General features: G+C 54.2%; 1 protein-coding gene across 1 annotated transcript; it reads right to left on the bottom strand.

Moving 5' to 3' along the window:
* Positions 1-17,081: 17,081 nt before the first annotated feature.
* Positions 17,082-57,880, bottom strand: WDR1 (WD repeat domain 1). The gene is made up of 15 exons (XM_061145515.1): positions 57,722-57,880; positions 57,091-57,212; positions 45,518-45,608; positions 40,900-41,047; positions 39,552-39,732; positions 31,975-32,052; positions 31,531-31,611; positions 30,975-31,208; positions 27,794-27,886; positions 26,339-26,490; positions 25,130-25,217; positions 22,153-22,263; positions 20,976-21,149; positions 19,164-19,308; positions 17,082-18,040 (listed from the first exon to the last, which is right to left on the bottom strand). The coding sequence occupies exons 1-15, from the start codon at positions 57,735-57,737 to the stop codon at positions 17,934-17,936; spliced, it is 1,821 nt and encodes a 606-aa protein (XP_061001498.1). The 5' UTR covers positions 57,738-57,880; the 3' UTR covers positions 17,082-17,933.
* Positions 57,881-70,957: the final 13,077 nt, after the last annotated feature.

Raw genomic sequence — 70,957 nt, 5'->3', positions numbered from 1 at the left:
CAAGCCCTGTGTAAGAGCTTTATGGGTTTTCCATGTATCCCAAGAAATAATTGGCCTCTCTCTCTCTCTTTCACTCTCTTTTTTGTGAGACTGACCAACTCCAGGACAGAGGCCTTTTGCCATTCAACCTCCCTCCATCCACCATGAATTCTCGCCTGACCCAGTAGCCCGGGTGAGCTCAGACGGTACTGTAGGATGCCATAGACTATCATCCTTTCTGGGTTCCCGGGGAACCCTCCAGCCAAAAGGCCCTTTGGGGAGGTACTTGGAGGACACCCCTCCCTCCTTCAGAGTCTCTCTCTGACTTTGCCCAGTTGAAAGATTAGGTGATGACCTTTTCTCTCTACCAGACAGTTGTTAGCCGTTTGCTATGGGATCAAGCCAATCTGTCCCGTGGGACTATCCCTTGGCCTGCGTAAAACGAAACCTCAAACCTCTACTCTTGACTGATCTCAAGGTTCATAAACTCGAGTCACTTTGTACTCAAATTTGGCCTCAATACAAATTGGACACCCAAAACTTCTGGCCTGAGTTCGGGACTTTGGATTTCAATGTTTTATCAGATCTCACTAACTTCCTCAAACGGAATGGCAAATGGTCGGAAGTCCCCTATATTCAAGCCTTCTGGGACCTTAGAAGCTGTACTTCTCTCTGCAATGACTGTTCTACCTATCAAATTCTCCTCTGCTCTCTCTCCCCCTCCACTACAAAAGAATCCAAATCTAAAGCCCCTAAAAGGTCCCCTAAGCCTTCAGCTCCCGATTTCGACCCGGCAGACGAGCCTCCTCCCTACCGCCCTGGTGATGAGACATCCGGGGACAAAATCCCTCCTTCTAGCCCTTCCTCCTCCAAATCGGGGAGCGATGACCCTAAGACCCCAAAACCCCAAAAGAGATTTCCACCCCCTCTCCATTGACCAGGACCCAAAGCAAACACATGTTTCCTCACAGAAAGGTAGTGGGACCAGAGGGCCCTACATGGGTTCATGTGCCTTTCTTCATTTCTGATATGAGCCAAATTGAAGAAAAATTGGGATCCTTTTCAGAAAATCCTACTAGATATAGGAAGGAATTCCTCCACCTTACACAAGCATATCATTTAACCTGGAATGATCTTTATTACATCCTAAATGCCACTTTAACTCCCGATGAAAAAGATATGGATATGGCAGGCAGCCCGAGCTCAGGCTGATCAGCTCCATAACCAAGATAGGGCTAATCTGGTGGCTGATGGTGCCGTCCCTTTAACTGAGCCACAGTGGACATATCAAGCTAGCGATGCCGGCATCTGGTACCTACATCTGGTACCTGTTTACTAGAAGGAATGCTAAAAAGCTCTCACATTCATGTTAACTATGATAAGATTAGAGAAGTGACTCAAGAAAAGGATGAAAATCCTGTCCTTTTTCTTTCATGACTTACTGAGGCAGTCCAGAAATACACTAACCTAGATGTTTCCACCCCCACCAGACTCCTATACTTACACGTCCAGTTCATAAGTCAGTCAGCCCCCGATACTCGCCAAAAACTACGCCAATTTGAAAAGGGCCCCGAAACTGCTCAGCGAGATCTCCTAGAAATAGCCTTTAAAGTTTTCAATAATAGGGAGGAAGAGCGAAGAAGGAAAAAGAAAAGGAAAGAAAGGCCAAATATGCTTTATTTGCTGCAGCTATCCAAGGAAAAAATTCAACCCCTCTGGCCTGCCAACCTCGAGCCACCCATATGGGACCTAACCCTCCAGGCCCCTGCTTCAGATGTAACCAAATGGGACACTAGGCCAAATCCTGCCCAAACCCCCAGCCACCCACAAAACCCTGCCCCACCTGCAAACAATGGGAATGCTGGAAAATGGATTGTCTTTGGACACTACCCACCAAATCTCGGGGTCCACCCCAGACCCAGCAACATTGGGTCAAGGGCCAGACTCTGGGGGGCCCTGGCACCCCAGACCATGGCTCCTTGGATGAGAGAGGAATTGACCCAACTGTACCTGCATTATTCCAGTGATGGAGCCTAAGCTCCAGACCCCAAGTCCATTCCATACAAACGGACTCGGAGCTTCAGGTAATTGGCATAGTGGCTCCGGCCACAAAGTCTCGTTCCTAATAGACACTGGAGCGGCCTTTTCACTTTTAACCTCCTTTAAAGGCCCTCTACAATTCAGAAGTGGCCATGTAAGGGGTCTCAGGCGTCCCTTTTTATCCCAAGATAACCCCGACCTCCTTTGTTCTTTTGGCAAAACAACACTAACACAATTCTTTTCTGGTATTTCCTCAATGCCCAGTGACATTGATGGGATGTGATCTTCTGGTTAAGCTACAAACTTCTATAAACCTCCCATTCTTAGATCCCATATCAATTCTTCGCATCCAAATGGCACCCGAACCCTTGGCCAGCCCTCACTCCCAAAACCTGCCCCCTGATCTTCTCCCGATAGATCCTCGGGTCTGGGACACTGAAGCCCCATCAGTAGCTTGACACCATTCCCCCATACAGATTTTTCTTAAGAATCCCTCTCAGATCATAGTCCAAACTCAATATACCCTGACCACAGAATCCCGACAAGGACTTAAACCAATAGTCTCCCGACTGCTCAAAGCCAGCCTTTTGCAGCCTATCTGTTCTCCTCATAATACTCCTATACTGGCAGTCAAAAAGGAACCCCACTCTTGGCGTCTAGTCCAAGGTCTTCGCAAGATCAATGAAGCCACAATACCCGTACACCACGTGGTCACTAATCCCTGCCCCCTTCTCTCACATATTCCCCCTGAGACACTCTATTTCACAGTATTGGACCTCAAAGATACTTTTGAAGGAGGAAACAGACAGAACAGGCTCTGTCTTGAAAGCGGGACTCCATCTTGGGCTGGAGTGTGGACTTTGACCTATATGCCCAGTATCTATGGAAACAAAAAACTAACTGGAAAATCAGACCCCACCGCCCCCCACCACCCACACTCCCCCCACTCCCGCCCCGATGGAAGAGCCCCAGGGCTCGTACCTAGACTCTCCATCGCCTAAAAGAATACCCTAATTATCTGCGTAACCGAATAGAATTACAAATTCTGTTATGCTTATTGGGGTATGACCACAGGCCTATTGAGAATTGTTCACTGTTAACTACCTAAGCTTAAGGCATACAAATCACAGGTTAACTTCTATTGTATCTTTCTTTTCCTTTGTTCAGACTAGTTTCAGAGAATTTGGGGACATGGGTTTGAGGATGTACACTTAGGGTATATAAGGTTTTCACAAAAACTGGTCGGGGCCCTTGGCTAAGAGGAGACTCTGCCTTGGGCCCGGCAGTGTAATAAACTGCACTCCACCATCTGCATTGTCCTTCTGAGTGAGTCTGTTTCCTGGAACGCCTGGCTACAGCACTTTCTTTACTATACCTCTATAGCAGTCTTCACAGCCGCTATTTGCCTTTACCTGGATGGACCCAGACACATATCAATCTCATCAATTAACTTGGGCTGTTTTGCCACAAGGGTTTAGAGATAGCCCTCATTTTTTTGGTCAAGCCCTTCAAAGAGACCGACAAACTTTAGACCTAGGCTCTACGACCTTACTTCAATATGTAGGCAATTTATTGCTGTGTAGTTCCTCTGCCATAACTGCCCAGTCCACACTGCGGCAGTATTAAATACTCTAGGCAACTGGGGCTACAGAGTCTTGCTATCCAAGGCACAAATTGCTTCCACCACTGTCAATTACATGGGATTGCTTCTCACTCCCACATCCAAAATAATTCCAGCTCAGAGACTCCGAGCCTTGACATAGACCCTCCAGGCCCCAAACCAAGAAGGAACCTCATTCTCTATTAGGTCTATTAAATTTCTTCCAAATATGGATCCCAAATTTTGCCCTCCATGCAAAACCCCTCTACGAAGCTACTTGAGGAAACTTAGATAAACCCTTATTGACCCCCCAACCTCTCTCAACACCCCCATACAAACTCTTATCAAACATTTACTACAGACCCCTTCTCTTTACTTGCCTGATTACACCAAGCCTTTTTTCCTTTTTGTACATTCTCGACAAGGACATGCATTAGGAATTCTGTGCCAGAAACGGGGGGACATATGGGGCCCTCTAGCTTACTTATCCAAACAACCGGATCTCATCACGCTTGGATGGCCACCTTGTCTCCAGGCCTTAGCTGCCACTACCCTCTTAACACCTGAGGCCCCAAAACTAACCCGAAATGCTCCCTTAAATGTATGTTCACCTCACTCCTTTAAGGATTTGCCCTCTCATGGGGCTTTCCTTTCTCTGCCCCCTGCTCGATACAGATCTTCCACGCATATCACCTCGACCCATCCCTTTCTTTTACACCCTGTAAACCTCTTAATCCTGCCAGTTTACTCCCTACAGCAGATCCAGAAGCAGAGTACCTATCTCATGACTGTGTTCAGACCTTGGATTGTGTTCACTTAATCCCTTCGAACGTATAACTGATCAGCCCATGACTGACCCCACAGTCCCATCCTGGTTCACAGATGGCAGTACCCAGAAACATGACCCATTTGGGGCTGGATACACTATAGTTCAGGGACAGCCCGACAGAGTTATCCCCCCTCGCCTCATCATATCAGCCACAGTCCCAGCTCACACACCCTCACAGCACGCTGAACTGATAGCTCTTACACAAGCCTTGACCCTAGTCAAAGACCAAAAGGTAAACATTTACACTGACTCTAAGTATGTCTATAACATATTACATACATATTATAATATGTATATAATATTATAATCTGGAAGGAGAGGGGATTCCTGACTCAGAAGGGCACACAGATTCTCAATGCTTCTTGTATTTCTGAACTCCTCCATGCGGCTCAGCTCCCAAAACAAGCTGCTGTAATACATTGCCAGGGACACCAGCGACATGGCCCTATCTCCTTTTATAACAATACAGCAGATCACGAAGCAAAGTGGCAGGCCACCTCTGTTAGTCCTGTCTTTACTATAGCCCAAATTGATGAGCCTACCATCCGCACATTGCTTTCATATTTACATTCCCTTTTCCACCCCTCTGCAAGAGTACTTATGGCTTTCCTTCAGAACTTTATTGAGTTAACTAAAGACGATGTGACTTATTTAAATAATCTGACCCAAACTTGTACCATTTGTCAGCGGACAAACCCTAATTCTCACATTCGCCGCCCCCTCATTTCCCCACCCACCAAATTCGCAGGCATCTTCCCGCCCAAGACTGGCAGGTAGATTTCACCCACATGCCACCCATAAAGAGGATTAAATTTCTCCTAGTCTTTGTAGATACATTTTCTAGATAGATAGAAGCTTTGCCAACTACTAACAAACGAGCCCCTACTGTGGCTCGCCTTATTCTCACTGAAATCCTTCCCAGGTTTGGCATGCCTTCCTCCCAAAATATTGCTTGAACCCTTCAAATTCCTTGGAAGTTTCACCTTCCTTATCACCCCCGGTCCTCCGGTCAGGTTGAGAGAGCCAACTGAGTCCTAAAAGAAACTCTGACCAAATTAACAATCAAACTTCATCAAGATTGGACTAAACTCCTCCCTTTAGCCTTCTTAAAGGTCCGGGCCTTACCAAAAAAATCTCTAAATATCAGTCCATTCGAGGCCACGTACCAGAGGCCCATAATACCTTTAGGACTCCCCTCCTCCCAGGACGGTCCCAAACTGCCATCCCACCCTCCTTTTCCCTCATTTGCCCAGATACGAGATGCCCTTTGGCAATATGTGGATAACCTACTCCCTCGACCACATCCCAATCTCCCGTACCCATCCCTCCAAATAGGAGACAAAGTCTATACGACAGTTCAGTCCCACTCAGATCTAACCCCAAAATGGCAAGAACCCTACACGGTAATTCTGCTGACCCCTATTGCTGCAAAATTAAAAGAAATCATCCCTTGGGTGCACATTACTCAACTAAAAAAGGTTATGCAGCCCAATGATGAGAATGTTTACCAGATTAATACTATCAAGTTTCTCACACAGGCCTTACAACTCTAAAGTTCTCACGGCTTCCACCAGCCCCAATTGACGACTGATGAGCCTATAGGTTTCACGGCCACAATTATTTCTGGAACAACTCCTGGCAGATATCTGGGTCTTGAGTCCTCAATGATAGACATTAGAACACGTTGAAGATTACATCTTCACCCTGTGGCTGCAGGGACCCTTTTATAACTTTTACCCTTTCGAAATCCAGTTCTTCTCCATAGTAGTCTATCTTATACTCAGTTCCCCAAATGTTGCTTAACATCGTCTTATCTTCTCTCTTTCCTCTGACCCAAGAACTCTTTCAAAATCCTAACCTCAATTATCTATTCTGGACCCTTAATTCCACCCATACCTACAATTGGCTAAAGACTGCTGGGTATGTCTATCCATAACTCCTTGAGGAGATTCAGCCCTCCCTACATCCATCCTTGACTGGACCACTGGTAACATGTCCCTACACCACTCATAGCATGGGGAGCCTTTTTTCATCTCATATCTTAAATATCTTCACACTAGTGATCAAATCCAGAATTTGGATGAACTCAGAATCTTTGCTCACTGACCTTCCCTCCTACAACAGAAAACCTCCAATAGGAGGCCCTATCACCCAGAAAGTGACACTATTACAACCAGTTCCTTTTTGCATATCTGCTGCTGCTGCTAAGTCGCTTCAGTCGTGTCCGACTCTGTGTGACCCCATAGACGGCAGCCCACCAGGCTCACCCATCCCTGGGATTCTCCAGGCAAGAACACTGGAGTGGGTTGCCATCTCCTTCTCCAATGCATGAAAGTGAAAAGTGAAAGTGAAGTCACTCTGTCGTGTCCGACTCTTCGCGACCCCATGGACTGCAGCCTACCAGGCTCCTCCGTCCATGGGATTTTCCAGGCAAGAGTCCTGGAGTGGGGTGCCATTGCCTTCTCCGTTTTGCATATCTAGAAATTCCTGAAACAGTTCATATGACCAACCCGTGGCCATAATCCCTAAACCCATGTGTAACCATACCTCCACTTCACTCTTTGCCACTGGAAAGGCTATATATAGTATTTCTGGTCCTACAGGACACTCTTTAACCTTTACAGGATGATTTCCCTCAGCATACTCTTCCACTTCTCCCATTATTGGGGCCACATTAGCAGGGTCCCTGACCGTTCTTGAACGAATGATCAAACTCTGCCCCCACTCCCACCTGCCGACTCCTCTTTGCCATCAATTTAAGCTGTTGTATTGTGACACCTGGCCTGTTTTTCTTGTGTGGGGCATCTACATACCTCTGTTTACCTACTAATTGGACTGGAACCTGCACCCTGGTATACTCCAGTCCAAACATTTTTATAGCCCCCAGTGATCAACCCCTACCTTTTCCTCTCATTCACAAGCAAATGAAACAAGTCATTCATTTCATTCCCCACTTAGTGGGACTAAGTGGCTGGAATTGAAACAGGAACTAACCACCTCCGTTCAAAACTACCAGGCACTATCTAAAGACTTACCAGACAGCCTCCAGGAAATAGCCCAAATTCTAATAACTATCCAAAATCAACCTGATTCCTTCGCAGCCTTAGTGTTACAAAATAGAAGGGGATTAGATCTACTAACTGCAGAAAAGGGAGGTTTGTGCCTTTTCCTGGACGAATCCTGCTGCTTCTATGCCAACCAGTCGGATGTTGTCCAGGAAGCTGCAAAAAACTTTATAGATCAAGCCTCTCAAATCCGCCAAAGATTAAGCAACTCCTGGCCGTCATGGTTGACGGATTGGAACTGGATGCCTTGGGTTTTGCCCCTTCTCGGACCATTCATATTCATTATCCTCCTATTCACATTTGGACCTTGTTTGTTTAATCTTTTCCAGGGATTCCTCCAGGACTGAATCTGAGCCATTTCGTGAGATCAAGTCAAGACTGTTCTTCTGCTTGAGACCCTGGCAGCTAGAATAGAAAATCAACCCTACGGGCCTTAGACTTCCTTCCTCCCAGATCACAAACCCCCGACCCTCATTTATCAGCACGAAGAAGCCCTGAACATTGACAAGGCCCATCTCTCTCTTTTTATATATTCTTTAGGGTCTGGAATGAAGGAAAGCTACGCCGCTCAAAACAGCCTGGAGTTAAAACCCCCCTCCGGGTCTCTCCCACCATTTTATACAGAACGACGAACTTTCTCCCCTCAAGAAAGGAATGAACATTAAGACTGATTACGTTCAGTTCCCAGTCGGTCCCAATCTCTGGCTGGTCTCAGGAATTCCTTGCCCCAGTTGTTGAAAGCTAACTAATCAAAATAATCTGGAGGAAAAACAGACCCCCCTCCCACTGTGGAGATATATATCTCCACATATATATGTTTTCTATATATACCTACTCTCTTTTTGACTTAGCGCAGCAGCTCACTGGTATCATGGCTGTCCCTTCTCGCCTCATTAAAGGTGATCTCTTCCTGTAGAGTATTGGTCTCGTTCTTTCTCCAAACCTTGCCTTCTCTAGTTCCCTTACCTTACAGTATCCTCTACCACAGTTCTCCTGCCCTGGACTCACTTGCCTAAACTCTCCCCCACACACTCTGTAAATGCAGAGAAACAAGACAAACGACCTCTGTCTTGTCTCAAGGCTGTTGACTGGTACATAACAGATGATCAATGAATAGTTAGTTACATAAATAATTGAGTAGCCCCTGAATGAATGAATGAAAAAGACAAATACCTTATTCATGTACTTTTTAAGGGAGTTCAGCTATTTGGATCATGGAGTTGTAAGCTCTCCTATGTAATAACAAAACCTTAGCTCTTTCAAAATAAAAAGAGACTCTTTGGGGATTGGTTCACAATGGCAGAGTAAAAGGACGTGTTATCATGTCCTCCTGAGAGAACACCAAAATCACAACTAGCTGTTGAACAACCATCAACAGAAGGACTCTGGAACCCACTGAGAAATGATACTCCACATCCAAAGGAAAAGCCACAATGAGATGGTAAGAGGGGCACAGTTACAATAAAGATAAATTCCGTACCCACCGGATGGGCAATCCACAAACTGGAGAACAATAATACCAAAGAAGTTCTCCCACTGTTGTAAAGGTTCTGAGCACCCCCATCAGGCATCCCAGTCTGGGGATCTGGCAAAGGGACTAGGAATCCCCAGGGAATCTGACTTTGAGGGCTAGCAGGATTTGATTATACGAATTCCACAGGGCTGGGGGAAACAGAGACTCCACTCTTGGAGAGCGCACATAAAATCTTGTGTGCACCAGGACCCAGGGGAAAGGAGCAGAGACCCCACAGAAGCCTGAACCTGACCTACCTGCTAGTATTGGAGGGTCTCCTGAAGACGGGAGGGGCAGCAGCGGCTCATCTCAGGGACTAGGGCATTGGCAGCAGCAGCCCTAGGAAATACCCACTGGCTGTTATGAGCCCTCCTGGAGGTCGCCACTCACCCTGCCGCAGAGCCTGTATACTCTAGCACTGGGTTATCTCAGGTCAAACAACTAACAGGGAGGGAGCACAGCCCCATCCATCAACAGATTAGTGGATTAAAGTTTGAATGAGCACAGGCCTGCCCACCAGAGCAAGGTCCACTATTTTCCACCCCAGTCCCTCTCATCAGCTTGCACAAACCTCTTAGATACCCTAGTGGCTCAGATGGTAAAGACTCCACCTGCAATGCAGGAGACCTGGGTTAGATCCCTGGGCTGGGAAAATCCTCTGCAGAAAGGAGTAGCAACCCACTCCAGGATTCTTGCCTGGAGAATTCCATGGACAGAGGACCCTGGTGGGCTACAGTCCATGGGGTTGCAAAGAGTCAGACATGACTGAACAGCTAACACTGCTCCACCCCAGCAGAGGGCAGACCGAAGGAGCAAGAAGAACTACAATCCTGCAGCCTCCAGAGCAGAAACAACCCCAGAAAGTTAAACAAAATGAAAAGAGGACTTTCTTCTCAAACAAAGGAACAAGAAAAAACCTCAGGCAAACAACTAAATGACTAAAGTACAAATAGGCAATCTTCCAGAAAAAGAACTCAGAATGCTTGAAACAGGAGGGAAGTGGGCAGGGCACAACTTTTAAAAGAAGGACATAGCCTGAGAACACAACATAAACTAATTAGAACCAAATAGGTTCAAGATGGTGGCTGAGTTGACTTCCGCTAGACCTTTAAACACTTACTGTTGTTTCATCAGCAAGCTAAATGACACACCCACAGGCGCCAAGACAGTTCCAAGGCTGACCATCAAAGGCCGAAAAGTGAGTGATGGCTCAACTCCTGGAAATCTTTGCCCTTTCCCCAAAATAGTTGGAATAATCTTCCTACTCATTAGGCTATGCAATTACCTAGTCCATAAAAGCTAACCACACCACATTTCAAGGCCACTCTTGATGGACCACACTCTTTCTGTGGAATGTTTCTCTCTAAATAAATCCACTTCTTACCTACCACTTTTTTCTCTTTCTGTGACAAGACATTGAGAACCTGAGCTTCATTAGTTCCTAAAACCAGGTGTGTGATCTCAGTGGAAGGTCATGAATTTTGGCTGGCTTTGAGTCCTAGTCATATAGGTTAGCATCCCAAACTGGGTTTTGGCTGGGTTCAAGTCCCAGCACAGGGGTTCACGTCCCAATCTAAAGTGAATGCTTGCATAATGATAGTGAAGATGATCCAGGATCTTGGAAAAAGAGTGGAGAAAATGCAAGAAATATTTAACAAATACCTGAAAGAACTAAAGAACAAACAATGATGAATAATACACTAGAAGGAATAATCACATAAAAGAGGTGGAAGAACAGATAAGTGACCTGGAAGACAGAATGGTGGAAATCACTGTCATGGAACATAACATAGAAAGAACAGTGAAAAGAAATAAAGACAGCCTAAAGAGACCTCTGGGACAACATTAAATGCACCAACATTCATATTAAAGGGGTTCCAGAAGGAGAAGAGAGAGAGAAAGGACCAGAGAAAATATTTGAAGAGATAATAGCTGAAAAACTCCCTAATATGGGAAAGGAAATAGTCAGCCAAGTTTAGGAAGCACAGAGAGTCCCAGGAAGGATAAATTCAAGGAGGAACACAACGAGACACACAGTAATCAAATTGACAAAAAAATAAAAGACAATGGTAAAAGATTAAAAGCAACAAGGGGAAAATGACAAATAATATACAAAGGAACTCACATAAGCCTATCAGCTGATTTCTCAACATAAACTTTGCAAGCCAGGAGGGAGTGGCATGATATATTTAAAGTAATGTAGAACTATAGCCAAGAATTCTTTTCCTAGCAAGGCTCTCATTCAGATTTGACAGAAAAATCAAAAGCTTTACAGACAAGCAAATGTTAAGAGAATTCAGCACCACCAAACCAGCTTTACAACAAAAGTTTAAGGAGCTTCTCTAGGCAGGAAACACAGGAAAAGGAAAAGAACTACAAAAGCAAATACAAAACAATTAAGAAAATGATAATAGAATCATATATATTGATAATTACCTTAAATGTAAATGGATTCAGTGCATCAATCAAAAGACATAGACTGGCTTCTTGTTGTTGTTTAGTCGCTAAGTAGACTGTGTCCAATTCTTTTGCAACCCCATGGACCATAGCCTGTCAGATTTCTCTGTCCATGGGATTTCCCAGGCAAGAATACTGGAGTGGGTTGCCACTTCCTTCTCCAGGGGATCTTCCTTGTCGCCTGCATTGGCAGGTGGATTCTTTACCACTGAGATACCAGGGAAACAGAGACTGGCTATGATTATTACAAAAACAAGACCCCTATATATGCTGTCTAAAAATGATACCTCAGATCAGGGACTCATATAGACTGAAAGTTAGGGGATGGGAGAATGTATTCCATGCAAATGAACATTAAAAGAAAAATGGAGTAACAATACTCATATCAGACAAAGTAGACTTTAAAACGAAGACTGTTATAAGAGACAAAGATGGACACTACATAATGATTAAGAGATCAATCCAAGAAGAAGATATAACAATTGAAAATCTATATACACCCAAGATAGGAATACCTCAACATGTAAGTCAAATACTAACAACCATAAAGGGAGAAATGAACTATAACACAATTATAGTGGGGGACGTTGACACGTTCATCAATGGATAGATCATCCAGATAGAAAATAAGAAAGGACAGACCTTAACTGACACAACAGACCAGCTGGACTTAATTATTATGTATAGAGCATTCCATCCCAAAGCAACAGATTACACATTCTTCTCAAGTGCACATGGAACATTCTCCAGGACTGACCACATCCTGGTCCACAAGGTGAACCTTGGTAAATTTAAGAAAATTTAAATCATATCAAGCATCTTTTCTGATCACAATGCTAAGAGATTAGAAATACACTACAAGAAAAAAAAACAATAAAAATCACATCATGTAATAGCTAAACAATATGCTATTAAACAATCAGTGGACCACTGAAGAAATTGAAGAGGAAATTAAAAGAAATACCTAGAAACAAATGAAAAAGAAAGCACAATGGTCCAAAACCTATGGGATGCAGCAAAAGAAGTTATATATTTTTTATTTATTTGGCTGGGCTGAGTCTTAGTTGTGGCACCTGGGATCTTCAATATTCTTTGTGGCGTGTGAGATCTTTATTTTTTTAGTTGTGGCATGTGGGATTTAGTTCTTTGACCAGGGATTGAACTTGGGCTCCCTGCATTGGGAGTGTGGAGTCTTAGGCATTGAATCACCAGGGAAGTCCCTCAGTCTGCTTTTAACTGGAACAAGAGAGCCTCTTGTCTGAATTGGCCATGTATGGAGATATTTTCAGTTGCCACAACTGGGGCAGGGGGTGCTCCTGGTGGTGCTACACACTAATGTGGGGGGTAGAGGCAGAGACACTTCCAGGCCAACTGTGATGCACAGAACAGTTCATGGCAGTAAAGATTTTGCCTGTCCCCTGAGGGCTGGTGATGACATTGCTTGCTACAAATTTGTTTCAGTTAAAAGCAGACTGAGGGACTTGCCTGGTGATCCAGGGTGCCACGACTGAGATATGGTGCAGCCAAATAAATAAATACGTGATTTTTAAAAGGGAGATTGAAAAACTGAAATGGACAGGGACCACTTAGAGAAGATTTTACAACTTATGTCCAAAAAGCCAAAGAATTGATAAAGCTGTTCGTCAGAAAGTGAAGAAATGGGTGGTACTTTTCTATGCTGTGTCAACTAAAGTCAGAAATGTGTTTGTGGCTGAGATGGGCATAAAGGTGGTTTTCTCCCAGGCCAAAGAGTGGTTATGGCCATTTAATTTGGCCAAGACTGAGCACTGGCATCATTTTGATGAAGTACTTTGCATCTTTCTAACATTATCAATGTTGTTTCCATAGCCAGTGAACTAGATACTATAACAGAAAGGACAAAAGGGAGAGGGGGAAGGAGGAATTAAAGAAGGCATAATTGTCAAAAAGCTGAGTTATCTGGGGGCACATTTCTTGACCTTACTTCATGAACCACAAATGACATTGGGCTGAGCATCTCAACTCATATCCACTTGCTTCAAGCCTAATTTGTCCAACTGTGGTGTCCTCTGCTCCCCCAAGCTCCATATGAACTGCAAGGAGCCTGGAAGCATTGGGCCCAACCCATATTTGGTGAAGCACAAACTGGCTCTGCCAATTTTGTTCAAGGTGGCCAAAGGGTCCCACTAAGATACATGTTTCCCAGGGCTTCTTACATGAGCAGTGGCCCAATTCCAGTTAATGAGATCCAATTGGAAGCCAGTAGTAATTTCAGGAAGAAGTCTTTATATAAGGATCCCTTCTTCCTCCTCCATCTTCCTTCTTTAGTCCTTCCTGGAATGCAGATATGATGTTGGCGGGAGAGCCACCAAGAAGAAGATGAGGCAGCAGCATGAGAATGAATGATACCATTTAAAGATGGTGGAGCCAATGGGCAGGAGCCGGGACAGTGATGATTTCATGGAGGCGTACACAGGACTGACTCCCAGTTAGCCCCCGGTTGCTCTGACCTGTCTGAAAGCAGTTCCAAGAGGGACAGTCAGAGATCTGGTAAGGGGAGCAACCAGGCTCTCTGGCTCCTGTTGAGGTTGGCCTGTGAGAGGCACCAAGTCCTATTCTTGACCACCACTCTCCTTGGGTGGTGAAGGCAGGAGGAGAAGGGGATGATAGGGGATGAGATGGCTGGATGGCATCACTGATTTGATGGACATGAATTTGAGCAAGCCCTGGGAGTTGGTGATGGACAGGGAAGCCTGGCGTGCTGCAGTCCACGGGGTTGCAGAGTCAGACACGACTGAGCGACTGAACTGAACTGAACTGAACTCCTTGGGTGCCCTCAGGCCCAGAGTCCTGCTGAGTTCCCAGGTGCTTCACCATCACTATCTCCTCCTGGTCTCCTTAACCTCACTCACATTTTTCCAAGTAGCCCTTCATTCAAGCATCTGCAATTAACCCTTCGAGCTGCCATCAACCTCAGGCATACAAATGTGGACGGGCAGCTCACTGCTTCGAAGACAGCACATCCCACTGTGGAACCACAATTTGCCTCTCTGTGTCTTCTACTCTTTGGTCTTTTGTTTTTGGCTGTACTGAGTCTTTGCTGCAGCTCAAGGGCTTCTCATTGTGGAGTATGAGGCTCAGAAGTTGCTACTTGTGAGCTTGGTTGCCTCTCAGCATGTGGGATCTTAGTTTCTCAACCAGGGATTGAACCTCCATCCCCTACAATGGAAGGCAGATACTTAAGCACTAGACCACCAGGGAAGTTTCTACTCTTTGGTGTTGATTCTGCACTCTGACATAACAAAGAACTTCCAGGTATAATCTGATTTCAAGTCTATATTCTCCTCTCTGAAGGAGTTTAAACATTGGCTCCAAATTACCCAGCTGATAATTCTCAGTTGCAACATTTATTATGTGGGGATAAGACCCCATATGCACATAGGACTATTGTGAGAATTATGCAAAACAACAATATATGTAGGATTGCCAGGTTTAGCAAAAAAAAAAAAAAAAAGAGAGAATAAATAATACAGGATGTCCAGGTACATTTAAATTTCAGATTGACAATGAATACTATTTTGTGTATGTTTGCACAATATTTGGGATATTTGTTGTTCAGTTGCTGTCATGTATGAGAGCCCATGGATTGCAGCATGCCAGGCTTCCCTATCCTTTACTATCTCCCAGAGTTTGCTCAAATTTATGTTCGGGTGGCACTAGTGGTAAAGAACCTGTCTGCCACTTGGGTTCGATCCCTGGGTCAGGAAGATCCCTTGGAGAAGGGAATAGCAACCCACTCTAGTATTTCTGCCTGGAGAATCCCGTGGACAGAGGAGCCTGGTGGGCTACAGTCTATAGGGTCCCAAAGAGTTCGACACAACTGAAATGACTCACATGTCCATTGAGTCAGTGATGTCATCCAACTGTCTCATCCTCTGTCGACCCCTTCTCCTCCTGCCCTCAGTCTTTCCCAGCATCAGGGTCTTTTCCAATGAGTCAGTTCTTCTCATCAGTTGGACAAAGTATTGGAGTTTCTACTTTTGGATATACTTGTATTAAAAAATGATGTGTTGCTTATCTGAGGTTCAAATGTAACTGGGGCTTCTGTTTTATCTGGTGAAGAGCACATTGCCTGCCCTTTATGTGGTCCCCAGTGAAGAGTATTAGCTGATATTCTTTTTAATCCTTTTTTCTTCCAGCACCTAATGCAGTATAGACATGCTCAGGAAAACAACTGTCTTTGAATAAAGAAACGAATGAACACATGGAGAAACTGAGAACCAGGGAGGGGATCTGAAAGTGAAAGTTACCCAGCTGCTAAGTGACAGAAAAGCACCTGGAACTTGGGCATCCTAACTTCTGGTCCAACTTTCCTCCCTCCACATCAGATAGTGGGACAAAGTGGAGGAAACTGCCCAACAGTACATGATCCAGGGATGGCACTGATTAGATTCCCTAGTTCCCTGGAGACAGTCTTTATTTTTCACCTCACACAGTTATTATATTCTCACTTTAAAATGAAGGAATAACTGATATCAACTTTACTAAACTGCTTCTTCAGTGCTATGTAGCATGTGCTGAAAATATGGATGCCATTTGCCATATTTTAACATTTTATGGTGTTTCCGGCCCACCGCCGCCCCCCCCGCCCCCCCCCCCCTTCAATGCAGTACCAGTACTTTCTCCTTGACCGTTATTTTTGTCATTCTTAGGAACACTCAGGCTTGTGTGTACCATATGAGATTGCATCTTTCCTTCCAGCACTCTTAAAACTGTTGTTTAAAATTCAAAACTTGGATCTACTTTTAGACCTTGGGTCTGCATCTGGTGACAAGGCAAAAAATTCTGCTTTTCAGGCTGTTAGCCAGTTTTACCCAGTTTACTTAATAGTCACTTCCCCACTGATGTGAAGGTACCTGGCCCCAGTCCAAACTCACACTGGAACAAAGCAGTTCTGTATTTGTGTCCTCTGGTGACCCTCACTTCAGTTATTATAGACTAACATTTCTCTTCCACTTTTAGCTCCTTTTTGTACATGAACTGTAGAAGCAATGAGAACAGAAGGGGACATTTTTTATTGAGCCTACAAATTTATAGACGTCTTTACGATGCTGTCTTTCTAGCCAAGAATAAGATAGTCTTTCCATTACTAATTTAAACTCTTGGGAATTTAGTTTTTTTCAACATCGGAATGCATACTATTTTTTACTTCTCAAGGCAGTACCAGAAAGGTCACGAACTGCCACAGAACTTGAGCGTCAGGTAGGACTGAGCTCAACCTGTCCGATGCTTTCAGCTCACAGACAAATTCAGGCGCAGAGAAGTGAGGTGGTCCAGGACACACAGTACTGGGGAGTTGGGGCAGGAGGGGATCTTGAGGTTCCATGCCTTCCTGAGTCCTCTCCCGAGCCTGCAGGCCATGGGGTCCCCTGTAGCTTTCCAGCCCCCCCTCCACGTGTCCCCACCACACAAAGTCAGCGACCCACAGTGAAGAGAAAAGATATTTAATTATTTCTCTGTCTAATCTCTTAAAGCGCTCACAAGTGCAAGGGGAGGGTCCGCTCTCAGCCAGCATTTTACCAGTGATTCCGACAAACGCAAAGAGACTCCAAATCACCGTGCTTTATATACTTATTTTAATTTCCGCACTGGAAAAGAAAAGGAAGGTGTAAATGAGGACGAGTTAGTTTACAGTGACTTCATCTTTGCCTTTTAAATTAATCTGTTCTCTCGAGGGCAGAGGAGGATCGAAAGACAGGAAAAAACATCAAAGCACAAGAGTGAACTGGTGAGCAGGGAGCCTCCCGTCCCGCTAACAGGGGATCCGAAGGCCTTGGAGGCAGCGCAGTAAACACTGACAGGCATGGATTAAGGTACACTGGAAAAAAAGAAAACAAACCCACGATCCATTCTCAAATCAAGCACAAAAACTGACAGTGAAACGCGGAGTTCCGTGTGCGCCCGTCGGCCTGAAGGCAGCGCCACCTGCTCTACAGCATCGGCCCTGCCGGCCCCCTTCCCGCAGGTACAGAGACCGGGAAGGGCGCGCAGGCGGGGAGCGCGAGGGGCGGCTGACCCCCGGGAGCCTCGGGAGGGTCTGTGTGCTTTGGAGGCTTTGCCTCTGGAATGTTCTGGGCGGCAAGCGGTGGGTCTGAGTCAGGCACCACACGTGGTTGAACGTGCCCGCTTGATTTCCCATGTGCAAACGGTCAGGGTCTAAAGCTTTCAGAACTTGGGACAGACAGGACGGCCCAGCGAGCTGGCAGGTGAGCGGCGGGGCCCCTCCCTCCCGGGGGGCGGGGCCGAGGGCGGGCACGAGGTGAGGCCCCGCCCCCGGGAGACAGGGTGGGGCGGGGCCGAGGTGAGGCCCCTCCCCGGGAGGCGGGGCAGGGGCGGGGCAGAGAGAGGAGTGACAGAGGCGGAGCTGCGTTCACCCCGCGTCCCTGATTCGGTCTGTGTGAGGAGGGCTCCTCAGTAGGCGATTGTCCACTCTTTGACAGAGGCGTCGTGTGAGGTCGTGACCAGCGTGTGCTCATCCAGCCAGGCCAGGCTGCTCACGTGGTGGAGCCGGTGCGCATCTGGGGAGAAGGAGGAGGCAGCTTTTGAGCTCTGCGGCCACGGGGACCGGGGACCCAGGATCTCCTGGGCCGAGATCACCCGCAGGGGTCGCAGGAGAAACCCAACACAATCCTCCTGCTCAACCAGACCCCCTTGCCCTCTTCTCGGCGGGGAAGAGTCTGGGTGATGGGAGGGGCAGTGGCCGGGCTCCTCAGCATCCCCACCCACCCCTGGGGGACCCTGACACTTGGTGATTTGCAGCCAGCCACCCCCAGCGGCAGCTTCCTGGTGCCAGCAGAGTCCAGACCACCACGAACCGCCCATGGGGGGGTGGGGGGTGGGGGGGCGGGGAGGCGGAACTGCCCCTCCCCCCAGGGGTGCAAGTCTGTCTTTCTGTGCCTAAGGCAACAATATGCTGACAACACACAGACACTACAGTGTTAATTCTGGTAAGATCAAGGTCACAATGAATAAAAAGGCAGAGAATACAAGGCTAGGGAACCCCTGCACACAATAGCCTGACCTCAGGCCAGTGCATATTCAGTGACCTACGACCTGCCCCCCTGCCACAGCCCAGACCCAAGGACTGGATTTCCCACCCTCTATTCTGAGCGCTCCTTGCTGCACCTTCAACTTGAGTCTTCCTAAAAAACCAGCGCTGCTTCCTGCGGAGACCAGGATGGCCGACCTAAGTCTGCCCTGCTCCCCACTCCCATCCTCAACCAGGAGCGTGCCTGCCCACCCCCACGGGTGTGGGGGACAGCCCACCGCTGTCCCTCCCCCACCACCACCTGAGAAAGAGCTCTTGAGGGGGGGTGGGCGGGGAGGCTGACATAGAACTTTTTTGAATAGTAGAGGATTCCATTTATATCCAACATAAAAGGCTCCCTGTGGGGAAAGGGACCAGAGCCTAGAAGAGGTGGCGGGAGGTGGGGAGATGGGAACAGGAGGACTGAGATCTGTCCTGGATGGACGCTGGGCACACGGGTGTCCTCTGCATGTTTGCCTAGACCAGCAGAGATGTTTCCTGGACGGCCAGGCCTCCCGAGGGGGCCACTTCCCCAAAAGCACAGAAGGGACCCTCGGGCCCTAGGGATGCTTCTCAAGAGCTGGTCGGGGAGCTGAGGTGGGCAGGAGCATCACCTTGGATCTTAACCCTGGTCTCAGGGTCACTCAGGGTCCACACGTACACCATCATGTCCATGCCGCCTGAGGCAAAGTGCTCGTTGTCTGGAGACCAGGCCAGGCAGACGATCTTTGCATGATGTCCATAGAAAACATTGTTCTCCTGGATGTGAATTGAAAATAGGTGGCAGGTCGGAGTCTGGGCCAGAGTGAGTGGGCATCGTCTCATCCAACCATCATGAGGGTCAGGCTTCTCACCAACCCACCAACCCCTCCTAACACCCCCAGGGTGCCCAGTGCTCAAAGGCCCAGAAAGGGCAGCCCGAGGTCAAGCAGCAGCCACCACGCCCCTCCCAGGACCCTGGGACCCTGGGGCTGTCCTCCTAGCATGTACACATGGGCCACGTGTGCCCACTCACCTGCAGAGCTCTCTGCCCTAGGGAGCGGACAGTCAGAAAAGCAGGAGTGGAAAGCGCGAGAAGGCCCTGCTTGGCATGGACCGGGCCCTGTGCGTGTATGGACGGAGGAAGTGATTGCCCCCCAGACATGCGCCACTGCCCTGGAGTGTGGTCTGCAGGCAGACGTCTGTCCACAGCGTGTCCCAGCCTCGAGCCACTGTCTTACCAAACGGGTCAATGTGGACAGAAAGTCAACGCTCTCTAACTAAAGGAACGCTTTTACTTCGAGTATTCCACCTTGTTCTTAATTCCTAGATTAGCTGTGATTTTCAAGTGACCTCTTCCATTTTTTGTTGAGTCTACTCTGCTTATTACTCAGCATGCTGTGAACTTGGTATATGCAAACGAAATCACTTAAGACGCGATAAATGCAGGATTTGATAAATGTGCTACTCAGGTGGAAGGAACCTCCTGGGAGGTGAAATGTTCTTTATGTTGACGGAGGTGTGGGCCTCAGGAGTACACAAAGTATGAGTGTATACTTATGTTCTCATTCATCCTTCATTACATGTAAATTTTACAGCCAAAAATAAAACTAAGAAACCACTAAACTCTAGTTAATATGTGGGCTGATATACTTAATAGCAAAATGTACACTTAAATGCACTAAAAAATTAGATTACTAGATGGGTAACGTGACACAGTAAAATGGTAATGGTAGAATCTAGGTGGCAAATTCTTTGGACTCGGCTATAAATTTCAAAGCTATCCTAAGGGTTGGAGGTGGGGTTGGGGAGAGGTTGGCTTGGTGGGGGGGCCTGGAGGGACTCCCCGCCCCCCCATCTGCTCTGCAGTTCAATCACACCAGCTTCCTCACACCCAGAGGGTGACCGGAGCCCTCCGGAGTGCAGTCTCTTGTCAAACAGGTCTGAGGCTGTCTCAGGCCTCCCAGGCCAGTGCCATGGGCTGTCCTACTCAGGGCCGGATGGGTTTCTGAGGTCCTCTTTCACCCATCTACTGCCCAGGGACCCCCACCCCGAGTGCAAGGCCACGTTGGGACGACCCGCACTCACACTTGGCAAAACTTTAAGCGGCAATGAGATCCAAGAAAAAAAACCTAGCTTAAGCTCTTTGACAGAGAAGGTCCCAGGAGTCACTGAGCTATACCTCCGAGGTGAACCTACTGGCCCGATTTCACAGCAGCCTCGCTCCCACTCAGGCCCCTAACTTTTGGGTAACTTTGCTATGATCCCACAAACTGCCACATGACAGGGGAAGTCTCCTTGGCCCACATCATTCACGCTCCCGGAGCAGCAAAACCACGTGTCCTGTGCATCCACCCGTCAGTGATGACCAGAGAGAGAGGCTGTGGACCCTTCCTGCCGTCTGTGCTGCCTGGTGTGGGCCAGGGTGGGGGGGCCCAACCACTCACCGAGTAGCCGTCGGCAACGCTGAAGACCGTGACCACTTTGCTGGCGTCGCACACGGCGAGGAAGGCGCCGTCGTGGGAAAACGCCAGGTCGGTCACGGGGCCCTTGGCCTCCAGGAGCTTGCCCTCGTCCTTCAGCGTGGTGCCCAGGATGGAGTAGAGGCGGACATTCCCGTCCTGCGGGAGGACAGAGGGGCGGTGGGTCACTCCCCTGACCTGGGTGCACATGCCCACAGACAACACGTGCACCCGCCCCGCCCCACCCATCCCCCCAACACTCTCCCGATGCCCTTCCTCCTGGCGGAGGGGCCCGAGTATCCGTGAGAAGCAGTGCTCTTCCTCCCCGCCGACTGCTGCCCGGCTTGGCCACGTGCCAGCTCAGGTGCCAGGAGAGCTACCCCTTCGTCCCCAGGCGCCAGAGGACACGTGCTACAACCCAGCCGCAGCTCTGGTGGCTGGCTCAGCATAGTGGGCAGAATTACATGAAGAGAGGTTAAAGATCTTACAATCACATTAAACTGTGGATCCCAGCCTCGCCCGCCCATTGTGATCTGGGTGTTTGGGCACTCATGAAACTGCCTTTTTTACAAAACTTCTAGTAGGTTCCGGTCAGGTGTCCGCAGGCCGAGCTCTGAGAAGCACCTACACAGGCGTCAGGTCTCCAGTGAAGGCCCCTCGTCCAACCTGACCGTGCGCCCAGCCTCACCATCTGCCCTGTGCCCCGTATCCCATGCCCCTCACCAGCCCGGCAGATCCCCTCGGGCACCAGGCCCCTCTCCTAGCAAACGTCCCACCCTTGCGGGGTCCACGCACTTCTCTTCAGGGGCCAGGAGGTGAGGGAAAGGAGCGGATGATGACAGCAAGTCAAGACTTGGGGAAACTGAAGCCCTCTGGCGGGCGCTGCACTGCACAGGTGTGAGGGATCCCCTGTCCCCTCCCTGCGCCCACAAGGCTCCCCCAACTGCCCCCAGGACTGATGGCCAGGCTGAGGGCTTCCCTGCCCTGTGCCCCCAGCACAGCCCGCTCACTGCTGGGGACCCTGGTCTCCTGGGGGGGCGGGCAGCCCAGGGAGACTCTCACTTGGGAGGCAGGAGATAGCCTGGCACCCACACAGCCCTGACCGCCCTTCCCCAGATCACTCAAAGACCCTAAGGCAGAGGGTGTGGGGACAGGGCCTTACTGCGCCCCCGACGGCCACGGTCTCACCGCCCGGGTGCACAGCCACTACTTCGGGCTCGTAGTCGGGGTTGTCGATGCTGAAGCACTTCCTCTGGTCCTTCAGCAGGACGATCTGGGAAACACACAGACAGCGGTTAGAGCAGAGGCCGGGGACAGACGGCCCAGGCCCCGTCTGGGGGTTGGGGGGCGGGACACGCCCCGTGGCCCCCGGTGTTACTCCCTCATCAGCATCAATGATGCCGTCCCCACCACCCGCACGGACATCTGTGTAAGCCGTCCGCTGCTTCTGAACTCGACTTCCTCCAACTACACACTGTCGGGCGTGATGCCCGAGCTCTGCTGAGCAGAGTGGTCCCGGGTTCAAGAAGACACAGCGCGTGGCAGCCGTGAGCCTCTAATCCGACACCAGAATGAACAGGACCGGCCAGACTTCGAAGTTCTGGCCTTTCAGGTCTGTCCAAAGAAACATCCTTTGCAACCTCGACCATGGTGTGTAAAACAGCTAGCAACGTCACAGTGAGTCCCCAGAGCCCAGGGACAGTGCTGGAGGCCCCCCCACCCCCGACAGAAAGGAAACCCAGCCCTGACTCCAGTGGGCAGGCAGCAGCGCTGGGAATCTGGGTCCATGGAGGCTCTCTGTCTGTCCCCAGGCCCAGCAGCGAGGGGAGGACAGGACAGACGGCTCACGGCTAAGCAGCCTGGAGGCACCCACGACACACCCCACTCCCTCGTCCTGCCCCAGCCAGCTCCTGCCTCAGTTCCCTCCTGTTTGCCAGGGCAGGACAGAGTCAGCAGGCGGGGCTGAGCGCCCAGGGGTCCAGGCCCTACAGAAGGGCTCTGCCGACACAGACGGGACTTGATCCTGGCTCAGTCACCTGCTGCCCGGGACGGGGGTTGGCAGGGGTGGAGGGGCAGGGGATGGACACACATGGCTCATGAACCGTCCTGAGCCTTGGGTTCCCAGGGTTAAAAACCCAGCGGTGCCTAGACAGCCTCAGGATGGAATTCAGGGCTCAGAGTAAACGAAGTGTCTCATAAAAAGCAAACAAAACCAGCCGCTGGAGCCCGCCTCGTGTGAGCCACGCGCCCTGCAGGTCCCTGGGGTGGCAGCGTCACCTTCCGTCAATATAGAAGCAAACGAGGTGCAAGCCCTGTGGCTCTCAGAGCCGAGCGGGGACCCACACATGGGCCGCGAGACCTCAAAGCCTTGCCTTGGCCACCATGCTGCGTCTCCCACCCTCTGCACACGGCCCAGGGCCCCCCGATACGGTAACCCTCCTCTGTCCCCACCCCCACCCACCCCTTGCTGCCTGTCCTGGTTCTAATTCACTGGACTGTCCCAACAGTGTGGCCTCCATCTGTGACAGCTCTGGCTTGACCCCATCTGATCCCGGCTCAAGCCACCAGCAGTCCCGGGGGCAGGCAGCCCCCCACTGTCACCCTCGGGGTGTGTTGTGGACTCTGCTGTGGGGTGGAGTAGGGGAAGAAGCCCAGTCAATGGGTGGCAGCACCCTCCCTAAAACCTGCTACTGAAAACGCACCTGGACAAACATTCACCCGCGCCGTCAGCCCAACTCAGGAAGCGCCCTCACTGCCCTGCACCCGACAGAGACGGGGGCCTTTGTCCAGACTCTGGTTCTAGTCTCAGAGGCGAGCCCTGAATGTGACTGCTCCCTGACCGAGAACCGTGGGCCCCTCCAGCACAGTCTGCAGACCCCATGACCGGCCGCGGGGAGTTCTGGTCAGGATGCCCGAGAGAAGCAGGGGAACAACAGAATGCAACAGGGCAGTCATCACACCTGATCCCATGGGCCATGGACTCCTGGGAAACTGGGGACCCAGGACTAGACCCTGTACCCACAAGTCCCTTCTAAGCAGAGCCTCGAGCAGCTCTTCCCCGAACCCATGAGCTCTTCGCGGTGTGACCTTCTAGAAAGGCCACGTCCAGTCTTTCCCACACTTGCTTCGGCGCTCCCAGCTCTCAATTCCTCATGCACCCCCACTGGCCACCCCGCTGTCTGCCGTAATTGCTTGGCAGGAGGGCTGTGTTATCTAGGACACACAGGAATCCACGTTCCCTGAAGCAATTAAGCTCCCAGGACAGAGGAGGGGTGGTGGATCCGAAAGACAGCTCTCTGGAGCGGGTTTGTCACTCGTGCCAACAGGGGCTCCGTTGCACCTGCCTCCTCCAACCTGCACGCTGGGACGCTCAGCCCTGCCGACAGACGGCGTCTGCTGCAGAGCGGCATCCTGGATAAAGTGGGTCAGGCCTGGGTCTCAGTCAAGGGCGGTGTGTTCCGGAAATTTCAAGAAATGGCATGAAGAGACAGACCTACACCACCCTAAATGAGAACCCAGGCTGCCAGGGCTGGAAGAGCAGACCCCACGAAGGTCCAGGTGCCACCCTCCACCATCACAGGGCCTAGGGGCGGGAGGCACAGTCACTCTCAGCCTCCTCACTCGCGGAGGTGGTACCAATAGCCTGCTGTATACTTCCTTGCAACCCTCCCTGTGAGCCGCAAGAGACGAGAAAACTAAAGCTCAGAGGGTGAGGGAAACGCCCCAAGTCACACAGCGCCAAGCGCTGCAGGGCCGGGGTCTGCAATGCATGGATACAGCCACACTGGCTGTGCCTCTCGGGGGCCGCAGGGCTGAGGGACCACCCCCTGCAGGGCATCCGACCCTCGAGTGTGGGCTCTGACCAGGCTGCCCAGGTTCAAATCCCAGCTTTGCCCTTTGCCGGACGCAGCCCTGGGGCATCTTAGCCTCTGTGCCTCGGTTTCCCCGCCTGTGAGGTGGGGATGACGCCAGCCTAACTGATGGTGCTGCTGAGGACTCAGTGAACACGTGGGAGGCCCTCAGCACGTGCAGGAGAGCTCTCGGTAAAGACGGGGTGGACGGCTGTGGACGGACGTGAGGAGCAGGTACTGCGCAGTGTCAGCCCGGGCCTTCTGGTGAGACCCGGGTGGGAGCCGTACCTGGCCAATGCACACGACCACGGTGTAGCCCCCGGGGCCGACCGCCAAGCACTTCGGCTGGACGTCCAGTTTCACGACTCCCTGTCCGCTGTGGAGAGAAGGACGCGTTAGTGTCCAGGGGTGCAGGGCAGGCACAGACACACACTCAGGAGACGCTCGGTGACGGGTGGGAATTCCGCCCGATCGCGGCCGAAGGAGCCTTTGCAGAACAGACACTGGAGGGAAGGAGGAAAGACTCCCCGACTCTAGGAGAGAGACAGAGTTGAGATGGGGGGCTGGGACGAGGGGTGCGGGTGGTGAGACGAGGTGAAAGGAGCACTTCCCGCATATGCACTGAGGGCCGCCCCCACTGATGCCCTGCCCTGGGTCAGGCCCCACGTGCGCCGGCCAGACACCCTGGCTGGCACTCCCTGGGTTCAGACAGAATTCAGTTCTGGTCCTAACCTCCCAAAGAATCTGGCTCAGATGGTGAAGGATCCTCCTGCAATGCAGGAGACCCAGGTTCAATCCCTGGGTCGGGAAGATTCCCCTGGAGGAGGACATGGCAACCCACTCCAGTATTCTTGCCTGCAGAACCCCCATGGACGGAGGAGCCTGGCGGGCTACAGTCTATAGCATCTCAAAGAGTTGGATACAACTGAGTGACTAGCACTTTCACTTTCCCATTCTTCCATGGCCACAACCTGTCTCCTCCACAATGTACAGTCTCCTCCACAATGTAATTTAAAAAAGAAAAAAAAATATATATGTATAAAACTGGTACTTCTAATGGGATGGATGAAAATTGTCACCTTTACTTTTGGTTAATGGAGAAGGACATGGCAACCCACTCCAGTATTCTTGCCTGGAGAATCCCACGGACAGAGGAGCCTGGCGGGCTAGTCCATGGGGTTGCAAAGAGTTGGACACGACTGAGGGACTTAGCACTTTTGGTTAAAACTACAAAGACACACCCCAGAAAAATCTGCACACACAAACCACTTCTTAATGAACGGTCAATGGAGGAAAACGCCACAGAACTGAGCTGAGCGTGGTGCCTCCCAGGCGGGGTGAAGGGGCCCCTGCGGCACGGTCAGCAGCCCGTGGCTCTGCCCTGGGTGCGTTGGTCAGCTGGGCCTCGGGGCGGCGGCAGCAGCATGGGCCCCCGAGGGCGACCCCACCACCGACGGGCTGGCGGCAGGGGTCGCGTTCGGCCCCGGCAGCTCTCACCTGTAGTCCCGCAGGGTGAGGCTGGTGTACCGCACCGTGTCATCCATGCTGCAGCTCACCAGCTGCCCGTGCTCATCCACGGTCATCCGCGACACCTGGTTCGTGTGGCCCTTCCCGGCAAACGAGTCGTTCTCCCCCGTCTCGGAATCCCAGTAATGTGGGGCAGGGGGTTAAGGAAGAGCCTGGCTACAGGATGTGGTGTGTGCCCACCCTGGGGAGGCCACGGCCCATGCCCCATCCCGGGCAGCACGTTAGGGATGGGACGGTGGGCACCCGGCCGAGTGAACCTCTTCGTGCACATTCAGCTCCCAATTTCAGGGAGCGGACGTTGTGATCAACCAGCAAGAGGGCACCCAGCGGGAGAGTCCACCCGTCTCGAGAACGAGAACCGGGCAGGTGGCAGGATGGCGCTGCCCTGCCACAATGCAGCGGTGCCTCTGTCCGAGGGGGCCCAGAAGGAAGCCATGCGGGGACCCCGCGTACCTGGGCCGATGCCCCCCGACCCCCTCGCTCTCTCTTGCCTGCTGTCCAGTCCAGCACCTTCAGTGGGAGGCGGGCTGTGCCGTGAGGACTGGCTGATGGGCGCCCAGGTGCCACCCGGCAACTGGTCCCAGGCTAACCCAGCTGGGCGCCAGGGTGTGGACCGTCTGCTCGGGGTGCCCGGGCCGGGGACGAGCAGGCAGGAGGGCATGGTGCCTGGAGTTGGGGGACACTGGGCAGGACCCCAATCGTATCCTCTTCTGTTTTGATGGAGTGGAGGGGGACCTCTGCCCTCCTCCCTCGGGGACTGTTCCCAGGAGGGAACCCTGCAGACAAGGCAGGCTCACGGAGGTGGGGGGAAGCGCAGGGCCTGGGAAGCCCCTCCAGGGGCAAGGCAGCCACGGACCAGGGGCTGGGCGGCCCAAGGGCAGGCCTCTCACGCGGCCACGATGCCTCGCCGAGCCAGGCCTTGCAGACCACCCCTCCAACACTGGCCATCCTAGAGGGAGGGGCTGGAAGGGCTGCCGGGAACGTCTCGGGGGGACCCCAAAACCCCACGCCAGGGGACGGGGCGTGGGCTCTGCCCAGCTCTGCTGTCGCCAAGTGGAAGCCACTCAAAGGTGTCTGAGCTTCACTTTTCCCGTTTTTAAGACAAGGGAACTACCCCCTAAAACGCTCTAAGTCCTTCTAGATCATAACGCACGTGGATTCTGCTGCTCGTGAGGCGTGAGGCTGGGACCAGGTCACAAACAGGGGAAGTTCAGCAACCAACCCCTTGAGGCCACACAGCGAGTGAGTCATCGGGTCAAGGCTATGACCCGGAGCTGGAGGGCCCAAGTGTGGACTGGGCCACCTCTCGGTGGCCAGGACTGGGCAGAGGAGCCGCGTGGCCGCCACCTGGCCCATGGCCCCGTGAGAACAGGAAGCTCCCATCTCTCCTGCCAGGGCCCGAGGAGCCAGCGCTGTGAGTCAAAGGATATTAATGTGTCCGTCGTGGCTCCCAGAGTAGATGTAAGACTTGCCGCCGTTTTTATGCACCGTCAGGCACTGGATGGATTTGCTGTGACCCTGCGGAGGAGACAGATGGGCGGGGTGAGCTGAGGACACGCCGGCGTCCAGCCGGTAACTGTCAAAGGCTTGCTGCCGCCGGCTAATCCCCAGGGAGAGGCCACTGCCCTTGTGGGCCTGAAACACCACCCCCGGCTGACCCATCCCCTTGACATCTGGGTCCCTCCCCACCCAGGCACTTAACCCTGACCTGTGTGGAGGACAGGGGTCTAGCAGGAGCCCCAGCAGAGCGCCCAGGTCTGTGCAGACTGACCCAGGGAGCCGCCCTCACCTCCCCAGCCACGGAGGACAAGCCCCCACCTGGGGCTGGGTCTCCAGGAAGGTGAAGGAACAGTACTGGGGGCCCAACCCTCGCAGAAGCAGAACCCCAAGGCCACTGGATGGCCCAGAGTCTCCACCCAGAGACACAGCTTATGGCTCCAGCTGCCGCCCCAGGCTTGGGAGGATTCTTCTCTCCTGAGCCCCCTCCCCCAACCAGGGCTGTGACCCCCACAACCAGGGCAGTCCCAGGGCAATGATCCCTCCCTGATCGGCAACTCATCTACAACCAGACGCCTGCTTCGAAAGGGGGCATTTAACCTCCCTTTCTAACTGCTTCTGGGATGGAAAGAACCTAAGAGGTGGGGTTTAATCACAGCTCTTTCCTTTCCTCAGATGTAGCTGGGGCCCTCTGAGCATCACTGTTGCCACACATCACATGTGTGTACTAAAAAGCAGAGACATTACTTTGCCAACAAAGGTCCATCTAGTCAAAGCTTTGGTTTTTCCAGTAGTCATGTATGGATGTGAGAGTCGGACTATAAAGAAAGCTGAGCACCAAAGAAGTGATGCTTTTTAACTGTGGTGTTGGAGAAGACTCCTGAGAGTCCCTTGGACTGCAAGGAGATCCAACCAGTCAATCTTAAAGGAAATAAGTCCTGAATATTCATTGGAAGGACTGATGCTGAAACTCAAACCCCAATATTTGGCTACCTGATGTGAAGAACTGACTCATCTGAAAAGACCCTGATGCTGGGAAAGATTGAAGGTGGGAGGAGAAGGGGACAACAGAGGATGAGATGCCTGGATGGCGTCACCGACTCAATGGACATGAGTTTGAGTAGACTCCGGGAGTTGGTGATGGACAGGGAGGCCTGGCATGCTGCAGTCCATGGGGTCACAAAGAGTTGGATACGACTAGTGATTGAACTGAACTGAACTAACTGCTCCTGGGATGGAAAGAACCTAAGAGATGGGGTTTAATCACAGCCCTTTTCCTCCTCAGATGCAGCCGGAGCCCTCTGAGCACGGCTGACTGTTGCCACGATGTGACGTGTATCATCAGAGATAAGGTACACGTAGTTCTCATGGACCCTGAATCCTTCCCACAGGGCAGCGACCCACCAGGCCTTCTACTTAAACGCATGGCCCTCAGACCACCCTTGACCTCACCGGGAGTCTCGCCCCACGCAGCCTGGGGACCCAGAGAGAACCTGTGAGCAGCAGGATGCCTGGGGACTTGGCCCGCCCCCTCTGGGGCAGCACGCAGCCTTGCCAGGAGCCTGTGAGCACCGGGGCTCTCCCGTGCCCCACAGATGAATGCTGTGAGCACTGGGAGCCGCCCAGCTGCCGTGTTCTAACAAGCGGGCCCGCTCAGGTGATTCGATTCTGATGTAGCTTCCAGCTCGAGCCACAGGATCACCTGGGTGCATCTTAAAAGTACCAGCCCCTAAGAGCTTCCTATGGTCTCTGACTATATCCCGATGGGGCTGGCCAGGCATCAAGCCCTTTATGGAAACTTCCAGATGACCTGAACGTGCTGAGAGGAGCTGATTTAACTCCAGCCTGTTCCTGGGCTCACCCACAGCCCGACGTTGGCACCAAACAGCCCTCGGGATTCACGAACTAGCCACACGAGGTCTAAGGAGGCTGACGGCCTGGCCTGGCACCCGCCTTGTGGGCATGGTCCTCAGGAGCCCGAGCCCACGAAAGTCGCCACCTCACAGACTGTGGGGTGCACACACGCTGCAGGGCCAGGCAGCCCACTGACTGCGGGAGGGACTGGGCCCGCGGGGAGTAATCCCAGCCAGGCCTACACCCAGGCCGCAGGGCCCATGCGCCTCCTGGAGCCTGTCTGCATGGCCCTAAAGCAGCTGAGTGAGCAGGGCGTGAGGAGGTGCTGGGGTTAAGCCCCAGGATGGGGAGCCTCTTGAAGCCGCGCTATGGAGACCCTCCCTTGAGAACACGGCTCACCCAAGGCCGCCAGGGTAGGTGAGGCCAACCCTGAGCACTCACCCCGCAGCAGAAGCAGGCCCGCAGTGGGCAGGGGGCGGGGGGTGGGTCAGAGCGGGGCCCCAGGACACAGGAGTTCCCAGTCTGGCTGCGATTTCCTGAGACGCCACTATCCCCAGGGCTGAGAGAGGGAGAAGGCATGGCCCCACCCAGACGGGACACTCGGGGCAGATGCTGGTGGCCAGCTGGCCTGGGTGAGTGATCCCGATGAGATGAGGACGGGAGGCAGGGAAGGGGGATCCTCCCCACTGCCCCGCACTAGCGCTCCCTGCTGCCCACACCTCGGGCCTCTGCCCCTCAGGGCTCCACGGGCTTCTCCAAGTCCACATCCGCCTCCACGTCCCCACTCCCCACCACTCCCTGCCCTAACCACACAGGACAAGTGCCTCCCGACTCATTCTCACGTTCACACCCTGCACATCGTCCCGGTCAAGCTCCAAGGCCAGCTGGGCCCCCCACAACTGTGGCCACACCCTGCCACATGCCTCGTCTCGGGGCTCAGCATCTTCCTGGTCCTGCCTAATGCAGGGGACACAGCCGGTGGGCTCCTAACTGAGGAAGGCTGAGCCCCTCGGGACAAACGAGTCACAAGAGCAGGCGCGAGGGCCACGGCCCTGAACGCCCAGCTTTCACAGCAGCTCAGGGGGAACTTGACGCCTGGCCTCTCTTCTCTGCTAAACTCACATCCCCAAAGCAACCCACGTCCTGCCGTTCCACTGGGCCTCCACCTCGCCTCAGCTGCCCCTTCTCTGGTCGGACGCCCACCTCCCCTCCAGCCAGCCCTTGCAGGCTGAGCTGCTCTGCGGCCCGGCCTTACCTTGATGACCCGCAGGGGTTTGCTGGGGTTGTTTTTGTCCAGGTAGTTGATGTAGCCGGACAGGGAGATGCTGAGGAGGTGGTCCTTCTGCCACAAGCAGCCTAGTTGCTGGTCCAGGACGTTGGAGCCCATGGTAAACGTGTTGACGACCGAGTTCACGTTGACGTCCCAGATTTTCGAGGTTTTGTCTCCGGAAGCAGAGAGCAAGTGGGTGCTATCAGGACTCCAGCTGATCTATTCAAACGAATGGTGGTCACGGGTCAGAGCATTCCACAGGGGGAAGAGATTCAGACACTGGGGCAGCCCTGGTGTCTCAGCAGGGATGACAGCCCAGGAGGTGCTGGGACACGTAGGGTAAGGACGGGACGAGCATCCTGGCCACGGGCTTCTGCAGGCCACGGCACCCTGTCCCGCGTTGACCTTGAAGGTCTTTGCCAGCACCCCCACTTCTGACCCCTCATCTCAAGCCTCCAACTTCAACATGCATACGGATGATGACAAAAGCAGACAGGCTTGACAACCACAGAGCAAGCCGTGAACATGGGCCCATACTCACAGCGTAAATGCCGCCGTCGTGAGCCTTGCTTCCTCCCAGCGCACACACTTTCTCTCCCGTCTTCCCGTCATAGATGAATATCTTTCAGGAAATACAAACATGTGGGTCACGTATATGTGTGTGCACACCCAGCTGTCAGCACATTGACTGAGCTCCTCCCACTCATCTCCGCTTCACCATGAAGAGGGTTGGCAACTGTGACTTTACAGGAATTCATCAAAACTGGATGAATTTCGAGCTCCTTTAAAAGGAGACCGACAGAGAGATGGGGTTATCACACTTTGAGGACACAGCATCAGATGGAGTCACATCCTGGGAGGAGGGAGGGAGGGAGCTGCCCACTGAGACCAGCTTTACTGAGTCTGTCTGTTCCCAACAACCATAGGCCCAAGAGATGATCGAACCACCCCCCTGCCGTCCCACCTCACAGGTCCTAGACCTCACCTGGCCGTCGGCACTGGCCGTGGCAAATCTGTTCCCGTCGGGAGAGAATCGCACGCAGTTGACGAAGCGGCCGTGGTCCTGCAGGAAACGGGACGGTTATCCAGGGACAGGCAGCTCGGGAAAGCTCTCCACGAGCTCTGAGGCCCACGACCACCATGCATGCGAATGCCAGTCCACGGGAGCCCTCCAAGCTCGGCAGGAGCCCTGAGCAGACACGCCGGGAGGTCTGGCTCAGCCCCCTGCCTCAGCCGGGCCCGTCTCTGCCTGCCAGGCCTCCCTCCTTTGTGAGTACATGCTCCCTGACCTCTGCAGACAGAAATGCTACCCTCCCTCCGACTCTGAAGTCCACTCAAGCTCAGAACCCCTATGCTGAGTGAGGCTAAACTGTGAGGCCTTGTTTCTGAGTTCCCGGAGCCTGGCCTGGAGCCCAGCACACAGCAGGCGCTCATCTGAGCATTTGCTGAACGAACTGAGGTTTCAAAGAAATTAAACAGTGGTGATGACCTTCCTGGCGATAAGAGTCTGAGGAGATGTGACCTCCAGGGGTAATTCCATTACCTGAAAGAGTAAATGAAGTCGTTCTTTCTTGGGTCAAGAAGGGTCTGCGTCAGAGTGATCCTTTGAAAACCCCATAAGCCACCAATCCACAGCCCGCGCCCTGCCCCCTGCAAGCACGCACGAAGCGACAGGTGTTGTCAGTTCTCCTAAAGGTGCACGGGGTCACCTGCACCCTTGGCCACAGATGCTCTACCTGCAGGAAAAGCCATTCGACTCAACGCAAATCACCGGCCCCTGCTGAGGGAAACCACCGACGGCTCTAAAGCCTGAGGTGCTGGGCTGGAAGGAGTTGCACGTTCTCGTGTATAAAGTTTATGGGTGGCTTGAAATCCCAGGACCTGTGAACGTGACCTCACTGGAAACAGGGTCTTTATGCGTGTAGTCAAGGTGAGGTGACGCCCTGGAGGGTGGGCAGGCCCTGACCCAACACCACGGGGGTCCTCGTGGGGAGAGGGAAATCTGGACTCAGCGCAGACACTGGGGCACCACGTTGAAAGGTTGTTGCTGAACCACAGAAGATGCTGAGATTCTTGGCCTCCGGAGGAGAAGAATTGAATCCAGGGCCAGAGACGAGGCTTGATCGCTCGAGAGCTTTCGTGTAATAGAGTTTTATCAAAATATAAAAGAAATAGAGAAAGCTTCTGACATAGACATCAAAAGGGGCAGAAAGCGTGCCCCCTCACTAGTGTTAGCAACGGAGTTATATACTTTTAACCAGTTACTGCTGCTGCTGCTGCTAAGTCACTTCAGTCGTGTCCGACTCTATGTGACCCCAGAGATGGCAGCCCACCAGGCTCCACCGTCCCTGGGATTCTCCAGGCAAGAACACTGGAGTGGGTTGCCATTTCCTTCTCCAACTACAGTGAATCAAAACAATGTCTGGAGGCTATAAAGACCTTACTAGACTCACTCCCATGATTTACATTTTAAGATAACAGGATTAGCCAGAAGGTTTCTTCCAGAAACGGTCCTCAAGCAGGATACATTATTGTTACATAATCCTAAGGAATGTAGAGGGGAAAAAGTTTGTCCTTTCTTCCTTGAGAATTCCAGACCCCTCTCTCCTTGGGGACCCCCAGACTTATTGACCTGCCTAGGAACTGGCTCTCTCAACGTGAAGATGGGGGCAGAGACTAGGTTACGCCCACCCTCCCCACCCTGTCCCAGGGTAGCCTGTGTTGCCTTTTTCCTTTATCATGTCCACTTACCCTGCTTCTCAGGCCAACTTTTCCAGCTCTCAGGCTAGTGTTCTGAGTTAGGTGTAGGACAGCTATCTCCCTGCAGGCTTGCGATCCATCAAGATGAATGAACTTTCCCAACTGGGCCCTCTGACTGCCCTTCCCCACGACCATGGCTCATAGTCACCCTACCACCTTGAGACCCCCTGGGGAGCCTCAGGTACCCTTCTTTCCCTAGGGGACAACCAGGCCCCAAGCGGCCCAGGGTTCTGGGAACCCAGGTCTCCAGTTTCCCATGTAAGCTCTGGCTCTCGGCCCTGGACAGGAGGCAGGCAGGCAGGCCAGCCGGGCAGGGAGCCCGGGGGTCAGATCCTTAACTCCTCAGGCCCACAGCCAGCGGCCTGCCATCCCCAGAGCTGCGAGGGAGCCTGCTGGGCCTCGACTGGCCTGTGTTCCTGGGGTGGTTCAGGACGTCTCTCAGTCCTCCCAGAATCACCCCGTGGGGATGGGAGGACAGACAGGCAGACGCGGCTCCTCCTGCATGAGGTCAAAGGAAAAGCGACTCAACCACTGCTCTGCACGCCTGCCCACACGTCTGGTCCTCTTATTCACACCTCTACTGGCTGACCCCACCCTGCTGTTCTGGGTTCCTGGGTGGTGAGGTGGGTGAGGGAGGGGGCTGGGCCGGCCCCCCTGGGTCCCTGTGACTGATCCGGCATACCAAGAGCGCCCCGCGGTGGAGCAGACCACGGGGCCAACGGGGGGGCTATGCTGGGGGGCGTGAGGAACACGCTATGAACAAGGGGGACCCTGGGTCACCCTGCAATGCCGGCTTGTCCAACCCCGGGTACCGTGGTTCCTTGAAAAACAGGACTAGCCTCCCTACACACCCAGCTTAGAGGTCAGCACAGACACTGGGGCTTCCCCTGCCCGCCTGCCGCTCTCAACACCCCCAACCCTACAGGGATGTCACACGTGTGGACCTGTCTGTTATCTGTTGTCCCACCCCTGAACCAAGCAGGCTACCGGGCAAGGGTCAGACGTCCCCCCACCCCCACCCCTGGGGGCCAGGCGCTGTGGCTGTAGAAAGTCTCCCCATCAGCTTTTCCTGCCACTGGAGCCAAGAGTCCAGATGAGCGGGAGACTGATGTCTGCTCCTGAAAATAGCCAATTTAAAGGGAGGAACAGTGAGCAGCGCATTAACCAAAAAAAAAAAAAAAGGGGCTAAAAATAGCTGGTTCCACAGGGAGGGGAGGCCAGAGGACAAAGAAGGACCAGGCTGGGAGAAACATCACGGAGGGTTCAGAAGACAGAGCTGGGCTCTGGAGCCCCGGACCCCCTACAGTCCTGGAGGGGCGGCACCATCCTGCAGCCCCTGGGGAGGGGGCTGTCCTGCCTGGCCCACTCCCACCCAGCCTCAGGCATAGCCAAGCCAGAGCTCTGCTTGGGGCAGTGTCAATGGACACTCCCAAGAACCTCCCCACTCTAATCACCCCCCACCCACCCTGTTATTACCTGTGCCCCATCATTACCTCCCCCACTGTCATTACACCCATCATTATCCCCCCCATCATTACTGCTCCCCCATCACCCCTCCCCCCACGACTGAGAAACCCGAGATGGGAGCCACCAGCAGTAATTAGGTAATGCACCGCATCCAGTCACTGACGGGGTCACAAAGCCACCGGGCTCCACGGCTGACCAGCCTGTCAGCTCGGGTGTCCCAGAGCCCGCCCTGGCTTCACCAGCCTCGGCGGGGTGCTGCAGCGGGACTCCTACCTGCACGCTGAAACCCTGGGTCACTTGCCCCTGCTCCCGCACCACAGACTTGCACAGGGACCAAACAGCTTGGGTGCCCAGGCCCACTGCCCCCACACTCCCCGAGGGCAGCAGGTGCCTCCGTGGTCAGCACCCCAGGAGTGGGTGTCCATCCTGACCTGGAAGGCTGCCTTGCCCCCTTCAGCCCACACCCCCTCCCAAACCCAGCTCCCTCTCCCTCTGCGAGGTCAGGTCCCTCTGCCAAGTGCCTGGAGGGGCAGCACCACGTTCCTCCCCCGCCTCTCCTGTCGCCCTGCACAGACCTGCCCAGAGTGACCACTGGACCTGATGGAGAATGAAAAGGCTCCTTCAAACCCTCCTTGGGCCACTGACCATCCACGGAGCTTGGCTGGGTCATCCCCTGCCCCACTGACCTTCCGGCATGACCCCCATGGACACGCACACAGCTTTCTGAAAAGCTGGCACGAGGCTGTGCTGGCTAAGGACCGCTCAGGTCAGCTGTGTGCCCAGGCCAGGGCCAGTGCAGGGCGGGCACCTGAGACGCACTTGAACGCAAAGCTGTTTCCTGCCCTGCCGTAAGGACACGGGAACCACAACAGCCCAGAAACCTCACACATTCAAGCTCAAAGTTTATGTGTCTAGGAAGGTGATGCTCGCAATTACAGTGAAGACCAAGGTTCTAGAAGGAAGTGCAGCTCCTCCCATGGCGTGATGTGTGAGACACCCAGGGGCCAGACTGATTGTGCAGCCCACTTGGGTGACGGGGAGGCCAGGCGTCCACCAGGGTGCGCTCTGCTCTCAGAGGCCTGGGGAGACGCGGCGGGCAGTTTCCAGTCCCAGACCACACGGCCACAGTCTAACGAGCGGGCCTGGGCAGAGAAGGCCCCAACGCTTCCTGCTCTGAGCCATCATTTCATCAGGCACACATACTATGGAACGGACCGTGGACACAGTCACAGAGGTGTCTGCTCCAGGAGTGCCCACCTGCCCGAGGAGGAGGTAGAGGCTGGAGAAGCGTGGAAACTCACCAAGGCCACAGGTGGCCAGGTGCAGACGGGTGGGTGAGCTAGCGATGCTTAGCGGGCCTGTGACCACACATCCAGACGCACCTAGCCCAGGGATGCCCTCAGCAGGAAGAAGGCCCCGTGGGAGAGGCAGGGATGGGCAAGGTCCACCTGCCCTCTTTTCAGGCCACCCTGAGGGCCTTGAAGAGGAACCTTAAAGCCCTGGGCATGGGGTACTGCTGCCCACAGCCTCTGTCTCACAGCTGGTCCCTGGACCCTGGCATCGCTTCCCGGGCGGGCTGGAGTCAATTCCAGGGGGAACTGGAATCTCAGCACCTCCACCGCATGCTCCTGCAGCCTCTCAGCCCGTTTCAGGTTCAGACAAACAAGGACGGACGCCGGGCCGGGCCGGAACCTGGAGCGTCTGGCTACAGGTGCGCACGACTCAGCTTTGTCTCTGCTCTCGCTCTGCCAACAGGAGAAGGTGTTTTAAACAAACTCTGAACAAGAAGGAAAAACAACAGGACCCCTGTGCTTAGGCCGGCAGGTGGGTGGGTGGCCAGCCCACGTGTTCTGTAACACTGCTCTCCTTCCACCCGGCTCCAAGCCTCCTGGGAGTTGATCCGGAACACCAGCTACTCCTTTTTGAGGCAGCAACTTGAACTTGACCCCGCTGGGCTCCTCATGCCCACCCCTTACCCCTCGGCCCTAAACGTGGACAGGAGGAAGATGGTAGGAGCTGGAACATGGACCAATGGGCGGCCCTCACGTTACAGATTTACTTTGGGGCCATGAGGGCTGAGGCCAGGTACACACAGAGCAGTCACAGGCTGATCTTGCCGTCAGCCCCTTAGCAGGCATTTAGGAGGGTGTTGGGGACCCTGAGCGTCCTCCTGTCCTTTCTGTTCGAGGCCAACTGGGCCTGTTAGAATCTTTTCCAACAGAAGCCCAACAGCTCCTTATGGACATTCACACGTCCACCAGCACCTCTCCTTTCATCCCTACAGCTCTGGGGGCCGTGGAGGAGGGCTGTCCTCACCCTGTTTCCAGGGCGGGCTCAGAGGCAGGGCCAGCCCGACAGCCACAGAACTAGCCAGCTGCAGTGCTGGGCTGCCACCCAGGGACCCCATTCTTGGTCCACAGCCCCTTCTGATCTCTGCTAGGTCCTTACACAGGAAGACCTGGGGACAAGCTGCATGCCCACCCTGGAGAAGATGTTGGCCGGGGCCGTGGGGCGAGGGTGGTGCTCCTAGATGAGAAAGGAGTGTGGAAAGGGGAAGAACCTTCGGCCAGGTCCCCAGGTGAGCCATCATTTCATCAGGCACACGTACGATGGCATGGACACATACTACGGAGAGAAGACTGGCAGAGGCGAGGAGCACAGGCTCGGGTCAAGTCTGGAAAGAATCCTGGCTCCACTTACCCCCCCCCACTGAGCTTCTGGGTCTAACCCACATCTGCAAAGAGCAAGTAAATCTTTGGGTGGGTTGAGGGGGCCGGCAGGGGGTGGATAGAAAGGAGCCCTGCCCACCCATAGCTCAGCCAAGTAAAAACAAACAGCGTGTGTGCGGGGCGTGGGGAGCTGGGCGGGCTAGCTCCACGGGAATGAGCTGGGAAAGTCTCTGGTTGCCACGGAAACCTCCCCTCCTTCCTCCGCTGGGCACCGCGCAGGGAGCCCAGCTACTTGACTCAGCATGACTCATCCGTGCTCCAGAGCACCTTATCCCGCTCAGGAAACATGACCTTGAACACCACCCCACCCTGACCAGCAGCCCCGGGGGCCAGCCTCTGGGAGGTGCTGGGGGGGTCGGGGGGACTCCAGGTCATCCACCTTGAAGGGCAGAGGAGCCACACCCACTGTGCCTCCCAGGCAGCCAGCCAGAGACCCTGCTCGGGGGCCCTGGGATAAAACTGACCCCGCTTCACCACCAACAGCGAACCTGTAGAAGCCCCTCTGCAGCCGGGCCGAGATCCGTGTCCAGAAATGCTGCCCACAGCCTGGGTCCTGTCCCCGGGACACCCCAGGGGCCCGCCAAGAACCCTCACCACCGTCCAGCCACGCCCTGCCCGCTGTTCATGACTCACTGCATCATCATCATAATTCATAGGACTCCTCAGCAAGCCACTAACATTCTGGACTCGTCCCCGGACCTTGGCCAAGCCCAGCTCAGCCACCTCCATGGGACATAGCCGGCCGTAAAGGGCCGAGTGTCCTCCACTCTGCAGCTCAGCAAGGTCACGTCCACCTCCAGCACCAGGGCTGAGGGCCTTGCAGTGTTTTCACAAGAGACGCTGGGAAGACAGGTTCGGAACCATGACCGCCCCAAGACTCACCGGTGGGCCGTCCCCAGGTGGTGCCCATCCTTCTATATTCCAGCCTCAGACCCCCAGGCGGGAAATGAGCCTCGTGGGCTGCTCTGGACCCGGGCAGGGCGCTATGCACAGCGCAACTCCATGGCTAAAATGCTCTCACGCCCGTGTCCCATGCCCATCTTGCAGATGGATCAAGTGAGGCTGAGAGGGTCGGGCCCACGGGCAAAGCTGCGGGGACCGAAGCCCTGCAGTCATTCATGCCAGCAGGCTGTGTGGTTCCACTCGGCATTTAGAGCACACCCCACAGGAGAGCACCCAACTCTGCTCCCCACGTGTCACCTTACCGGCATGACCCTGCCCTCATCCATCTCCCAGGAGGCGCCGGAGGGAACAGACCCAGACATCCCTGGAGCTCAGCTCCTCTGCCATGCTGGTGGCTCAGTGGGCCTCACACTGGCACAACCAGAGGGCAGGCTGCCTCGGGCCTGGGCTCCCCTAACAGGGTACCTCCGGGCCGGGACACTCGCCTGGTCAGATGTGCCCCCCGCCCAGTACACACACGGTCCCAGGGTGAACCCACTCCCTGCCCACCCCCAAGTGCTGGAACCATCACCCAGCCAATCTGGCACGAACGCTGTGCACGCATGACCTTCTGCCACCAGCACCTAACAGGTCCAGGTTCCGCTGGCTTCACGCACAAGCCACAAAGCTCCCCTAAAACCACCCTGCGGAGAAGCCCACTTACGCCGATCGTGAACTTGAACTTGAACGGCGGCCCCTCGAAGAAGGCGGCGCAGTTGTCGTCGCTGCCGGTCGCCAGGCGGTACGGCCGGCTCTGCTTGATGTCCACGCTGTTGATGACCTTGTTGTGGCCCGTGATCTCGCCCACGGAGGAGCCGCTGTCCCACAGGAAGACGGCGCCGAACCTTCACCCAACGAGAGGAGGCACAGGAGGAGAAAGGTCAGGCCTGGCAGGTCCCTGGGACGGGCAGCTGTGTCGCTGGCGACCAGGGGCAGGGATGCTGGCGGGGCAGCCCTGCTCATGACCGTGCTTTACACGTGCTCCCGAAAGAACCAACACACCGGCACCCCGGGCCCGTCTGAAACGCGGGAGAGCTAGCAGGAGGGGCCCCGAGGGCCCCCGGGAAGGGACCGGGTGACCGTGTCTTATAGCCCCAGACCCAAGGAGCCTGCCATGTGAAGATGCCTCAGAAGCACCAGCCAGGCCAATGGCTCAGGGTTCATTGGTTTCACGGCTGTTTTAATGAGGGGGTGAGGGGAATGATGGGGGCGTGGTTGGAGACAGGGACCAGGAAACACACCAACTACCAGCCCCTGCTAGAAACGAGACGCCGCCCTGCAGTCAGCGAGTAGTCGGCAGTCAATGAAAATGTGCTGTCTGCACTGCGAGCTGTGACTCAGTGAAGAAGGAATTAAGACCAACAGGGATGACGTGAGAGACAATGGAAGGATGGACACCCATCAGGACACCCGGTAGGAGAAAGCCTGAGTGAGGGAAATGGAGACAAGTTCAGAGTGCTGGACTGCGGCAGGGGGGCTGAGGACCGAACCCTGCCTGCGCCGGGAGCCAGACGCCTGGAGCGAGGTCCTGACCCTGCTGGTCACCGGCCCTGTGAGGGCAGGCAGCCACCCAGGGCCACCTGCCCAGCGTCCCTCCCACCTAGTGAGGCCGTGTGGGGTGTGCCCTCCTGGCGATCACATCCAGCCTCCCCGCGTGGCAGGTGTGGCGGTGGGGAAGCTTCGGGAGGAACCCCAGTGAACACTCTGAGGAGCCCCATGGTTTGACCTCCGTCTCCCTGTATCTAGAACATGTGCAGGACCGCACGGGTTCTAGGAGGCAAAGGGCCGAGGATGTTGGATCAGAGGAGGTGCCCGGGCCGACTCGTGGTTTTCGGACGTGCACTGCTAAAGCCAGGGCTGTGTTGAAGGCCCAGCACCCACAGGACTCAACACACACCCCCGTCTGAGCTGCACGGATCTCACCCCAGCCCTCCCACCAGGGCGCCCAGGAGAGAAAGCCAAGCAAGGGACACGGACGGGGGAGCGGGGAGCGGGGCGGAGGCCAGACTCACTTCTCCCTGCCTTCCCCGACCACGGCGATCCTCTTACTGTCTTCCGTCCAAGCAATGTCCTTGATCTTCCCAGCGAACGGCTGGTACTCATACTTCAGCAGGTGCTCCTTCTGCGTGGTGTCCCAGATCCTCAGCTTCCCAGACACGTCTGCGGGAGCAATGGGCAGTGAGGGCCACGCTCACCTTGGGGCCAGGGCTGCATGGGCTCCAGGCACGCCATGCGGCGCTGCCCGCGGCCCACAGGCTGGTGGGCTGGCTGGGGCGGGGCTGGCTGGAGGCGCAGGCATCCAGCAGGTCAGCAGCACTCAGACGCCATCACTCAGAGCCCGCCGCCTCCGTGAGGACCAGCACGGGATCCCTGTGTTTCCCCGGGGATCATGGGCCCTGCACGGGCCATCAGGAAGCCCAGGGACGCATGGTGGCACCCCCCGAACCCCGGAAGCAGTCTGATTTACGACTGTATTCCTTTCCTTGAAGGGGGTCTAACTGGCACGCGGGCTTGGGGCAACTTCCTTTAACATTTAGGAGCTAAAGATCTTCATTTGCAAAACGGGACAATCCTAGTGATGCCGCTCTCCTCGGTGTGCACTGCAGTGACCAGTGGAAACAAGGGGTGCCCCTGTGCCCTGCAGCCCCGCTCGTAGAGCCAGGCACCCCGCCAGCACCGGTGGCTGACAGCCTCCCAGGAGACACACAGGTCGGGGCTGGGAAGGATGACACTCCAGGCAGAACCTGACGCCAGGCCAGCTTCTCACTGCAGCACTTGTGGCCCATCAGTGATAAAGCATCACCCCCTCCCTGCCCGCCACCACCCTGACGCCAGGTTCCCAGCACCAACCCCGACACGCCCCTTCCCAAAAGAGCAGGAAAGGCGGAGTGTTTTACAGGAACTCTCGAGGCTGGGAGCTCAGCCCCACGTGGGTCAGAGGTGGGGGTGGGGTGATGAGGGAAGTCCTGTTCCCCTAGCAGTTCTGTTCGCCCTGCTTCCAGCATCCTTGGCTGCTTCACTGAACATGAGGTCTGGGGGAACAGCTAGGGTTTCCTGTTAGGGTCCACTGGAGGGCAGGGGTTGGCTGCAGACGCGACCCCTGCCCCTTGCGGCTCTGGGTGTCTAAAACACCCCCTACGACGGCACCCGAGGGGGGATAACCGGCCACCAGAGGGCTGTTGCGCCGACAAAGTGAGTCAACACGTGCGAAGTCTCAGACCAGCCCCCAGTCCACTGCAGTCTAGTTAGTCTTTAAATGGTCAGTGGCTTGCCTAGGACTCTGCAGAAGCCACTGGGGACCCCGCCTCTCCGGGCGCACACCAGTGGCTCCCGTCCGGCCGTGGGACAGCTGGAAGGGGACACGGGCCGCCCTGTGAATGGCACTGATGAGGGGCCCTGGTCTCTGGACCAGGTCCAGCCAGACAGCCTGGCACACTGCCCGAGGCGAGCTTAGAAGCCGGCCTGAGCGAGTTTAGCCCCTCGGCTGAACCAATGGGCCAGCAGGGAAAGGCAAGAAAGGGGCAGAAACCGGGGACGGGAAACGTGTACTGCGTGTGCAGGAAGGACATGTGCACTAACGCCCGTGCTCACGTGCACGTGTGTGCTCACGTTCACGCGCGCACCAGGCCGCGCAGTCCCCGCGCTCAGGCCAGCCCAGGGCGCTGCAGTTATGGAAACCACAGCAGCGTCTGCAGCACGGGTCAGAACACAGCCCCACCCCCGGCCCCCAGGACAGCAGAGCCGCTCTCCCCCTCCCCGGGCGCGGGGGTCGGGCGCCTGCCCTGCCCTCAGCTCACTCCCCCCTTAACAGGCCTGGCATCCCAGTTCTCCACCACCCGCCCCCCAATCCCAACCTGGACCATCAGCCTCCTCTGATGGGCCCTGCTGGTGCATTTAATTCTTTTCAGGAGCACTTGGGCTGGAAACAGACGGAGGGGTTAGAGAGCAGGCGTGGCCCCATCGGCCGAGGGCAGCCCTAACCGGGTACCCCTGGGGACCAGGCCCCTGTACTAGGCCACGGGGGTGCAGCACAGACCAGGCACCTGCTTGCAAACACACACACGTCCACATGCTGCACTCACAGGGCCACAGGGCAGAGCACCACAGTGCACGGCGGCAGACAGGGCCAGGGGAAGGGCCCCCTCCCTCCACAAGGCTTCCTTCCACCATCCGGAGAGGCGCTCTCCCCAGAGAGTACGCTGCATCCAGGAACAAAACAGGATCTGTTCGTGGTGAGCCTATGTCCCCACTTTCGTGAGGGGCTCACACCAGCATCACTGAGGTGTCAGGGTGGAGACTCCTATCCAGGAAACCACCACCCTCCCCCAGCAGCCTGGCAAGATCCCCTAGAAAGGTAAATCAGGCCCTGGAATGGCTCCACCCTGAGGCCCACCAGCCAGGAGCGAGGTTCCCCAAAGGCATACACTGCTGTCTGGTTTAGTTAAGGCTGGGGGCCTGGCCTCCTCACCCAGGCCTTCCGTAAGGTTCGATCCTTTATCTGAATGTGGACCAGCCAAACTTAGGGGGATCTAAAGACTCGCAGATCCGAGGCTGGAGCCCTGTCTGGGAGAGACTACATACAGGCTTCCTGAGGTCCCGGGACCCCCAACCCCACCCTGGACATAGCAGGTGCTGGGTAAGCCTCTTTAGCCAGAGAGTACAGCACCTTTCCAGCTCCATACTCTACACACAACACTATCTTTAGCCCAGAGCACTAATCTCTGCAGTAAATGTTTCCTGGTCTTTGCTCCATTCAAAGGACCAGCTTGCTAGAATCATAGAACACACGCCGGCTGGCAGCCCCACCCTGCTCACTTCCCCACCAAACCCGGGAGCTTGCACAAGAGGGAAAACGTGAGACGGAGCCTTTACTTCTGTGGACCGTCCTTCGCAACGGTCTCTGTGCCAGCAGGTGAGGCCCGTGCTTCCTACTGGTTCAATGACCTGCCTGGGGACCGGAGAGCAGGCCTGGGCTTGCGAGTGATTCAGCAGCTGGGCCGTGGCTCCCAGCACCAGGCCGCTGAGCTGCGCCAACCATACGCCTCTCCCGAGAAGACACATTTTAAAAGGCACCAGGGCCAAATCCCAGGCTTTAAATGAAGAGGCATTTTGCTGGCAAGCAAAGCAGGGCCGCTGGGGGCGGGGCTGGGGAATCACAGGGCTAGAGTGAATCATAGGATATAAATTAGAGCAAGTTTTACAGATGGAATCAAGAGTAGGTCTAAACATAAAAATCATTAAGGGCCCATTTCATGCCAGCCCCTGGCCGAGCCCCATACACACAACTCTGGGTGGGTGGCATCAGCCGTCAGCGGGCACGCCTCTCACCCCGGACTGTCCGGGGGTTTCAGGGACAGACACCTGGTCCCCTGTGGTGCCTGCCAGGGCAAGGCCACCCCAGGCATCGCACAGGCATTGCTGCACGGGGTCCTCCCCACACCAACCTGGTAGGAACTAAAGCTCCCGTTTACAGACAAGGCAGTTACATTAAGGCCCAGGAAGCGGAGTTATTTTAAGGAAGGCTTGCACAGGTAGGAGGACTTCCCTGGCGGCTCAGCAGTAAAGGAGACTCGGGTTTGATCCCTGGGTTGGGAAGATTCCCTGCAGAGGAAAATGACAACCCACTCCAGTATTCTTGCCTGGGAAATCCCATGGACAGAGAAGCCTGGCGGGTTACAGTCCATGGGGTTGCAGAGATAAGACATAACAGAGCAACTAAACAACAAAACAACAACACAGCTATGAAGGGGCAACCCCTGCAGGGACAACTCTACGCTGCCTCCCAGGCACGGGCGGAGCAGTGTAGACGAACGGCCACTGGTATGTATGATCCCTGCCCCTCTCCACTGGCTACTAGTCCATTCAGCAATTTGCTCATTTCCATCCCTCTCCGGGGGGGAGAAGCTGACAAGGCCCACATCAGCTCATCCTTTCAGCCCTTCCTGGGGCCTGGACGCAGCTGGACGCAGGCAAGGCTGCCCGTCAACACCTGCTGAGTGTACGAACGGATGAATGAATGGGAGACGGGCGGGGGGGGGGGACGGGGGGACGGGGGGGGCAGTCTAACTTGTGTGCCCCCGTATTTCTCAGCTGTAGACAAGACAGCATCGGGGTGAAAAGAGCCTCCTACAACATGGGCATCTCATGTCCCACCTCTTGCCCAGCCTCCCACCAAGACACACAAAGTCCGGCTGCAGGGAGCCGAGACCCCAACTGCCAAACAGAATGAGTGCCTGCCAGAGGCCAGAGTTGTGCCCGATACAGGGAAAAGGGCGGCAGAGAAAGGCGACGCGAGGCAAAGCTACAAGTCAGAAACACGCACACACACTCAATGGGCTTTGATACATCACAGCACAGTTGCCCTAACAGCACGTGAGCATCCCCGCCGACCTCCGAGCTGGAACCAGCTGGAACACTGCCAGATATAGTTCTGGAAAGGGGCTTCTTGGTGGCTTACACTTCCCATGTCAGCCCCACCTACCATCCCCACCCTCCTGGACCTTCTTCCTCCCTGCCTCCTTCACCCACCCCCCCCAACCTTCCCAAGCCAGGCGCCCAGGACTCAGGGGAGGGGGGGAAGGTCGGGCCACACCACATGCACCCAGAAGCCACGCGCGGATGGACAGGTACCTCCGGAGGCGATGTAGAAGCCGCTGGGCGCATACTTGGCCACTACCACCTGGTGGGCGTGCTCTGTGTAGATGTCTGCGATGGCCGGGTTCTGCAGGGAGAAGACCAGAATGAACACAGGCAACCCAGCAGCAGGCAAACTCGCTTTCCACTCTCTGGATTAACGGAGTTGGGTGGGAAAATGACATGTGGACACACACACACAAATACGGACGTCAAAACCTCCGTAAGGAAAATCCCAGAATACACATACCTGCCTGGGTGACAAGAATTCTAGGTAATTTAACTCTTTTATAAGAGGCGAGGTGATTTGCTTTCTTTCGGTACTTGTCAAACAAATATGTATTTTTGAAATACGCATGGGACATAAAAGTTTCCTTAGGGGAAAAAAAAAAAAATTCTATGACTCTGATTTTCTCCCACTTGTAGGGGGCTGCTGCCTTCCCTGAGTCCAGCTCCCCAGAGCGGGTCTTCCCCATTTAGAACCAGCTCTCCCCAGGCTGCCAGGCAGCGTCTGACCCAAACCGGAGCCTCTGGCCTGGAGGAGCAGGAACAGACAGGCGGGCAGATAGCTGGGGGCCCCCTCCTCGTCCAAATCCCTCGATTTGGGAAACTCCCTTTCATGGCTCAAATCCAAGACTGGCTGGACTCTGCATCGAGAACTGGGCCAGCGCTGGAGACCAGGAGCAGCTCTGGACTCAGTAACCAGGCTTAAATGTACAATTTATCAAAGTCGATCACGGCACTCCCCGATTCCCCGACACACACGGCCCAGAGGCCTCAGCAAACCTGCGGCCCCGTGCTGAGATGCTCTGTCATCAGAGCCCAGCGTCCTCCCAGGAGGGCAGAGAGAGCCAGGCATCTAATCCCCGACACCCGTCGACACAGGCTCCAGAGCCAAGTGCCTTGTGAAAGGAGCAGCTACGGGCTGTGGACGCGTCAGGTCCCAGGGAGGCTGCTGCGGGTGCATCTGACCTGCCCCCCAACAACCCCCACCTCTTCCAGCCACCTCGCAGTCTCCCCCTCCCCCATCTCCTTAACACCCCTCAACAAGGACAGAGGCCGGGACTCTTCTCAGCTTCCTAGCCACAGGATCACCCGCCCCCTCACCCGACAGAGTCCAGAGAAGCGCCCCCTAAGTTCCAGCTCTGACAACCACCCTCCTACCATTCCTGCAAGCCCCCCGGTCTCTGTAAATGCCGTGCCCTGGCCAGCAACACCTCTCCCTGCCTGCTAACACCCACTTATCAGGCCTGAAGAGCCATCTGCGTGAAGCCTGCCGTGACAGCCCCTCTCTCTCCTGTGCTTGCAAAGCATTTAACACGACACACACCATGGTCCCTGGCCCCTTTGTCCCTCTCCTCCAACGCCTCTTTGACCTGCTCCATGTGTAGTTATCTCCTTTAGCCACCACAGCAGTTAGCAAACAACAGGTGCTCAATTACTTTTTTGTTGGGGGGGGGAGAACTTTACACAGTCCTTTTACCCCAAGGACTTAGCATCACATGATAGAGTAGGTACTTAACATAGATGGTTCATACATTAACCTGATGCAGAATAAGAAATCAGAGAGACATCAAGCATTCGAAGATATTCTGAATAGCAAATAAGCCCATGCAAAGGCGCTCATGTCATTAGCCTTCTGGGAAGTGCAAATCAGAACTATACTGAGAAACCACCCTACACCCAGGAGAGTCGGGAGAATTAAGACTGACGTCACCAAATGTTGGCAAGGATGGGTGGGGTACAGTCTGGAATGTTTATATACTGCCGGGGGGAATGTAAAATAACACAGCTGCAAGAGTTGGCCTGGTTATTTATAAAGCTAAACATAACATTTATGCAAAAACCCCACTCCCAGGTATTTACCCAAGAGAAATAAAAGTGTGGGCCCACAAAGACACATGTGAAAGCTCATGACAGCCCCTAAGTGGAAAACAACCAACCCAAAGGTCCATCCCCAGGCGCCTGGAGAAGCAAAGTGCGCTGTCCACCCAGGGGACATGACTCGGCACACACACTGCTGTGGACCCTCAACCACAGGAGCCTCGAAAGCCTCAAGCTGAATGACAAAGCCGGACGCAAAGGAGAACGCGCTGCAGGGGTCCGTTCTGATCAAAGTCCAGGAAAGGCCAGCCCACGGGCCACAGAAAGCGGGTTGTCTGCTGGGGCTGCCAGGGCCTGGGGGGGAGGGTGGAGGCCCATGGACTGACTGGAATGCTGGTGGCGGGGGTGACGGGATGGTATTTAATTTGTCAAAACTCTAGTTATGTGTTTGAAACGGACGGGTTTTATTGTCCCTAAATTACCCTGCCATAAAAGGATGATGTGTGGGATCCAGTAAACGTCCGTTCCCAGCCCAACCTGCTCCTGCGCAGGTTACTCCTCTGGACTGGAACGTTCTAACGAGGACAACTTCCCTCATAGAGAAGCTGGCGAAAGCGGTCTGTGGCCGGGCGCCACTGAGGCCCTTGTTCCGAGGTTGACTGAGGGCTCTCAGCCCCGCACGTGGGCACGACAGGTGGGAGACCACCCCCCGGGGGGACTCATGTCCAAGGCGATGCCCAGCCCAGCCCTGCCCTTAAAGGGGAGCGGGGGTGGGGTACGTGGAGAAGTGGAAAGTGAGTTAAGCAGCGGCCCTGGGAGGCAGTCCTGCCCCTACAGACCTTTCCCCTAAAGTGGCTGGGGCGAGTGAAACCTCGGGTCAGTCCGAGCGGGCTCTCCCGGCGCCCCCGTCCACATTCCCAACACAACTGGGGGCGAGCTCCCCGGGCTGAACAACAGAACACTCCAGAGTCAGCAGCAAAACCCCGCCCTCGGCTCCCCAGCCAAAGGGGACGCCTCCCTGTCCCCAGAGCCTCCAGGACCGCCCAGGCTCTCGGCAGACCCAGCCCTGCAGGGCTGGGGCAACCCCTCCCCAGGGATTTCCTTCCTGCCCTCCCCCCGCCCCCCCATCAGGGGACAGGGGCTTCGGGCAGAAACCAGAAGGAAGCCTTGGCATTTGAGGCCCGTGGGTGCCTAGCGGATGTGGGCAGAGCCTGCGAAAACCTCCTGTCGTCTCGCTGAGTCCCCATGCGCATCTCAGCCCTGCCCCCCCCACCCTCCACCCTGGGCGTGTCCCTCCGCAACCCCCCACCTCTGACCCCCAGGCCTGTCCTGGCCCTGGCCCTGGCCCTAGCCCGCTGTTCAGCCCTGCCCTGCCCTGCAATCCCAGGCCTGTCCCAAGTCCATCCACCTCATCTCCCCACCCCGGCCAGATTCCAGTTTTTCCTGCTCCTCCTGGGACCAGGACAATACCGTGACAACATGTGAAATGAACCCTCTGCCTTCCATCAACCCACACCAGGCTCTATGTCCCGACTCTGATCACACATTCAGAGGACCCTGGACCGTTCCCACCTCCCTCCTGTGTGTGGCGGCCCCTCCCCAGCCCAGCAAACGAAGCATCCTCCCCCCACACCTTTCCACACGTGGAAGGAAAAATCCCTAAAGCACTCCCCTGTCCCCCAAGCTTTCACATTCCTGTGTCCTCTGAGGCCAGAGGTCACCACGGCACTTTACACGTAAGGTTAAGGGGTGGCCCCAGCTACAGGGCATGGCAGCTTTGCCACGACACGCCTGGCCCCCTGGGGAACCCCGTGGACGTGTCACCACATCAGTGAAGCTATGGGACACAGCCCTGCCCCTCTGGAGCGGCTGACGGTCTCCGGCGGCCTCCTCCAAACTCGACCAGGCAAAGTGACCTTTGGGAGGATTAAGTTTCCAGAGTGCTGGCTTTCTAGACACACCCAGTTCCTAAAAGCAGGCCCTGGAAGCCGACCTGTGCAGTGAATGTGACCTGCAGGGCCTTCTGCTTGCAGAGGACCCAACTCAATGACCGCCAAGCGGCTCCACAAACCTCTCCGCTTCCAGACCTGCAGAACTGAACCCAGAGGCTCAGCCCAGGGTCTGGCCAGCCCACTCTGCTCGACCTTGGAGGCTCCCTCTCTCACCCAGAGGAAGCAGCCCTAAGCCACAGTCCAAAGTCCATTTCCCATTACGCCCCTGCTCTCCTCCAGCAGGTCACTCGCTCTGATATTCTTCCCTTTATTCGCCGCAGGCTGGAAGACCTTCCCTACTTCCCAGATAACCTTCTCTGAATTATCTTCTAAGGCTCGGGCAAAGGCTCCCCGCCTCCTCCAGGAAGCCTTCCCTGATGCTCCAAGGTAGAAATGATCTCTCCCAGCCCAGAAAGCCCACACTACTCTCCCTACCCTCCCGCCCTTATTATTTGCTACCTTGGGCACATGTCATTCTTACACCTGCAAAGCTTCTAAGTGGACCCCCACAGAGGGCAGAGCCCAGGTCTGATTCACCACTGCAACTTCTGACCACCACCCCCCCCCCCCCCCCGGCCCTGAAAAGACTGGGACATGCCAGTCCCCAGAAGCCATTTATGAAAACACAGCCATCATATGCTGATGACTACTCTCAGACAGCCGGGGTGACCCTTCAATTGATTCTCTTTGAAACCTCACAGTACCCCTATGGGTAACCTTAGGACCCCATTTTACAGGCAAAGAGGTGGGGCAGAGAGACTTGGAGGGATGCACCCAAGTAAGTGGGGGGCTGGGACCTGAACTCAGCTGAGCGCCCTTGCTCCTCTTGGTTCTACTCCATGACCTACATGTGGAGTCACTGTTAGCCTGACTCCTAACTCAGGGAACAGAGGTTTGCACCGATGGTGACAGCTACCCAGCTACCCGCCTGGAAGTGTAGAGCCTGGAGGCGGGCGAGAGTGGCCACACCCGGAACCTTCCTTCTGGCTCCCTGCCCAGCCCCCACCCTGAAGCAAACCAAACCCTAGAACAGGGGCCCGAGGGGGTCCCCCATGTGAGAGTGGGCACTCCACTCCCCGCTGGACCCAGCACGATGCCACCTCCCTTCCTGTCCCCCCTTTTCCTCTGCCTGCCCAGGACCTTCGGAGGAGTCAGGAGGGGAGACTTTGGGGGTTGGGTCAGCCCCTCCAGTGTAACAAGGGACAGGGCCACCGCTCTGCTGCAGCCTTTTCTTTGCCTCCACGCCAAGGGTAAGAAATGGTAGCTCAGATGGTGAAGAACCTGCCTGCCAATGCAGGAGACGCGGGTTTGATCCCAGGGTCGGGAAGATCCCCTGGAGAAGGAAATGGCAACCCACTGCAGTATTCTTGCCTGGGAAATTCCATGGAGAGAGGAGCTTGGTGGGCTAGAGTCCATGGGGTTGCAAAGAGTCAGAGACGACTGAGCAAGTAAATGACAACAATAAAGGATAAGAAAGATACCCAAAGGCCCGAGTGTGTGAGTCCATAACAACGCTGACAGGACACAAGCTCAACTTCTTCCAACCTCCATGCACTTGTATTCACTGTCCAGACTCCCTCCATCTCTGCTGTCTCACCTCCCCCCTTCCTGGAAAACTCTTACTCACCCTCCAAAACCCAACTCAAAATTGCCCTTGCTCCAGAAACCTCCCCAGAGGCTCTGTGACACAGCTGGCTCTTCGCTCGTGTTCCCAAAGCACCGAGGACACACTTCTTTCAAAGCACTAACCTGGTGAGTTGGAATGTTACCTACTGGGGTTCTTGGCTCGCCCCTGCTGACATTTTGGGCTGGGCAACTCTTTGTTGCAAGACAGTCCTGCGCATTGTGGGATGTTTGGCAACACCCCTGGCCTCTGCCCACTAGACACCAGTAGCACAAAAATGTCTTCAGATATTGCCAAACACCCAACAGGGTGCGGGTGGGGGCAAAACTGCCTCTCACTGAGAACCACTGATTTAACCTTGGGCACCATGGCTACGGGCCTGGATTGGCAAGACGGGGAATGTGTGTGGGAAACGTCCGGACTGAGGACTGGATGCAGTAGCTGACGATGCCTTCATCTTCGAGCAGCTTCCTAATTGGCCTCCCTCCTGCCTCACATGGATTTCCCAGGTGGCGAAGTGGTAAAGAATCTGCCTGCCAATGCAGGAGACGAGGGAGACATGGGTTCAATCCTTGGGTGGGGAAGATCCCACCGGGAAAGCAGAATGGCAACCTGCTCCAGTATTCTTGCCTAGAAAATTCCATGCACAGGGGAGCCTGGGGAGCTACAGTCAGTGGGGTCACAAACAGTCAGACACGACTGAGCTGCCGCGCATGCATCCACCTGCCTCACACCTTAGCTACAGAACCGTCTCTCCACGGACTTGACCACACTGCTCATCTACTGAACCTTTTCGTGGTTCTGGTGGCCTCAGGCCAGGGCTGGGCTGTGGTGGGGCGGCCTGACCCCCAGCACTAGAGTCCAGCACCCTCTCCTGCCTGCCTGTAACTCCCCCTGCACCAGGGCTCTGGCCAAGGGTCCACAACCTGTGCGGGACTCTCTTCCCAGCCCTGCTCCACCTGACTGGTCCCTTCCTGTGCCCCAGATCCCCTGGGATGACACCTCCTGGCACCTCTATTCCTCTCGGCATCAGTCCTGAGTGTCGGTTTCCCCTGGAGACGGTGAGCTCCGTGAGGACAGGCCTTTGCCGGGGAGTGTCCAGAGCCAGGCCTGGGCTCCGCTACAAAGCAGGTGCTTACATATTCTTGTAACAGGATCAAGTCAGGCTCAAGTTCAGGAAGTGGAGGGGGCAAGGAGGGTGGGAGAGAAGTGGAAGTGACCCCGAGCCAGCTGACCCTGGGGTGGGGGAGGGGCTCCCAAGATGACTGGTAATGGGTGGACACTGACATCATAGCCCAAGCACCTGAAGGTCATTAGCCCAGAAGCCAGTGGGGCATGGCCCCACCCCTCGGGGGCCCCCCCAACAGCTCTGGAGCCTTCTCTGAGCCCAGCATCCTTGATCGTTAAAAGGTCAGACCACAGGACCCCAGTGCTCTCCTGGCCCGACCCCAAGCCTGTGCTGCCCGCCAGCCTTCTATCCAGGTGGCGATCAAACACGCCACCTCCTTTTGTCGCCGGGCGGCCCGTTTCAGTCCCACCCGAGGCAGTGGGCTCCACGCGGGCAGGGGCACTGTCCCCGCGCTGCCCATAGAGCATGCAGCCGTCCTGGGCAGGGGCAGGGACTCAAGGCACGTGTCATGGGACAGAAGGGACGCGGTCTGTCCTCCTCTGGCCATCTGTCCCTTCACGTACACACCCCACCCCACCTGAAGGGGACGCCCAAGGTGGTCCTTCTGCACGCTGACTGGCAGCAGGTCACCCCATGGGAAGCTCAGCGCTCGAGTTCAACATCCCCTAAGCTGGCCTCCAGGGCTTCTCAGGTGGCCCAGTGGTGAAGAAGCCACCTGTTGATGCAGGAGGCAAGGAGACGTGGGTTCGATCCCTGGGTTGGGAAGATCCCCTGGAGGAGGGCATGGCAACCTACTCCAGTATTCTTGCCTGGGAAATCCCATGGACAGAGGAGCCTGGCGGGCTGCAGTCCATGGGGTCACAAAGGACTTGGACACGACTGACCACACAGCACGCACGCAAGCTGGCCCCTGCCCTGCTCGGGATGAGTCCACAGATCCTGTGCTTGGAAGCACAGCAACAAACTGATATAAACCACAACCCCTGAAATTTAACTTCACATACATCATTTTTTCCCATATTCGTGCGTGTGTGTGTCTATATAGTAGGAAGATTCCCTGGAGAAGGAAATGGCAACCCGCTCCAGTATTCTTGCCTGGAGAATCCCCATGGACAGAGGAGCCTGGCGGGCTACAGTCCACGGGGTCACAGAGTCAGACGCGACTGAGTGACTACCACACACGCATATAGTTCATTCTAGATCTGGAATGTAGGGACTGCAGAGCTTCAAAAGCAAGCCCCAAGCCTGCCGGTGTAGCAGATCTGCTGGCTGCTACTGGCAGCGGGCACTCACTTGCCAGAGCCAGTTTACAGGGAAGTGATCCCAGGCGGTTTAGAACGTGAAGAAGCTCCTTCACAGCCACTGGGTGGGGCGGGGGGAGGGGAACCTTCCGACTACACTGTGGGCAGGGGGCGATGGGGCCTCCAGGCACAAGTGTATCAGGTTCCCTCCTTCTGGAATGTTCCTTTCTGGATGGCCACCTCACCGCCTGCTTTGAACCCGGCAGAGAATTTCTTTTGCTAGGTGTGGCAATCAAACATGTTGAGAGAAAACAGGTGAGAAACACTCTTTGCCACCAGCTTGAGAAGTGCCGTGATGCTGGGTTCACCAAGCAGCTCTGAAAAGGCAGCAAAGTGAATGACAGCTGTGGATCCAAGTGGAAGGTGAGCAAGGGACCTGATGCCTGCTCGGTGGGAACAAAGGCGGGATCCGCCACTCAGTCGTGTCCAACTCTCTGTAGCCCTCGGGGCTCCTCTGTCCATGGGGTTCTCCTGGCACAAGTTCTGGAGTGGGTTGCCATTTCCTTCTCCAGTGGATTCTCCTGACCCAGGGATAGAACCTGTTTCTCCTGCATGGCAGGCAGATTCTTCACCATCTGAGCCACCAGGGGGGCCTATTCTTACTTCCATACAGTAAAACCTTCTGTGTCTATCATCTCCGCCACACAGCCCGCCTTTCAATCAAGAGGAGACTTACTGAGCACCGACTATGTGCCGGGCACTGTGCTAGGCTGGGACACGGCAGGTGAGAGTGGCTGCCCGCCGTCTGGCTCCTGGAAGGCCAGGATGGGAGGGCCGCTTGGGAGGCGAAGCTGCCACAGCAAATGGGCAGCGAGTCATGCTGCTATTTGAGGAAAGAATGCGCAGACAAGGGACACAGCAAGGCCCAAATCCGGAGACCCACACGCAGCCAGCTTCAGGGAGGGCGCGGAAGCCGGGGGCCTGGAGCCCCACGGGCAGAAGGTGGCCCTGAGGAGAGGTCGGGGGTGCAAGGCTGGACGACGGGGCACCATCAGTCCCAGATGGGAGAGCAAAGAACAGTTCGACCCCGTATTTTAATAACTGGTCCAGCAGCAGTGCTGAGGGCAGGCTGGAGGAGGGCCAGGGAGGAAGGCCAATTTGGCCTTTTGTTTTTGCAGTCCAGGCAAGATAGCATGATGAGGGTGGAAGCAGTGAAAAATCCATCAGATTCGGAAGTCTTTGAATGCAGAGGCAATAGGACTCACTGCAGAACTAAATATGGTGTGGAAAGGGGAAGTCCAAGGCTGGGGCCAGAACAACTTGGCGGAGTGGCAGTCGCCATTCTGGGGATGGACGCGTGGGAAACCCAACTGTGGGGAGGGCGTGTTCAGTATGAGCCGCCCATCAGACGTTCTGTCAGACATTCCCCGATCTGGTCCCCTCCTCCCTTTCATGTCTCTTCTAGACTCTGAGCCTGTATTCCAACCAGCCGCATTCCTCTCTTATTTCCTCAATATTCATGAGAGTCGTGTCTATTTTTTCCCCAGGAATACTCTGCCCTAACAAAAACTATTCCCACCTTGACTTGAGCACCAGTGGTCCACTCCCATCAAACAAAAGCCTAAATGCCTCATGGGACTTCCAGAACAGGGTGGAAGAACACATCTGCACCCCGGTGTTGTCCTGGCCCTGCAGACACTTACAAACAGATGGGAAAGGTAAGCAGACGCGCCCTCCAAAGAGAATGGTAAACTCAAGGGGGTAAGGATGAAAAGCTCAGAAGAGGGACTTCCCTGGTGGTCAAGTGGTTGGGAATCCACCTTGAAACGCGGGAGATGCGGGTTCTATCCCTGGTTGGGGAGCTGGGATTCCCACCAGCCACAGGGCAACTAAGCCCTCATGTTGCAATGACTGAGCCAGGCTTCTCTCAACTAGAGAGAAGCTCGTGTGCTGCAACTAAGACCTGCCGCAGCCAAAAATAAATATTATTAAAAAAAAAAAAAAAAAAGAGCTCAGAACAAGCAAGCAGAAAATAGAATAGGTTCCTTAAGTTAGGGAATGCCTGCTGCAAAGAGGGTGCTTGTCCGTGACTGTAAACAGCATCTCCATTGGAAGGGGCTCCATTTACTGGCTGCCTTCCTTTCGTTGAGCTGGACCCCTGTTCTGAGCAGTGGGTCCCCTTGGCGGGTGGAGCAGGGAGGTGAGGAAGATATGGTTTAAAGGAGAAGCTGCAGGTTAAGAACCTTTCATGGCACCAGACACACAGCAGGTCTTCATGGGCGGGCTCCCATCTGGAAGTGAGTATAGCCCGCTGTGACGTGTGTGTTCCTTGTTAGGGGCAAACACAAGCATTCATTCCGCTGCCCTGTATCCCCGAGAATGCCTTCACTCATTTTATTTGACAAACTACAGTATCTACCTACTTAGGGCCATCTCAACTTTTTTTTCCTCAATATCTCAGAAGCTCTCTGGAGACCTCCAGATCTTTATGATCTAAGTCCCTGGCCATGTTTTCCCCAGTTCTGAGTGAGTCGGGATCAGCTTTCGAGGAATCTGTGTCTAGCAGAGGAGCTGTTAGCACCTTCAAAGCACATTCACACCCACCCACCCCTTCAAGTGAGGGGCCAAGCCATCCTGGGCAGGGCAGAAACTGCCAAATGCTTTGTCTCCCAGCAGACTGCTTTGGGGAGCGGGGGGAGCGGGGTGGGGAGGCAGAGCCAGCAGCATCTCAGACCTCACAGACAAGGAAATCAAGACCACAGAGCCCCTGCACTGCTTCAGCCAGCTCTGAGGTTCGGAGAGCAACCCTGTCTTCAAAGTGACGGTTCCAGTGCCCCAAGGGCACGTACCCTGAATTTAAGCTGACACCCCTTGGGGGGCATCGCCAATCAAAAGCCATCCACCTACAGACTGGGTACAAGGCCCACCCAGGAAGCTCAGGAGAACCCTGCCCTGACACACAGACACTAGGGAATGGTCATGTTGGTACCTCCAGCTTCCAGCCCCACCCCCCACTCAGGCCAGGCAGGCAGAAAAGATTTCACTATGTAATCTCAGCAGTGGGGAGACTGACAAGCACACTGGGTCATTTCGATAATTACAGAGAAGTAACGGAGTATTTTCGAGGACTTCCCAAGGAATGGGTTCTAAAAGCCTTCTCAGCCTGGGTACAGGAGGCCTCTGCAGATGATTCACGGGGATAAACTGGTTCCTTATTTTGCAGTGGGGCTCAGATGGCGCGAGAGGGAAGACCAGGCTGGAAGGGTAGAGACCTGGGTGTGAGCCCCATCTCTGCCACATTGGGGGACCCTGGGTGTGCCATGAGTACTGGGTGTCCGCCGGGCATGCAAGGTCTCCCTCAGGGGGATCCAGGCCAGCAGGACAAGTCGGGGAGCCTCAAGTCATCTCCATTTTACAGATGAGTAAACCAGGGCTCAGAGAGGCCGAGTCACCAAGCACCCCAAGGGTCAACGTCCGATCCCTCAAACCCAGAGCCCTTCACTTGAAGGGAACTAAATCTGAGCCTCGGCTTCCCCCACGGAGAAAGAGAATTGGGCCTGGATACATCTGCAGCTGTCTCCCTTGGCTTCCGAGGTGTGGTCCCCGAGGCTGAAGGGGGCGTGGCGTCCTCGCCCCAGGCCGCTGGGCCGGAGGGGAGGGGGGTGCAAGGGGAAGGCTTCACCCCAGAGCTGGGCGGGTGGTCAGGGAAAGAACCGGCATCCGGGCGGCGGCCAGTGGAGGCGGGGAGGCGAGGTACTCACGTCTATGTTCCTTAGGATGACGCACTTGCCATTGGTGTAAAGAAAATTGTTGCCCTTGGGGTCGCCGCCGACGATTTTGGAGACACCCCTCTCCACCTGGGGGAGGCTGGCGAACACCTTCTCTGCAGAGACACAAACGCAGCCAGGCACCTAAGGGCCAGCCCCGCGCCGGGATGAGGGCGGAGGGGAGGGAAAAGGGGAGAGAAAAAAGAAGGAGGGGGGGGGGGGGCGGCCCTGGACCGGTCTCGGCCGGTCACCTGTTGCCTCCAACCCGGAGGGGCGGCCGCCACTTTGAAGGAGCGCAGGGGACCGGCGCGACTTCCTGGTCGGCGCGCTCCCTTAACCAGGCCCTGCAGGGAGATGCGGGGACTTCCACGGGGCCCCGACCGCATCGCCAACTTTGGGGCGCCCTCCTCGCCTTCCCCCGCCCGGCGAGGGATCGCTGCCCGGCGCCCCCGGAGGGCGGCGGGGCGCTCACCAGCCGGCTTCCGCACCCCTCCCCCGCGCCCCGCGGACCTCGCCGGACCACCCACGCCCGGCCGATGGCCGAGGGGCCAGGCAGGCAGGCAGGCAGGCAGGGCGGGCGCCCACCCCCGGGGGCGGGGGGCGCGCACCGGGCCGCGGCACTTACTGATCTCGTACGGCATCCTTGCCCACTTGTTACCGCGCCGCGCTCGCCAGAGAGCCTCTAGGGGCCGCGCGCGCCGCGAATCAGACCTGGCCGAGGCCGAGCCCAGGGACAGGGGCCGAAAGGCGGCGCCGGGCGTGCAGGGCGCGGAGTGGGGCGGGGGGGGGCGGTCCGAGGCCGGCTCTCCGAGGCCGGCTCGCGCCCTGCCCTGCGCGTTGCCGCTGCGGACGCGCCGAACCCGGAAGCGCGGCCCCGCGCGCGCGGCTCGCCCCCCAGCTTTGACCATATATAGTCAAGCGCTCGGCTCGGCGGCTGCGGCTCTAGCGAGCCTGCGCGGACCTGGCCGCCGCCGCGCCCCTCCTCCTCCCCGCGCGGGCCCCGCCCAACGCGCCCCGCCTCCGGAAGTGACGTGGACCGCGACCGAGTGAAAAGGCGGCGTGGTCAGCGCGGGGCCTCAGAACGCTGCTCGGAGCCGGCGGGAGAGATGCGAGCCTCCGGCAGTTGGGGGAAAGGGTGGGCTAAGGAAGTTGGGGTTTTTTTTTTTGTTTTTTTTTTTTTTAACCTGAAGTTTTGCAGACGCTGAAATCACTGGAGCGTCAGGATAAGGCTTGTGTTTGCGTAGCGGGCGTTTACCTAGCTGCCAGCCTTCCGGCCCAGTGGGCGTCCTCCTTGGGTTTTGCAAACACAGAGGAGTGCTTTTTCTTGTTTTCTTCTTTAAAGCATGACTAACTGGCAGTCGGCATTCCTCGCAAAAAGCAGCTGCAGGAGAAGTTTTACGGATGTGCTTTGCGGGGCCCGAGCTCTCTTAAAAACTTTTTAGAAAACTAGGATCTCAAGAGCAGAGAAGGGAGGGATGTAGGTTCTTAAAAAAAAAAAAAACTAACTTCCTAATGAAAGCAGAAGAAAGGGGGAACTTCCACTTGTAAGGCTGAAGCAGCGGCTCGTTGCTAGGGGAAAAGCAAGTTGAGATGTTATTTGGAAACTCATCTTTCAGTGTCGGGTACTGTCTCGGGATTTGCAGAGACGGGGGGAGGAGGAGGGTAACGTAAAGTCAGAAACCTCAGGGTGAGCCTTGATTTTTCTTGAACCTACTGGGAATATTTTTAATGCTTAGCTTTCATTTGAAGCTTTAAAAGTTTTCAACATATAAAAATTGAAAAAAACATTAGAACAAAGATCTTGGCGTCAGACATAGGAAGCGATGTACTGATCATAAGGAATTGCTCGCGGTGGAAGCTTCCAGAGTGAGGGTGGTCAGTGTGTCTTTCTCTGCCAGGCCAAGCCTGTGCGACTTCCCGGGGGCCATGCTATCCTGGCCTCTGGCGCTCTTGGGGAAATCTTCCGGAGTTGTAGGGGACATGGTACCTGGGTTGGCTCTATTTTTGAATTGCATCCAGGTTCATTCCTTGTGTCTTTACTGAATAGCCCTGCAGAGCTCTGAAGGCGCACCTGCGTGAACACAGGTGTGTCCTATCTGGTCTCTAGGCATTTGCTGCTCCTACCCTGCCCCACCTTCACCTGTCTGCTCTTCAGGCTGCAGCCTATTTTAAAATTGAAAATGTCTGTTCCTCACTGTCAAACCTGTAGGTGCTTGGTCTCAAAGTTGAAGCAAAAGTCATGAAATGGCCTAACTGAGCTCTATGTGCTAGATCTCAGGTTTCCATGAGACTATCTTCCTCTCTGCTTTCTGCTCTGCTCCCCATTTTCTGCAGCACCCCAGCTTCCTGGGTGTTCCACGAATGCCCCAGACTTGCTCTTGCCTCCAGGGCTTCTATAACCTGTGTCCACTACCTGGAATTACTCAAAGCTACTTAAATGAGAGTGTCCTTTATTCAGGGAACCCCACCCTGACCACCTAACTGGCTCTAAACCTTCCAACCCCTACAAATACCTTCTTGATACTCTGGTCCCTGTTGTCTGGACTGTGTCCCTGACAGGGTAGATACTCAAATGGCTGACCCCAGACCCCATGTGCAGTCCTCAATTGAGAAACAGTGGCTGTGAAAGGTAGTTTTGTGAACTGAACCACCCTAGAGATGTTGCCAGAACAAAGGGAAAACAAGTGATCTACAGGTGGGAGCTGTAATCATCTGAGAATTGGAACTGGGATTAAGATCAGCTGTGCTAACTTTTTGCCCCTCGGGCATCTTTGTAACTGAAGGACTGACTCTAAAACTACTAAAGCATTAACCTCAAGCCCTTGAAAGCAGATAACCCTTGTGCATGGGGGTAAAACCTTGTTGGACTCATAAATGAGACTATGCAGCAAACTTAGAGCTAAATTCCGAGCCCCTGGCAGGAGGCTAGGCTCTATAGCTTAGGAGGAAGTTAAGTTGTTCTGAGGACTTGAGTTTGGATGGGTGTTACGGATGCTGGCCTTTGCTATAAAAGTCATGTCACAGAAAACATGACTTGGCAGGAAGTTGCAGGGGTTGGAAGGAAGAGGGAGGGACATGGGGTGCTCTTTGCCTAGGGTGATCCCAGCTTGGTTCTTCTCCACTGTAAGGGCGCAGCAGTCCTTGAGTTGGTGTCAGCTGTGACTAGCTGTTACTAATCCCCCTTTTAATACAAGTGTTAATGCACACTCGGTCTCCGATGGGGACCCTGAAACGACTGTACCCCAGTCTGTGATGGCTGTGTCGCCCGGCCACTTCTGAGACCCTCACTCCTGAAACTGTCTTCCTAGCACCTTGGGAGTGTCCTGGAGACACCTACTAGGACTAGACCTAATGCCAACTGAGACCAGACCACCTCGCCTTCTCCCACTGCACGAGACATCTCCTCCGGGCTAACCCTTCCTGCAGAGATCAGCGGCCCCATCTCTGGCTATACTGGCCAGAAAACGCATCTACCCACCCACAACCACCACATTCAATCTTTCACCTGGACTCTTTGGATGCCTGAATCTCTGGTTAATATCCTGCCACCTCCCACTCTGGTCTTTTTTCTCTCCATAGAGAGCAACAGCCTCTCTAGGCCCTAGGGCGCCCAAACCCAGCCTGGCTCTCAAACTGCTCCTCACCCCGGTTCTCCCAGCTCTGGCCGCTGGCTCAGAGCTCTGCCTTGGGGTTTCTGTACCTGTTTCCAGGATTTTCCTGATACCTCAATTTTAAGGCCAGAGTTCATGCAACTATTTTTTAACCACTTGGGAGCAAAGCCCTGTGATGTGGGAACAGTAGTTGGAAATGCTTTCTTAGGAACGCCCACACCTCTGCCTGGGGAGACTTCCAACTACAGATAATGGGTGAGATAACCCCTTCCTTAGCAAGTGGCAGTCAGCTCCGAAGAAGAGCCTTGCTCAGACTGGGCAACCCGCCAGACCACGGCCCCTCACTCACTCTTGCCAGTCCAGCTCCTCTGTCCATGGGATTCTCGAGGCAAGAGTACTAGAGTGGGTTGCCATTTTCCCCTCCAGGGGATCTTCCCGACCCAGGGATTGAACCTCCGTCTCCTGCATTAGCAGGCTGACTCTTAACCCCACTGAACCACCTGGGAAGCCCAAACTGTACGTAAATAGCATTTAACATACGATGCTGTGCCTGCTGGGTTAATCCAATTTGCCTGCCCTGCCGACATTGTAAACATCACAACAGGGACCATGTTTTTGCAATACTTAGAGCCCACCAGATTAGCTAAGGGAAGCTGCTGATCTGCACTCTGGAGAGAATGAGTCATGAGTGCCTTGCCTGAATCCACATCGAATTCCTAAGTGTGTAAAATGGCCCTTTGGGGCAACTCCTTCAAACTGTCTCCAGGAAAAACCCCTAGGCTGGCTTTGGGGGAGACTGGTTGCAGTTACCCGAGTTGGGTAACTTGGAGGGAAACCGTTCATTTGGCTCCATGTGTGTGTATGAGGAGGCCTTACCTCTCTCCAATTCTGCCAGCTGCTTTGTAATTAAAAAAAAAAAAACGGGGTGGGGGGAGGCGCTCAGAACGTGTGGCCCTGTTGTGGAATCCAGAGTCGTGAAACACCTGAGGACACTCAAAACATGGGAGTAAGTTCATTATGCCAGCGGGTCCAGGGGATTTGGTTCCCAACAAGGACCTGTATGTTTCTGAGACATAGTCTGTGACTGGTTACATGTTAGCAACCTCTTTGTTGTATATGACTGAGTTCTACAACAAGCAGGTGCTAGCAGAACAAACAACTAAGGTAAAAGGGGGGAACATGGATTATACATCACGGGGATGGCTCCATGGTTAAATTTCACAGGGGCAGCCTGACCTAAACTGCAATCTCCATTTGCCATCTGTAGGGAGGGAAGTCTCCAGGAGACCTGGTTTCTTTAGCAACACTTTTCCTCATTGTTGGGCAGAGTTCGGTCCAGTTCACATCCTGTCCTTAAGATGGATGATAGGCTTCAAGATGGAGTCGCTCCTGCTTCTCATAGTGGCCCCAACAGCCCTACAAGGTTCCACTTCACCATGGGCATGCTTGGCCTCAACCCTTATTGCACACGAGCGTGCAAGTGGTAGTCGGTTCTAGAAGAGCCTGGATTTAAAAAAAAAAAGCAACCTGAAAGGCTGTGGCCACTTCCCTCCCTCTCGCTAGCCCAACTCCACAGCATCTTGACAAGGCAGAGTAGGGTAGCACACACACTCAATTGAATTCTTAAATTCTATGTGCATGTGTGCTGAGTCGTGTCAGTCTTTGCGTCCCCATGGGCCATAGCCCACCAGGCTCCTCTGTCCGTGAGGTTTCCCAGGCAAGAATACTGGAGTGGGTTACCATTTCCTCTTCGAGGTGGTCTTCCCGACCCCTAGGGAAAGAACCTGCGTCTCCTGCATCGGCAGGCAGATTCCTTATCACTGAGCCACCTCCCTAAATCGGATGTGTACAGGAGATGGAAGGCTGTCGTCAGCTTTGGGGAGAGACAGGAGCAATTGGACGGGTGTTCCAAACTCCTGCTTGCCCACTTTCAACCCTAGTGTTCTCACGTCCAGGCTCCCAAGGAAGGGATCTGCTTCCTGTTCTGTCCTGGGCGCCCCCCTGCAAGAGGGCTCCATGCCAGGTGAAGGAATGAACAGGGGGGAGGAGGGTGGGCACTTACCCCCTCCAGGAGCTCAGGGTTGGACTAGCTCATCTCTTGGAAGGAGAGGTTGGAATGTCCCATGCAGTAGAGTAACTGCCTGCTGCCCCATGACTAGCCCTGCCCCCCTCTCTAGGAGTCTTACTTTCCTGGGTCCTTTGCAGCCTGTAAACAAGCTCAGGTAAGCCACACTCAAGAAGCACCTGTCTCTTACCTTAAGCCAGTTTTACTGCCATCACCTGTTAATCTGCTCCACGAGCAGGCCCTCACTTCCAAATCGCCGGAAAATTGAGTTCAGGCTGGGTCAAGCCTGCCTCTGTTGTCCAGTGAGTTTCATCCTCCTGATGAACGCAGCAAGCCAGATGCTTGAGATGCTGAGCTTTGCAGAAGAGACAAGTCTTTTTCAGGAGGCCCCCAAGTGAGAGGTGAACAAACTTTGAATCTGGCTCCCTGCCCGAAGGTTGAGGGGCTTGGGATACTTGGGGTGAAGAGTAGATGGTGGTACGGAGGTGCAGGAGAAAGGTAATCGGAGGTAGAAAAGAAAATGTGTGTATCCGAGTTGACACGGTTAATGAGACACATGTCCAGAAAATAGCAACATTCACGTGATCTGAGAGCGTTCTTGTGATGCCACAAGTTCACACACTCAGGCAGGTCCAGTTGAATAGTCAGTGGTCTCAAGTGATCTGGGCAAGTTCCTGAAAAAAAAAAAAAAACAACTTGGGCAACTCTTCACTGACCCATATCGGGTGTTATCTATAGGGGGTGGTTAAAGGAATCTTGTGATAAGTCTAGGCTCCAGTGACCCCTGGAGGAGATGCAATTTGCAAGAAAAATTACAGGAGGCTTAATAAAGGCAAGTTACAACTTGGACAAGCAAGTTGGCATTTAATGGATCTTGTTCTCTTTCCCATCCATCTATAGTCCAATTACGTTGACGGAGGATTTTTGTAGAAACCAATGCCTGTGACCAACAATTTGTCAGTGAATGTTGAAACAACAGTTTGTGTAAATATCAGCAACTTTTTTTTGCCCTTTATGTATTTGAAACTTTGCACATTTTACTAAAACATTCTAATACTTCATTAGTGTGGTAGGCAGGGTCACAGGCACCTCTGTGCAGAGGAACAGACTATTACAAATACACCATGGGGGGGTCACTGCTTTCCCTTGAAAGAGAAGACTATTTTCTGGCGGTATTTTTAGTCCTGTGGGTTATTTCCTCTGAGTTGTTTTTACTGGATTTCCCATGAGGTGGATTTTTGCGGGGGTGGGGTTAACCCTACACTCACCAGAATGGTCAGTTACCCATTCTCTATAGCTTCTGATAACAGGAGTTGCTTGAAGTCATTATATTCTGTGCATTAAGGCTACAATAAATTTTAACTATGAATGGGGGGGTGTGGAGGATGGTACAGTTAGCTACAGGTTATCCCCTCCTGTCCTGGAAACCTGGGGCTGTACCCTTGGGCTGCTCTCCTAGTAGGGAGAACTGTTGAGGGCAGGGCCATCACAGCAAGATCTCTGCCTTTTTGTCCCCCAGGACTTTGTTAAAGAGGTTTAATAACTCAAAACCCTGACCTACCTATGTGAACCTTATATGAATGCTGGAATATAAATTCTTCCAAGGCAAGAAGTGAGTCCTTAACCTCTGACCCTGAGTGCGAGCTTGTTACTGGGTCCCTCCCCGAGCTGCTCAGATGAAAACACGTTTCACAGGCTGTGTCAGAGCGCTGGGCTTTGCAGCCAGGTGATTAATTCGTAACTAGTGCTGTGTGTGTGCGCTCAGTTGGCTTCAGCTGTGTCCAATTCTTTGCAACGATATGGACTGTAGCTTGCCAGGCTCCTCTGTCCATGGAATTCTCCAGGGAAGAATACTGGAGGAGGTTCCCATACCCTCCTCCAGGGGATCTTCCCAACCCAGTTATCGAATGCAAGTCTCCTGAGTTTCCTGCGTTACAGGCGGATTCTTGACCGCTGAGTCACCAGGGAAGCTCCACTGGTGCTGTAGGTGTTTGCAGTTCCCTGCAAACTGTGAAACTTTGCATACAGAAGACTTCCCCTTTGAGGTTATGCCCGATGGATGTACCTCTAAGAACTTTATCACTGCATAGGTTTCTAGATCTAATAAACATACCTCAGGGAGGCTATATCCTCTTCACTCCTTACTGACCTATCTTCATATTTTCTGTCATCACTTCATAGACAACAGCTTGCATTATCTGATCCTTCTAATGTCCAGGTGTGAGGAGCCTGCCTGACTTCAGAGACTTGGGCCTTGCAAGATATCTCAAGATTAAGTGGTTTAAACATTGTCCAATCTTGAGGCTGGATGTCTGAGATCAAGGCATTTGACAGAGTTGGTTCCTCCTGAAAGGCATGAGGAAGAATCTTGTGTGCCTGTCTCTCTTCTGGGGCCTGCTGGTAATTAATTGCTGCTTTCTTCCTCTGTCTTTACTGTTATGCCCGATGTCCGAATCCCCGAGTGGGAAGAGAAGGCTTCCAAGACAATGCAACTTGCAAAAAGGAAAGTTTATTCCTGACTCGAGTCAGGGCTCCTGCTGCATCCAACGCAGTGGTGTGGGGTCAGAGAGCCCCGAGCCCAAGCTGTTACACAAATTTATAGGGTGAGCATAAGCAGTTGGTAGTTGGCTTAAGTGGATTGGTTACATGCTTGCAAAGCAATTTTCTTGGTCCAAACTTTCGCGGGCGTTTTTTAAACTTGGGCGTTAGCGGGCTTTTCAGCTTTCCTCTGATAGATTCCCTTTTTCTTACTGGGTGCATATTGATTGGCTGGCTCCAGGTGGACTGATGATGGGGGCAGGGACTCTTACCATTTCGGGGGAAACCGAAACTTAGGTCTGGGCTGCTTGTCATGGTGTTAGCCCTGGCAGCCTCACATTCCCCCCTCTCTTGTTTCTCTAGAGGAATCTTTCTCTTCATCCTGGGCTATCATCTGATATTGTTGCCTCAATACCATAATCTGAATGGTGTTTAGATGTTCTTTAATAAGTGACACTAGCCGGTTTAAAATACAAGGGCCAAATGTGAGTGTTAATAATAGCACTATAAGTGGGCCCAGGAGGGTGGAAACTAAGGTGGTCAGCCAGGGGGAGTGTTAAAACAAAGACTCAAACCATCCCTGCTGGGCCTCTCGTCCCCTCTTTCGTTGTGCCAGTCTTTCTCTCACTTTTGCCATAGATTCTCTTACCACTCCTGTATGGTCTGCATAGAAACAACATTCTTTTCCCAGAGCTGAGCAGACCCCCACCCTGTTGGAGATAGGACACACAGGAGGAGGGTCTTCCATACAGAATCTCAAAAGGGGTAAGATTCAGCTTATAAGGGGTGTTACACACCCGAAAGAGTGTGAAGGGGAGGAGGGTCACCCAGTCCCCGCCAGTCTCTATTGCCAACTTTGTCAAAGTTTCTTTTAGGGTCCGATTCATTCTCTCAACCTGTCCTGAGCTCTGGGGATTATATTCACAATGTAACTTCCATTTTGTCCCCAGAGCTTGGGCCAGCCCTTGTACAATCTGGCTCACAAAGGCAGGTCCGTTATCAGAGCCCATAGTCGCTGGCAGCCGTACCTAGGCACTATCTCCTCTGGATCTTTTTAGCAACCACTATTGCTGTCTCTCCCTTAGTGGGGAAAGCTTCTACCCACCCAGAGAAGGTATCTACCAGAACCAACAGATAGCGATACCTGTACTTGCCTGGCCTTACCTCAGTGAAATCTATCTCCCAGTGTTGCCCTGGCTCTTCCCCTCGGTACCTCATTCCCGTTTGCTGCTGCTTCTCTGCCCTCATTAGCTGGCACGCTTTGCAAGCCTGAATTATCTCTCATAGAGTTGCATTTTGTCGAGGGAACCTCAGGCAGGCCGTCTGGAGAAGTGTTAGGGTCTTTTTTTCTCCCAAGTGTGTAGTTGTGTGCAGGTGTTCACACACATGACGACCCAGGGCAGCAGGCAATATCAGGTGGTTGTTTTGATCTCGGTACCATCCATCTTTGTCATCCTTCTTGGAGGGTGGTGTCCTCGTTGATCCAGGCGAGATCAGAGAGGGAATACTCGGGAACTGGTGGCAAGGTCCCCATACCAGGAGGTGGAAGTCCCACGGCTAATATGGGGGTGGTGTAGTCCCGGCTAGCCGCTTCTCGAGTGGCCGCATCAGCGGCACGATTGTCCCGCGCCTTAGGGTCTTTTCCTTTCTGGTGACTGGGGACATGTACTATTGCTACCCACGGTTGTACATCTGGTGCTATGGTCTCTGAGGGCTTCGGCGCAAAAAGTCTGTATTCATCTCTTAAGGCTAGGGATAAGACATGTATTGGCAGTCCAAGTCCATCTGTGACTGACATTCCCCCAGGGTCAAAGTGAATCTGAGCATTAACTTTAGTCAACAAGTCTCTTCTAAGTAGGGGGGCTGCGCATTCTGGTATCACCAAAAATGAATGGGACACCTGGTGGGTCCCCAGATTTACTTTTCGTTCTGTGGTCCAACAATATCTTTTTGTCCCCGTGACTCCTTGCACCAAGCTGGTTTTCTTAGACATTGGTCTGTTTTTTACTTAAAACAGTGTTGGGCGCCAGTATCTACCATGAAGCCAACGGGTTTCCCCTCCACATGTATGGTTACCCAGGACTCGGGGAGGGGTGCCGAGTCTCGACTCCCCTAGTCACTGTCTTCCCCCGCATATAGAACTCGAGTTCCAGGGGAGATTCTCTCTCTCTGGGTCGTTCCTCTCCTCGGGTCCCTCTTAGGGCACTCGTTTTTCTAGTGCCCCTGTTCTTTGCAGTAGGTGCACTGATATTTCTTCAAGGCCTGCCTTTTTGGTTTCTTTTTCTCCCATCCGGGGTTCTCGAGGTTCCCTCAATTCTGTTCCGGCCTTTATCCCCACAAAAAGAATCTGGGCTAGCTCCCTCTGGTTCTTCCGGTTTTCCCTCGCCCTATGTTCTCTATCTTCCTTCCTGATCTTCTCCGCTAATTCCCTTTCCTCCCGCCGAATTCGCTCTTCCCTTTCTTCTGGGGTCTCCCTATTATTAAAAACCTTTTCAGCTGCTTTCAGTAAATCCTGTATTGTCTGTTCTCCCAATCCCTCTACCTTTTGTAATTTCCTCCTAATATCTGGGGCTGCCTGATTCACAAACACTAACAGAACTGCAGCGCGTGACTCCTCAGCCTGGGGGTCCACAGGTGTATATTGCCTGAAAGCTTCCATCAGCCTCTCTAGGAAGGCTGATGGGCTCTCAGTGGGCTCTTGCCTTACTAAATTTACCTTCGCCAAATTTGTCGGCTTTCTTGCTGTGGCCCGCAGGCCAGTCATCAGAGTCTGGCGGTACACTCGGAGACGCTCCCTACCTTCCACCCGCTCAAAATCCCAGTTAGGCCGCAACAGAGGAAACCCCTCGTCCACGAGATGAGGCTGGGCGGTTGGTCTCCCATCGACCCCCGGGACCCGTTCCCGGGCCTCTGCCAGAATTTGCTCCCATTCTTCTGTGGTGAAGAGCACCTGCAACAGCTGCTGACAATCATCCCAGGTGGGGTTGTGAGTGAACAAAATGGAATCTAAGAGGTCAATGAGGCCTTGGGGTTTCTCTGAGAAAGGAGGGTTCTGGGTTTTCCAATTATACAGGTCACTCGTGGAAAAGGGCCAGTACTGATAAATTCGCTCTCCGTCTGGGTTAGCTGGTCCCACTCGGACAGGAAGCGCCTGAACAGTGGATGAAGGTAACTCTGGGTCCCCAGGGTCTTGCCCACCCCTATCTCCCCTAGTTCTCCCCTGGGTCCCCAATGCTGGTCCCCCCTCATGGTTGGTTCCCGTTGGCCCTCCTAGTCCTCTAGGTTCACCTGTGGGAGCTTCTCTCCTCGGAGGGAATTGCAAGGGGGGGGGGGCACATATGGTGGAGGCCTCATCTCCGTTTCTAGATCTATCAGGTTTGGATAAGATGATTCTTGAAAGAGTAGTTTTGGGTCCTCTTTCTTTTTGGTTTCCTCCGGGGGAGTCTCCATCACCAGGACCTGTGAATTAGAAGAACTAGGAGGTTTGTGAATGAAAGGTTTTAACCACTTTGGTGGATTTTCCACTAGATCCTGCCAAACCATGACATAGGGGACCTGATCCGGATGGCCCCAGGGATCAGGAGCCATAATCTTCTCTTTCACAGCCTGTATGATGGACGGTTGAAAGGTGCCTTCCAGAGGCCATCCAACCCGGAAGGCGGGCCACTCTGCAGAGCAAAAAGGTTATTTTACTCTTCTTGACTAGCAAAGACAAGTTATGGGCCCTGGCCCTGACATCTGAAAAATGATCAGTCATGAGGGAAAGTGGGGTAGATTCCCCCTGACCCATAGTCAAAGAATAAATGGTAGGGAAGAGAGAAAGAAGTCACTGAGAACCACCACCAAAAAATCCTACTGGGAGTGGTGGCGGCCAAGAGGTTGGGCTTATGGTATGCTTTTGGAACTGTTTATATGCCTGCGTCGTTGCACGGAAGTTTTCTTGCTGGGGGCGGGCACCCTAGGGGTGCCGCAGAGCCGGCTGCCTTCCAGCGCGCTTGCTGGCCTCGGCCTTGTGCCGACTGGAACGTCCAGTCTGTTTCCAACCCTCTACAGAAAGCTTTTTCCTGTGCCAGATACCTTCCTGCTTCACAGCAGGGCCTCGGATTTACACCGGACTTTCCTGTCCTTCCTGAGCACCGGTGCTATTATCTATCCTTCCCCTCTGCCCTGGAAGTGTTCTCTTCCCCCGGTCAAGGGATCCCGGATGAGCCCCCAAATGTTATGCCCGATGTCCAAATCCCCGAGCGGGAAGAGAAGGGCCTCCAAGACAATGCAACTTGCAGAAAGGGAAGTTTATTGCTGACTTGAGTCAGGGCTCCTGCCGCATCCAACGTAGTGGTGTGGGGTCAGAGAGCCCCGAGCCCAAGCTGTTACCCAAATTTATAGGGTGAGCAAAGGAGTTGGTAGCTGGCTTAAGCGGATTGGTTACATGTTTGCAAAGCAATTTTATTGGTCCAAACTTTGACGGGCCTTTTTTAAACTTGGGCGTTCGCGGGCTGATCCCCTTTTTCTTACTGGGCGCATATTGATTGGCTGGCTCCAGGTGGCCTGATGGGGGTAGGGAATCTTACCATTTCGGGGGAAATCAAAACTTAGGTCCGGGCTGCCTGTCATGGTGTTAGCTCTGGCAGCCTCATATTGACATTCACATGGCAATATCCCTGAGTGTCTGTACCTCCTTCACCCTCCTAAAGATACTAGTCACTAGATCAAGGCCCACTCAATTCCAGTATGAAGTTGTCTTGACGACCCCTGCAGTGGTGCTGTTTTCAAATAAGGTCTTATCCTGAGGTACTGGGATTTAGGACCTGGATGTATGATTGGGGCATGGAGAAGACAATTCAACCCTTCATAATATGGAAGACTAGACCTGCCCATCTCACTTCTCATTAGCATCCTTTCCCAAGCCCAGAGTCCCAACCCCTAGCCTCTGAGCCCCTTGGAGAGGGGAAGGAGGCAAGATGTTTGCTGACTTTCACTGACAATAGCATTTACACCATAGGTTTACCACCTGTTCCGGAGTACTTGACCTTGGGGAAAACCCCCAACCAGGCCAGGTGTCCTACCAAAGTATCAATGATTATGAATGTTGCTCTCCAGCCCATCTCTGAGTCTGACTCCCATTCGAAAATGCTCAACTGCAGCTTAAAATGGCACCCCTTAAAATAGCCACCAGGACATTTGTCATATTAGGGGGCTACTCAGCATCTTCTGCTGCCCAGAGATCTGTGGCCCAATTCCTCAGCCTGGCTGTTGTGGCCATGAAGTACTTTTGTGTCCAAGGGCAGCTGGAGAGTGGCGGTGGCCGCAGGTGGCTCTTGATGCCCCTTCAGTGTGGAACTGGAGGAGCCCCAGGCTCCTTGCTCCTGGTCAGGTGAGCTCCAGTCCCTTAATGATGGCTTTTGGATTGGATAATAAGAGCCTCTGTATGCAGACATGAACCCTGAAGGGTTTAAGTCAATAGATTCAAAAGGAGATCACAGAGGGTGAGGCTGGTGTCAGAGTCTGAGCTTATTTCTCTCCAGAGTTAATGGCATCAGGCAGCACCAGTAACATACATCTGGGAGCTGTTGGCATCTAGATATAACTTCAAGGCTTTCAGTCTCCTCTGTGTATGCCCATCCCTTTGAAGCCCTGTGTATCTTCA

The sequence above is a fragment of the Dama dama genome, chromosome 6 (genome assembly GCF_033118175.1).
Source record: "Dama dama isolate Ldn47 chromosome 6, ASM3311817v1, whole genome shotgun sequence".
NCBI classification, from domain to species: domain Eukaryota; kingdom Metazoa; phylum Chordata; class Mammalia; order Artiodactyla; family Cervidae; genus Dama; species Dama dama.
This window is presented reverse-complemented; position numbering and strand designations above follow the sequence as displayed.

Bases quoted from the DNA above. Each gene is read 5' to 3' on its own strand.
- WDR1 (XM_061145515.1), bottom strand. The intron at 31,612-31,974 runs GTGAGGTCTAGG...ATTTCCTGAAAG, and splicing joins CGGCCAGTGCCGACGGCCAG to ATATTCATCTATGACGGGAA. The intron at 25,218-26,338 runs GTGAGAGCTGCC...TTCTCTCCACAG, and splicing joins CTCACCCTGCGGGACTACAG to CGGACAGGGAGTCGTGAAAC.